Source organism: Sminthopsis crassicaudata, chromosome 5 (genome assembly GCF_048593235.1).
Source record: "Sminthopsis crassicaudata isolate SCR6 chromosome 5, ASM4859323v1, whole genome shotgun sequence".
In the NCBI taxonomy this organism is placed as follows: domain Eukaryota; kingdom Metazoa; phylum Chordata; class Mammalia; order Dasyuromorphia; family Dasyuridae; genus Sminthopsis; species Sminthopsis crassicaudata.
In genome coordinates this window covers 284,879,899-284,951,987 of record NC_133621.1, presented here as the reverse complement: position 1 = coordinate 284,951,987, position 72,089 = coordinate 284,879,899, and the positions used below count along the sequence as shown (strand labels likewise).

The following is a 72,089-nucleotide window of genomic DNA, read 5'->3' as shown; positions in this document are numbered from 1 at the left end:
TCTAAGGCATTGAAAGTTTGAATAACTTGCTGAGGATGACACATCCATAGCATGGCTTGTATCTAGCTTACATTAGGCCTTCCTGATTTCAAGTAACATTGCCTTACATAGAATAGACATTTAATTAATGTTTGCTAATTCTGTGACTTCCATGCTTTGAAAAGCTGAGTGTTCTAGGTGGCACAGGAGATAGAGAGCTGGCTCTGGTATCAGAAAGACCTAAGTGAATTCTCTCATTTTCTATTTTACCCTTTTTGACTAAAATATCAGGAAAAATTTCCTTCTTAACTTCTTGAAATATTATGTCTAAGCTTGTATTTTTTTTAATCATGGATTTCAGGTATTCTAATAATATTTAAATGATCTCCCTTCAATCCATTTTCAGGTGAATAGTTTCTCTTATGAGATATTTCACATTTTCTTCTAATTTTTATTCTTTAGACATTGTTTTATAGTTTATTGATGTCCCATGAAGCCATTAGCTGCCATTTACATAATTCTAATTTTTAAGAAATTATTTTCCTCAGTGAATTTTTGTACCTCCTTTTCCATTAGACCAATTCTGTTTTTAATGTGCTATTTTTTTTCAGTATTTTTTGTGCCTCTTTAATCAAGCTGTTACTCTTTTGATAATTTTCTTGCTTCACTCTTATTTCTTTCTCCTCTTCTAGCTCTCTTATTGCTTTCTTTTACTCTTCCAATAATTCTTGGATTTATGTCTAATTAACAGGTTTTTCTTGTAATTGTTCACAGCTTTGTCTTTTTCTTTGTTTCTTAGTCTTTCCTTTTATGATAGAAGTTTTTTTTATAGTTACATTCTTTTTGTTGTTGTTTGGTCATTTCTCAGAATATTTCTTGACTTTGACCTTTATTTTGAAGTTGGAATCTTCTCATCTTGGGGGGGAGGGAGTCACTGTCCCATGTATCATCTTGCTGTCTTCAGATCTAGTTCTGAGCTTTACACCAGGAAAGACCCCTATTTCCCTATAGTTGCAAGTACTAGCACTACTCTTTTTTTAATTAATAGAAACTTAATAGTATTTTAATTTTCCCCAATTATATATAAAATAATTTTCATTATTCACTTTTGTAAGATTTTTCAGTTCTAACTTTTTCTCCTTTTCTTTTCCTCCCTCACTCCTAAGACAGCAGTCTGATATAGATTATACATATGCAATAACAATAAACATTTTTACATTTATAACATTATGAAAGAAGAATCAGGACAAAAGGGAAAACATGACAAAGAAAAAACAAAACAAATTGAAAACAGCATACTTTGATCTGCATTTAGACTTCATAGTTCTTTCTCTGAATGTAGATAGTGTTTTCCATCATGAGTCTTTGGAATTGTCTTAAGCCATGGTTTTGCTGAGAAGAGCTAAGTTAACCATAGTTAATCATTACATAATGTTGCTGCTATTCTACAATATTCTCCTCCTGCTCACTTCACTCAGTATCAGTTCATATTATAGATTTTAATATATTATATATATTATTATTAAAATATATTAATATTTTTTCCAATTGTTTAGATCTGACTACTATTTTTTAAGAAAAGTGTTTTGTAATTTTATTCATATAGTTCCTAGATTTGTCTTGGCAGGGAGACTCCCATATATTTTCTATGTCTACAATTATTTTAAATGACATTTATTTTTTTATCCCTTACTGCTGGATCTTTTTGAGTAATATCTAGAGATGTTGATATTTATGTGGGTTTATTTCATATCCTGAAATTTTGCTAAAGTTGTTAATTATTTCAAATAGCTTTTTAGTTTATTTATCAGGATCATACAAATAAAACTATTTTATCATCTGCAAAGAATGATAGTTTTGTTTCTTCGTTGCTTATTTTAATTATTTCAAGTTCTTTTTCTTCTCTTATTGGCAAAGTTAACATTTCTAGTACAATATTGAAGAATAGTGGTGATAATGGGCATTGTTTCAACCCTGATCTTATTGGGAAAGCTTCTAACTTATCTCTATTACAGAAATGCTTGCTAATGGTATTGGATATATACTACTTAACATTTTAAGGAAAACTCATTTATTTCCATGCCTCTAATGTTTTTTTTTTTTTTTTTTTAATAGGAATGGGTGTATTTTGTTAAAAAGCTTTTTTGGCATCTATTGAAATAATCACATAATTTCTGATAGTTTTATTATTGATATGGTCAATTATGCTGATAGTTTTCCTAGTACTGAACCAACCCTGACATTCTTGATATAAATCTTACCTGTTCATAGTGTATTATCCTGGTGATAGATTGCTATAATTTCTTTGCTAATATTTTGTTTAAAATTTTTTGCATTGGGTGCAGCTAGGTGGTGCAGTAGATAGAAGTCAGGAGGACCTGAATTCAAATCAGGCCTTAGACACTTAACACTTTCTAGTTGTGTGACTCTGGGCAAGTCACTTAATCCCAATTGCCTCAGCAAAAAAAAAAAAAAAAAAAAGTTAATAATTTTTTTTTGCATTGGAAAGGATTCTTGGAAGATATAGTAGGTCAGTAAATTTCAAGCTCTTCAAATTTCTCTTACAATCAAAATTTTTGCATCAATATTCATTACGGAAATTGTTTGTTTCTTTCTCTGTTTTGGCTTTTTCAGGTTTATGTATCAGCACCATATCCTTCTTTGCCTATTTTCCCAAATAATTCATATAATATTGGAAGTTTGTTTTTTAAATGTTTGGGAGAATTCATTGATAAATCCTTCTGGTTTGAGATTTTTTTCTGATGGAGTTCTTTAATGGCTTGTTCAATTTCTTTTTCTGAAATTGGGTTATTTAAGCATTTTATTTCCTCTTCTGTTAATGTGGGAAATTTATTTGCTAGACTTTTCATGCCCTGGAAGTGGGACTACTTTCCCTGCTCTCCTGTGGTGGCAAGTTCTAGAGCTCCTTTCTGCCTTAGAATTGAGACCAGTTCCTCTGATTTCTTGTGCCTTACCACAAGTAGAATTGTGATCCAGAACTATTTATGGGCAATATAGTTGTCAATTAGTGCCACTGTAATCAAAGCCAGCAAAGGGACCCCTGTAATCTTTTTTTTTTCTCTGACCAGTTCTCTGACTTCTTTCTCATTTGAGTTGAGAATGTCTAAAGCTGTTATTGATGTTGCTCCCTTGACAATTTTCAATACCTGTTATTGATGTTGTCAGACCCAACCCTCTTCTATGATCTCCTAATTTGTTTTAGGTTAGAAAAATATCTCACTCTTACTTTTTGTTATTCCTGCAACTCTAAAGGTTGATTTGAGGAGTTATTTTCAAATCGTTTGAAGGGTAATATTGGGAGAGTTCATTTGTGTTGCTCCCTCTCCTAAGATATCTTGGTTCCAGCCTTTTTTCTTTCTGTTTTAAAATTTTAATTCAATTTTATTTATTTAATATTTCTCCCCAGTTACATTAATTTTTTTTTTACATTTGTTTTTAAATTTTTTTTTAGTTTTAGATTTTCTCCCTTATCCCCACCCACAATTAGGAAACCATATGTGAAATTATGCAAACTATTTCCATAAAAGTCAAGTTGTGAAAGAAAGCATACATCTCCTACTTGAATGAAAATAAAAGCCCTCACTTAAAATTGTTGAGAGAGAGACAGACAGACAGAGAGAGAGACACAGAGAGAGAGACAGAGAGAGAGACAGAGAGAGAGAGAGAGAGAGAGAGAGAGAGAGAGAGAGAGAGAGAGAGAGAGAGAGAGAGAGAGAGAGAGAGAGAATTCTTCAATATCTATTCAGACACAATCAGTTCCTTCTCTGGGTATTGATAGGATTTTTTTCATCACAAGTCCTTCAGAGTAGTCATAGATTATTATACTACTGAGAATACAGCTTGTCATCCCAGTACACTTTATATACAGTGCATTTCACTTTGCTCCAGGTTTTTTTTTTTTTTCTGAGAGCATCCTGCTCATCATTTTCCATAGAAAATAGTGGAATATTGTTATATTTCCTCACAAACACATACCACAGTTTATTGAGCCATTTCCCCAATTGATGAACATCCCCTCGAATTCCATTTTTTTTTCCTGAGAAGAGAGCTGCTATGAATATTTTTGTACATATAGGACATTTTCCTTTCCCCTAGTCTTTTTGATATTAATGCTTAGTAGTGTCGTTGTTAAGTCAAAGTATATATATATATGAATGTATAGCTCTTTGGGCACAGATAATATCTTCGGATCATTTATCAATTGGGGCATGGGTCTTATTTTTTATACATTTGACTCAGTTCCTTCTATGTTTGATAAATTAAATAAAGTCTTATCAGAGACTTGCTTTGAATATATTCCTAACTGTATTTCCCTTCCCCCCCCCATTTATTCTCTCTCTCCTTTCATCCTGTCCCTCCTCAAAAGTATTTTGGCATTGATCATTCCCTCTCCTAATATGCTTTTTCTTTTATCACTTCCCCCCTCCTATATTCCATTTCCATTTTATTTTCCTGCAGGGTAAGATAGATTTCTATACCCTTATTGAACATGTATGCTATTTCTTCTTTGAGTCAATTCTGATGAGACTAAGGTGCACCCACTCTCCCTCTCTTCCTCCTCTTCTGCACTATTGTAAAAGCTTTTTCTTGCCTCTTTTTTTTAATGGCAGAATATTCACACCATTCCACTTCTCCCTTTCCCCTTGTCCCAGTACATTCCTTTCTCACTCCTTAATTTCATCATTTTAAAAAAAGATATTACCCCTTCATATTCAATTCACATTCATGCCCTCTCTTTATATATACTCCTTCTAAATTCCATAACAATGAAAAAGTTCAAATCCAATGTAGGAATGTAAACAGATAAATCTTATTAAATCCCTTATGATATAACTTTCTTGATTACTTCCTTATGCTTTTCCAAAGTCCGGCATTTGAAAATCAAAATTTCCATTCAGCTCTGGTCTTTTTCATCATGAATACTTGAAAATCCTTTATTTAATTGAATGATCACATTTTCCTCTGAAGGATTATACTCAGTTTTGTTGGATAGATTGGAATTCTAGCTCCATTGCTCCAGAATATCCTATTCCAAGTCTTCCAATCCTTTAATGTAGAAGCTGTTAAATCTTGTGTTATTTTGACTGTGTCTCCACTGTACTTGAATTAATTTTTTCTGGATGCTTGCAATATTTTCTCCTTTTTCTGGAAGTTTTGGGATTGCCTATAACATTCCTGGGAATTTTTATCATCAGATATCTTTCAGGAGGTGATCTATGGATTCTTTCAATTTTTATTTTACCCTCTGGTTCTAGAATATCAGGACAGTTTTGATGTTCAGATCCTTTTTTCTACTGAGTTTCTAAGTTGACTTCATCTGGAAAATGTCCTACCCCATCTTTTTGTGTGTTCTGATGCTCTAAAATTTGTTTAATCATTATTTAAAGGAATAGTGATTTGGGAGAGAAGTTGGGTGAGTTCCTGCCTTTCTCCACCATCTTGGCTCCACCTCCCTTCCTTATTTCTTAAATTGATGTTTATACTGGTGTGGATCTGCCTTCCATCATTACAGGTTATAATACCTTTGAGCTTTTCTAGATGCTCATGACAGGTCATCTCCTTGCCTCTGGGACTGCACTGGCTATTCCTCATGTGAGCTATCCATTCTCCTTTTATCTTCACCTCTTAGAACCTCTAGTTTCTTTCAAAACTAAGTTCAAGCTCTTCCTTCTACATGAAATCTTTCCTGCATCCCACAGATGTTAATGCCTAATTTTCCACCCTGAAATTACTTATTTATTTTTATATATGTATTAGAACATATGTCTAGTTCCCTAATGAAATATAAACTCCTAGAGGGCAGAGATTACTTACATTTTGTTCTTGTATTCTTATCTCCTAGTACAGAGGCTGGCTTCATGAATGCTCACTTAATGATTGATCAGTTGAGTGGTTCTAAAAGAGAATAGATGATTATAAGTTTATTTCTCTCTCCAAATTTTTAGCAATGATTTTTAAAAAATCTTTTGGGGATTGAGATGGAGAAAGAGCTTCAGAAGGCTTACTGCCAATTCTGTTATAACTTTTAATATGGTTTCTCAGATCAAGTCACACTCACTACCTTCATTTTATAGATAAAAAGATCCACAGGATAAGTGTGGATAAGCAGTATTGAGTAGAGATTTGGTTATAATATTTGGAAATGGACAAATGGCTTCTATTTCCCTGACCCTACTCCCATCTTGTGGCTTGACTAAATATTGGGAATGAAAAAGTCTGGCTATTAATCTCGCAACATTAGAGAACAGTAGCTAGAATAATTACCTTGGTTGTTATTTAAGAACTATTAAGAGGAGACAAAACAAACCAACTTCTAAGACACTGCCACTTCTCATTGCAGCAATGCCTCATGGAAAGAGCCCTCAAGAGCAGGATAATTGGGGCTGTTGTGTTTGTGCTCATGTCTTTTGAACATTATGAAGACTTTCTCATAAAAGTGTTGATTTTTGTTTGAAATGTTCCATCTTAGAAAAACAACTACAAAAACACACAAAATTTTTTTGGATTCAACTCTAAGGAAACTTAGTACTTTATTCATCATTCCTTTTATATATGAGGAAACTGAGACCTGGAGAAGTTTGATGACTTACCTAAAGTTATCTATCTATCTATCTATCTATCTATCTATCTATCTATCTATCTATCTATCTACGTATCTACCTATCTATCTTTACTACCTACTTATCTACTTGACTCATGGGAGAGTTAGGCCCAGAATCCCAGAACCTATCATTCCCAGATTGTTGTATCTTTTCTACTGTCTTTCTTGGCAAATTCAGTAGAATTATGCATATATATGTTTTTCTGGAACAACATGATTTGAGAAAAGGTGGATGATGAAGTGAATAGAAGGATAGCCTTGCAGTTAGGAGCAATACACTATTGCTGGGATTTCCTGGTCCAATTTTTACCAAAGCAGTTAGCACTTACTATGTAGCTTGGAGAATGGTCTGGGAATATTGAATAAATGAATGAATAAACAAACAAACAGTGGTGGTTGTCCCTTATTCTTGAAAAGGACCAAAATGATATTACTGTGTTGGAGTCAGAATACAGTGTGCCAGCCTGGGGCTGATTAGGCTAATATGAGCTTAGAAGGGTCTACCATGTATCAGGCACAAATAGTCCATGTGAACATATGGATTCTTTAAATTTCTGCATTTAATATTTCTTTTGAGCTAATGCAGTAAATAAGCAAACAAATAAACAATAAATGCTTAACATTTTCTAAACTTTGTTAAATACTAGGGATATTAAAAAAGTGAAGATAGTCCCTATTCTAATTCTAATAGGTGGAGATAATATGTATAGGGTAGTGGTGACTGTTTGAAAAATTATAAAGATGATTAGCAGAGGGATTTAGGAAAGGTAGATTAACATGCCCTTTCCATTAGCAATAGTGTTATAAATAAAGTACTCACAATTCAGGACCTCTGTGCATTCTAAGATAAAATTTCTGGATTGGAAAGGGTTAAATCCGGTAGCGAATGGTCTTTAGTCCTAGCAGTAAGAGGATTATGAAGGAATAAATGGAAGCATGATTGAATGGCTAGTCTGATATTAGTTTTATTATTCAGTTATTTCAATTGTGTCAGATTCTTCATGAACCTATTTAGGGTTTTCTTGGCAAAAATACTGGAATGATTTGCCATTTCCTTCTCCAGATCATTTTACAAATAAGGAAACTTAGGCAAACATAGTGAAGTGACTTGCCCACGATTGCAAAGTCAATGCATTGCAAGCAAAACCTGAATTCAAATCTTTTTTATTCTGATGGCCATTCTCTGTCTACTATGCGTTGTTGGCTATACAGTCATGAGTTTAGTATAAGGAACTTCTGACATGTAAAGTCTTTTCAGTTATGCATACAGGCAAACATATTATAACCTTAGTCTTAGAGAGCAACATGAGGGTATTTTAAATTTAAATGATTTATCCAGGATCACATAGCATATACTATGTCTCGGCAGTAGAACCTGTCATCTAGTCATTTGCCAACTATTTTTTTGTCCCACAAGTGAAACCTCATCCTTTTGTTTTTTATATTCACTCTGATCAGCAGCTTCATTGCCATCCAAGCTATGTTATCCTCATATTTACTTATATTTTTCCTCCTCAATATTCAGCTTATTGGTGGGGTGTGTGTGTAAGAGGGGGGGGAACAGAACAGCTTTTCCTATTTGATGATCAAAGTAATGCTCCTTCCCTGATGTATACTAAGAAACTAAAGTGTCTTCATAAGCCAGAGAAAAACCAAGATGGAATCACATAATTAGTCCCTTGACATCTATAAGGGAGAAATGAGTATAGCCTCTGAGTGTAGGAATTTATGTTAAACAGATCTTCTGTCTTCAAAGAACAAGTCACATTCTGTGCTAGTAGGTGCTATTAAAACAGTGAATGACTTGGAGTCATCATGGGCTAACTCTAACAGATTTCATGGCATCATCAGTCTTAGTCACAAATGAGAAGTAGCTGTAGTCACAGAATGGACAAACCAGATAAAGTATTTGACTTTTATATGGGATGCTAAGACATACGAAGCATTTCATATGCATGGAATCCTTCGAACTGCACAACTGAAATAAATAGATTGTTATTTCCCTTTTATAAATGAGGAAAAGTAAATACTTTTTACTACTCCATAACTTTCTCTAAGTTATTCCATGCATGTGTGGTCTGCCATAAATGTTTAAGGATGTTAGATGATATAGTAGCTGGGTGATGTGGTATAGTGAGTAGAACACTGAGCTTGAAAGTTTGAGTCTTTCTTTTTGGATATTTATTACTTGTATGACTTGGGGCAAGCTGCTCATCTTCTCTAAGACTTGCTTTCCAAATCTGTAAAGTGGTATTAATAACATCTCTACCACTTATTCCATAGAGATGTTGTGAGAACCAAATGAAATGATGCATGTAAAGAACTTTATAAATATTAAAAGAGTATATAAACATCTGTATTATTCTATGTGACAACTATATGTAAGCATGTATATATGTTTATATTTAATTAAATGGCCTTAGCTCTCTTTTTTCTCTCTTGGAAGATCATGCCCTGGCCCTAGAATCACAGAATCTGAGTTCCAATTCCATTTGGTGCTTTGCAATGTATGACCTTGTTCAAATCTCTTAAAATGTCCAGATCTTAATTTCCTCATCTATAAAATAAAAAAGTTAGACTAGTTGACTTCTGAGGTCTCTGTCACTCTAGAGCTACAAATCTTCTCCAGTGTTTTCTCCCTTGATGATTCTTATATCTTTTTATAGACAACTTTTTATAGACATCAGTTAGTCAACAAGCATTTAAGTGCCTACTATGTGTCAGGTACTGTGCTAAGTGATGGTGCTACAAAGAAACCTAAAAGGCAATCCTAACATTCAAGTATCTAATCTTAATGAATCTCCCATACATCATAATTTAGAGAAAGTTATAGTGGAACAGAAAGTGTTTACTAGTATTTCTACTTCCTCATTTATAAAAAGTGAGGTGATAATTTATTTGTTTCAGCTATGGAGTTCAAAGGATGCCATGCATATGAAGTGCTTTTTATGTCTTATCCTATATTATACCTTTAATTTACTGCCATAAATCTTCTTTTAAATATCTCATTGTCATTCCAATATCAATTTATTTAAAAATGAAACTCAGGGGCAGAGTCAAAATGGTGGAGAGTAGACATGACTTTATGTGACCTCCTTTGAACTTCCCTCAAATCAACAGCAGATTAAGCCTCTAAACTGGTTTTGGAGTGACAGAACTAACTAATTTAGGTATCAGCATTTCTATGTCATAAGAATTTAGTAGGATTATTAATTACCCAACTAGTAAGCCTGATTTGAAGTCAGGTTTTCCTCACTCCTGGCCAGGCACATTTAGCTGTATTGAATTATAGCAATGTATAATTTTTCATGAGTGACCAAGCTTGGTCTTTGTCTCCTAATCAGTCTAGAGATCCAACTCATTGTCCACTTATAGCATCTGTCATATTCACGTTCTTACTCTCTCCCTCTCCTTCTCTCTCTCTCTCTCTCTCTCTCTCTCTCTCTCTCTCTCTCTCTCTCTCTCTCTCTCTCCCTCTCCCTCTCCCTCCCTCTCCCTCTCCCTCTCCCTCTCCCTCTCCCTCTCTCTCTCTCTCTCTCTCTCTCTCTCTCTCTCTCTCTCTCTCTCTCTCTCTGTCTCTGTCTCTCTCTCTCTCTCTCTCTCTCTCTCTCTGTCTCTGTCTCTCTCTCTCTCTCTCTCTCTCTCTCTCTCTCTCTCTCTCTCTCTCTCTCTCTCTCTCTCTCTCTCTCTCTCTCTCTCTCTCTCTCTCTGTCTCTCTCTCCTCTCTCTTTTCTCTCTCTTCTCTTTTCTTTCTCTTTGTCTCTCTGACTGTTTCTTTCTCCATCCTTCCAAACACACACACATATAATATAGATACATATATTTGTACATATGCAATGTTTATATGTATATAAGATATTCATTGAATTAGTTTCAGTGCGAATGCCTCCCCATATATACACACATATATATATATCTGTATATATATATATATATATATATATGAATGTGTTTGTGTGAATATGCATTCACTCCATGAACAGTTTTCACATATCTAATACTATATCTATATCATTTCTATCACTACATCTGTTATATCAATATCTATCTAAAAACTTATATACATATTTATATTTGCATGTTTGCATTGATATATGCATGCATGCACATGTGCTTATATTATATACGCATATGAATATATGCATATGGTGAAAGGCCTGTGGAATAACAAATTAAAATCTAACCTTGGATCCAGAATGGCTCAGATCAAGTACTACTTTTGGTTATAGGTTGTGTGATTCTGGGGAAGCCAACCTGTTAGTTTTCTAGGCTGGAGGTGTCAAACACATGGATGGTGACTCATAACATTCTCAAGTCTGGAACCAGATTATAAAGATAATTAGAAAATATTTCATAAAATAAAAATACGATAAAACATAAAACACATTTCATTTAAAAACAAATATGAGAAGTTTACATGAATTAATGACTCTCTTTTCTGTTTGAGTTTGAAATCACTGCTCCAGTGTATTCCTGAAAATGTTAAGTCTTAGTGAAATTTCTGACCTGCATCAATATAGTGAATTTTCCTTACCTGCCCATCTGGGGGTTGTGTAAGACAATACTAATATTCTCTTTTTAAATTAATTAATTTAATGTTTTTCCCAGTTACATTCAAAACTTTTTTTAGCATTTGTTTTAAGATTTTTGAGTTCTATATTTTTAAGAATTAACAATTAAGAAACCACATGTGAAGTCATACAAAACATTTCTATAAAATTCAAGTTGTAAAAGAAAACAGATCTTCTATCCTAATGAAAATAAAAACTCTCAAGAAAAATTAAGTTAAAAATAAAGAGAAAAATAGAGAAACAGAGAATGCTTCAAGCTATATTCAAACACAATCAGTTCTGTCTTGGGTATAGATAGGATTTTTTATCAAGTCCTTCAGAGTAGTTGTGGATGATTGTACTATTGAGAATAAAAATCATTTACAGTTGGTAATCCCAGAACATTGCTATTACTTTGTATACAGTATATTTCACTTTCTTGGAGGACTTTCCAGGTTTTTTTTTTTTTTCCTGAAAGCATCCTGCTCATCATTTTCCAGAGAACAATACTACTCCATCAGAGAAACTTGCTTTGAACATTTATTTACAGTTACCCTTCACTCTCAAAAGTGTTTTGCTACTAAGCACTTTCTCCCCCAGTATGCCCTCTCTTTTATCATCCTCCCCCCTTTCTTGCAGGGTAAGATAGATTTCTATACCCCTTATTGCATATGTATGTTATTTGCTCTTTGAGGCAATTCTGATGGCAGCAAGGTTCACTCACTCATCCTTTCCTCCTCTTATTCTCCTCCACTACAAAAGATTTTTATTTTTCCTCTATCTGTTTTGATTTTCAAAGTACTTTTGAGCTCTTCCATGGCTTGAGCCCAATTTTTTTTTAGGATGTTTTGGATATAGGAGCTTTGACTTGTTATCATTTTATTAGTATGTGTTTGATCTTCCTTGCCACCATAATAACTTTCAATGGTCAGGTACTTTTTTTGGTTTTCTGCTCATTTCCTAACCTATTACTCAGCTTTTAACTCTTTGTTAAAGAGTAGGACTTTGTTTCCAGGGTGGAGGGTGCATGTCCCAAGCCATTTTCAGAGATCCTTCTGACCACAAATACTCTTTTCTGCTCTTGAATGTTAGTAGTGTCCCCATCCCACTGTAGACATAAGACCAAGTGTGCTGGCTGGGGCTAGGGCTCCACTGACCTGACTTACACTGGAACTGCATACTGGACTCCCATCTTGTTGCCATAGACCCTCTTCACTAACCTTCTGAGTCCTCCCTGGTGTGCCTGGACTGAGTGGTCCAGAAGCCTCCAGCACTGCTGCTGATTCAGAGAACCTGTTTTGCTGATCCAGGGTTCAGGCTAGAGTTGGGGCTGGGGCCAGCATGCACTGGGATAGTATAATGGGACCACTCTGGTTCTACAGACCTTTTCTGCTGACCATTCAGCTCTTCCCCAATACCAATATTCTTCATGGACATATTCAATGCTTTTTTTTTAAAATATCACCAGCCCTTACCCCAATGCCTTATATATATATATATATGTATATATATATATATATGCCTTATATATATATATATATATGTATATATATATATATATACAGTGCTTAGTAAGTGGTTGTTAACTGACCTTTCCAATTCTTGTCACATAGGAATATATTTACATGTGAATTTATAAATATACATACATACATAAATCTCTATAGAATTTATCAGCAAATTCAATAGACCTTATCTAACTATTTCATAATTAGTACAATGTGTTTCTCATCTACATATTCTTTTTCCATTGTGGATGTTTAGACTAGTGTCTTTCAAATTACTATGCATTACTTTTGGATTGTTGATGAAATATATACATACCTATCTATATATGTATATATGTATAAGTATATCTATCTATATATATAGATCTATCTATCTATATACACACACACACACACACACATATATATATTACATACACATATTTGTGTGTGTATGAATCAATGGTTATGACACTACTAATAAGTGACCTTTACATAATATTTTGTGCCTTAAAGTCTACAAAACACTTTTGCTTGAATCTACAAACACTTTATTTCATTGATCCTCAAAATGACCACATAAGCCAAATAAATACTCACCCATTTTTACAGGAAGAAATTGAAGCCGAGAGAAAGTGCTCAAGGTAAAACGGCTGAGTGTGTCAGAGACAGAATTTTTTAAATTAAAATTCTACTACTAGATCCCTATGTCATGTTATCTCAAATACAGTATGACCCACGAATAAGAGCATTAAAAGAACCTTACTATAAATAGAGAGCCCTTCTGTTTCAGCTCTGGGCAGATCATATTTCATGATACAGGGTTATTATTTGTTTCCCCAATGTACATTTCAATTGATGTCAATACTTAGTGGATCATTGAACAAAGTTATCTTTGTAGTCACATCTGTCATAAAACTGTAGAAGGTTAATATTTGGATAGCCTATTTCTTATATGAGGAGAACCTTAGAGCTGCATCTTGTTGTATGGAGTGTAATGCTTTAAAAAAAACTGAATAAAAAGAAAAATTCCATTTAAAACTATTTTAGAATGTATAAATACATTCAGTCAACCTACAAAGACACATATAGAATTATATGAATACCACAAATTACTCATGAATAAATGCTATGAGTGATAAAGCATTCTTTATGGAAATAAAGATCTAAATCATTAGAGAAATATCAATCATTTCTGTGTAGACTGAGTCAATATAATAAAAATGACAGTACTACATAAATTTGTTTATTGAAAGCCATAGCAATTAAACTACCAAAGAATTACTTTATAGTTAGAAAAAAGCAATAATGAAATTTATCTGAAGGAATCAAAGATCAAAATCTCAGGGGAAATAATGAAAAACAAATTGTAGGAAAGAAGAGGGGCCAGCAATCCTAGATATGTGCTACAAAGCAGTAATCACTGAAACAGTTTGGTACTGGTTAAGAAATAGATCAATCAGTGGAAAAGATTAGCAATATAATATGTAGAGACAAATAATTGCAGTAGTGTAGTGGTTAATAAATTCAAAGAGCCCAGCCTTATTCAAAGAGCATAAGAATACAATATCCATTAAAAATTACTGAGAAAGTTAGAAAGTAGTGTGGAAAAAACTTGGTCAAGGACAAGATTTCACACTGTATACCTAAATAAATTCCAGATAGATACTGAAATGTAAAAGTCACATCATAAACAAATGAGAAAGAAAGAAATTGCTTTTCAGATCTATTGGCGGAGGAAGAGTTATGAAGGATATAGACAGGATCACATATAAAATGGACAATTTTGATCATATGAAATTAAAAAAAATTGTACAAAGAAATTAAATGTATCTAAAATGAGAAGAAAAACATAACTTTAGTGGGGAGAGAGATGTGATTTTGCAGTTAGTTTTTCTGATAAATGTCTCTTTTCTAAGATAGACAAAGAATTAATTTATAAGAACAAGAGCCAATCTCCATTTGACAAACGATTAAAACAAAAGAAGAGTAAACTTTTGAAGAAGGAATCTAAGGTATCAATAAACTTGTGAAAAATGCTTTGGATCATTGGTAAATACAAAAATGCAAATTAAACTTTGAGGCTCTAGTTCACACTCATGAGGAAAGCAAAATTGACAAAACGGGAAAAAGACAAATGTTAGGGTATAGAAGATCATGGAAGGAGCAAAAGTATCCACATCTTCAAAAAATATTTTCTCTCTTCTCTCTCTCTCTCTCTCTCTCTCTCTCTCTCTCTCTCTCTCTCTCTCTCTCTCTCTCTCTCTCTCTCTCTTTCTATCTCTGTCTGTCTCTGTATGTCTGTCACTCTGTCACTGTCTCTCTAGCTCTGTCTCTCTTTGTCTCCGTCTTTCTCTCCCTCTCTCTCCCTTCCCCCCCTCATTGGGTGAAAATGGGCAAATTTTTTTTTTTTTTACTAATTAAAAACATTTTTAAAATATTATTTCAGGAAACAAACCAAAACAGAACAACAAAAAGTAGACATAATGGAATTTTGTATTTTCTATATTTCTCCATCACCTGTATGACTAAAGATATGATCTATTACAAAAGATTTTCTAAAAAAAAATGTTTGCAGATAACCTTGAGTTGTGGATAGATTAGTCTCAAAGATTTGAAAGAGGTAAGAAAATAGGCCTATCAACTGATAGTTCCTGGTGATTTGTGAATTATCACTTTAAGGTTCACATAGGCTTTTCTACATAACATCATCAGTTGGCAAGTGCAAGTATATTATGCTTTCCATTTTTTCCAATGAGAAAATTAGAGCTATGGAAGCTTAATGGAATTTCCCAAGATCACATAGTAACTAAGTATAAGTCTTATAACTCTATAAAGTCCTCTTTGGGGTGGGAGTGATAGTTTATTGATAAGATTGTTGTGTAGGATTATTTTTCATTCTTTGTAACCATCCTCTTCTTTAAGATGTTTCCCTTTAAACTCATTGGCTTAAATTCCGTTTTCATATATTAATTGTGTATAGTTCTTTGCATATAGCAAGTGATTAATAAAAATTTTGTCGACTTGAATATATAACAGGTACTAAAATGATAGGGTTTTGACTGAGGTAGTTTCTATTTGTCACTGATGAAAATTGATCACTAAGGAAATGTTAGGAGCTCTGTCTCATTTTCTATTTCTTTATCACTCTCCTTTTGGCATATACATGTATATATTGATATAAAGATAGATAGATCACATGTATGTTTATGTAAATTTCCATTATATTATACATATATGTTAGGTAAGTGATTTTTTCTCTCAAATATAGTCTGTGGAAAGCATCTGTAAATTCCTTAATAATGATTATAGTTGGTATTTTTATAACAATTTAAAATTTTAAGAATATTTCATTTGATCTTCTGGGAGATAGAAATGGTTTTGCTCATTTCACTCTCCAACATTTTGTGCAATTCTTTTAAAATTTCAATTTCAATTTTAAAATTATTTAAAAATATTATCTCTGTTTTTATAGATGATGAAACTGAGGCACAGAGGGTCTAAATAATTTACACATACATTTTTATTTACATTTATTTATATATTTATATTTACACTTATATCTATTTTTAGTATTTCTTATTGGTCTATTAACTCCTTGAAGCATATATTGTTATGTGGGTCAATGCTAAAGTTTTCTTTCTAAGATTATTGCTGAATAGATATTGTTTATATGTAGTTATTTCAAATTGTTTCTCACTTTAGATACTGAGCTGCTTGAGAACAAGGCCTTTAAAAAAATCTTTCTTTGTATTCTCAGTGCCTCTCTAGATAGTATAAGTTTGGTAAATACTTGCTGACTCCATTTGGGTTTATACTCCTATACAATGATCAACTGGTAAAAAAAATAAAAAAAATCTATCGATTTGTCGTATGTTATGCTTGGACTCTGATTTTGGGACCTAGCCATCTATTTCCTGAATGAATGTATTGAATAAAGCATAAAGGTGATAAAGAAACATTGGTGACAGCATGGTGAAACATATTAAAATTAGAGTTAATATAATCATCAGCTGTGTTTTCCATATGGTATTTTATTTCAACAATTAAGCTAAACCCCATCTGTTTCTGCATAAACAACATTTTTTAGATGGATTCACATTCCTGATCGCCATCCATGGCAAGCATTCTATGGCTTTTCAAAAATTTATTATTAACTATCATTATGTATTTGATAAAAATCTTTTCCATTGAAAAAAAAATCCCTGGTGCTAAAGACCACCTTATTTAACTAAAGACTTGTCTCATACTTTGATTTTCTTAATATGTCATGTAGTCTAATTTATAATTCTTGCTGAAAGAAATCAAATTTTGTTGGGTTGGAGAGGAGACACCAGGAGGAATTCTGCCACTGGGGCCCTTTTACTGGACAAAGGAAAAGTTAGTACCAGCCATGTCAGCAGCAGATTTCCATTTTTTTTTTTTGACCTGAAGAACCTGTTTGAACAGGATGTTACCTTGCTGGGTGAAGAGGACAAGACAAATGGTGCATCCTGCCTGTCTAGCAGGTGTACTTGCCTTTGGTTTGGCTTGAAATGCATTGACAGAATAGCAATGGGGACCATTTGTCTTTATCTTTGTAACACCTGACAAGAGGCATGATTACTGCTGTAAGGGTATCAAAATAAAGAAAAAATGTCCTGTCCGAAGGCCCGGTTATTTATCACCTTCTGAAATGCTGACCCAGGCAAGCGAGATAGAAATTCCTCATCAAATTGCCTCCCAGAATCATTATTTTGCTCCCCTAGACAATATGTGAAAAGCACTGATTTCTCCACCACTTTTTTTTTTCTTTCTTGATTGTATGTTTGGGGGTAATTTTCTAGAGAGTCCAGGCAGTTTCTCCTAAGCTCATGGCTTCCGCATAGATTATTCTACATGTCAGAATGAAAATCCATTCACTGTTCCTTCTTGGACTGGAAATAAGGACTGTCACTAGTCAGCAAGCTTATTAACCAATATTGAACGCACAGAGAAAATTAGATTTAGTTTGTAGGCAAGTGTTAGAATGTCTCCAGGCAAATTGGATGGAGCCAACTTTCCCAAGCCCTTTATTTATTTCCTGGTTTCTTATTTTCTAATTAGACAGGCCTTCCACTTCTTTATAAACTCTCTGCCTCAATTATTGCAGGTCTAGTGAATCCTTAACATAATGGAACCATCCTAATTCAGACTAATGCTATTATTGAGGAGTATAATCCAGTCCTTGGCCCATAGACTTCAAGTTGACAAGAATGCCATTAAGCACCTGGGCCATAGATTATGAATTTGCAGCTCGGGTTTCCTACATGTACAGAGCACGCAGCTCCTATACTAATCTTTTCCTTCAATAACTTAAATGAAAAATAGTGGAGGGGGGCAGAGAGCACCAGACATTTGCAAGATAGCTGCTATTTACCTCACAATAAAATAACATGAAATTTTCTACTCTCCCTTTATAGGGATGGCCACTGGAAAAAATGGTATTTCCCTCATAAATTTCCCTAAAATTAGGTTAGATTTTTTTATATTAGATTGAGGGTCTTAACCAGAAATTGCTTTACTTACTTTTTCATTTTGACTTTTAAAACTCAAATTTTCATCATTATATTTGAGCTAAAAAGTTCTCAACAGTCAAGAATGTTGATTGACTCCATTAAGACAAAATTTATTTGGACAAAGTTGGTATAGTCAATAGAGTACTGGGCTGGCTCTCAGGAAGATTCACCTTTAGAAGTTCAAATCTAGCTTCAGATACTTATCAGCTGGTGATCCTGGGCAAATTATTTAACCCGATTTGCCTCAATTTCCTCATCTATAAAAATGAGGTAAAAAAGGAAATGATGAACCACTCCAGGATCTTTTGTCAAGGAAACCACAAACGGGATCAGAAAGAATCAGACATGACTGAAATGACAATAATAAAGTTTAAAGTCCTAGAGTTGGGTACAATAAAATCTGAGTCACACATATAAGATGGTGGATACCTGGCTAAATAAAGTTTTATGTAAAAAGGAATCGAAGGTTTTAGTTGATTAGAGGTTCCATGTATCAGTGGTTCTATATTGTGATTCTAGCCTCTATTGAGAGAAAGAGAGAGAGCCCAAAGTGGAGAGGAGATAATATTGTTGGACTGTGCTCTGGCAGACTGAATCTGAAGTACTATGCTCTCCATTTTGGGTGTTTCTTTTTATGAAGGACATTGACTGATTGATAAATCTGACAATATCTAGAGAAAAGTGACTAGAATGTTGAAGGTCATAACCTTGGAGAAAAGTTAAATTAGAGGGGATATGAGAGCTTTATTTTTCTGCTTGGACTCAGGACAGAAAAAAAAAATGTACAGTGGTTGCTAAGAAACTGATTTCAGCTAGTTTTTAAGGAAAAGTTCCCAAATGATTAGAGCTGGAATGAGCTGCATCAGAAGATTCTCCCTCATTTGAAGTCTTCAAGTAAAGTAATATGAGAGTGCTATCGAAATGATGTTTTCATATATAGGTTGGAATCCACAACTTCTAGGTCTGTAACAGCTCTGAGAATTGGTGATCTTTGCCTATGACTTCAAAACATTTATTGTAATCTTATTAGATATCAAACATTGAAAAATTAAACAAAACAAAACTAACACAACTATTACTATATAGTAATAAAGTAAAAAAAACTAAAATTTGTACAGGAGTTAAGTCTATACAGAGGAATCATTTAATTCTTATTATGAATCAAAATAATCCAAATAGAAGAGATTTAGTATAGCTGGTGAAGACCTTTGATTGGTCTTATTTGTAGATGACATTGTACTGATTGGATCAAGCTGCAGTCTATCTTCCCAGTGTTCATATACATTACTCCCCTTTATTCAAATAATACTCCATTCAATCTGTTATCTCTCCTTCCTTTTCTGTTTCTCTTTCCATCCCTCCCATTCTCTCCTCTTTCTCTCCCTTCTCCTTTCCCCATCTCTCTCCCTCCTTCCCTTCCCCTCTTTCTCCTCAAAATGCCAAAGAAAAGAGAGAGAGAGAGAGAGAGAGAGACAGAGAGAGAGAGAGAGGAGAAATAGAGAGAGAGACAGAGAGAGAGGAGAAAGAGAGAGAGAGAGAGAGAGACAGAGAGAGAGAGAGACAGAGAGAGACAGAGAGAGACAGAGAGAGACAGAGAGACAGAGAGACAGAGAGACAGAGAGACAGAGACAGAGAGAGAGAGAGACAGAGAGAGAGAGAGAGAAACAGAGAGAGAGAGAGACAGAGAGACAGAGAAGACAGAGAGAGAGAGAGAGAGACAGAGAAGACAGAGAGAGAGACAGAGAGACAGAGAGAGAGAGAGACAGAGAGAGAGAGACAGAGAGAGAGAGAGACAGAGAGAGAGAAACAGAGAGAGAGAGAGACAGAGAGAGAGAGAGAGAGAGAGAAGACAGAGAGAGACAGAGAGAGAGGAGAAAGAGAGAGAGAGAGAGAGAGAGAGAGAGAGAGAGAGAGAGAGACAGAGAGAGACAGAGAGACAGAGAGACAGAGAGACAGAGAGACAGAGACAGAGAGAGAGAGAGACAGAGAGAGAGAGAGAGAAACAGAGAGAGAGAGAGACAGAGAGACAGAGAAGACAGAGAGAGAGAGAGAGACAGAGAAGACAGAGAGAGAGAGAGACAGAGAGACAGAGAGAGAGAGAGACAGAGAGAGAGAGACAGAGAGAGAGAGAGACAGAGAGAGAGAAACAGAGAGAGAGAGAGACAGAGAGAGAGAAACAGAGAGAGAGAGAGACAGAGACAGAGAAGACAGACAGAGAGAGAGAGACAGAGAAGAGAGAGAGAGAGAGAGAGAGAGAGAGAGAGAGAGAGAGAGAGAGAGAGAGAGAGAGAGAGAAGAGAGAGAGCACCCTGATTTGATTTTGCTTCAAAAATTCAGTCTATCTGTGATCTCATTGATCAGTGTGGCCATTCCCTTCAATCAATCAATTCAATCAATCAGTAAGTATCTGGATGTATCAGAGAATCATAAAGTCTTCAGAGAGCTTAAATTCTCAAGTAGAGATGTATATGTCTCCATAAAATAAATTCAAGCTCTTTTTATCTTTAAGGCAGAGGCACTAGTTGTTGGAGGGCAGTGGGAAGGATGCAGAAAGATCAGGAAAAGCCTGTGTAAGTGATGATACTTGAACTAAGCTAGAAAGGAAGCTACAATTTCTAAGAACTGAAGAGCATTGAACTTACACATCTCTTTTTATACTGCGTGTTTCTTTGTCACAGGCATCCTTGACCATGTTCATGTCTTTTGAGCCACAGTCGTTGTGAATAATATTCTGAAGCCTATTTATACCCCATTGTTTAACTCTCAATTGATCTCTGTTTAATTTTTAATCTTTTTGTTTTTGTTTATTCTGTTTAATCTTTTACCTCAGAAGAAGAGATCATGGTTTTATATTATTTACTGACAGGTAATGTTACCTGGAGGAGAATGAAGCAGCATGGAATAAAATAGCACACTGGACTTTAAACCGCCTTAGTGAGAGAAAGAAAAAGAGAAAGGACAGAAAGAGAGAGAAAGAGAGAAAGAAAGAGTTAATAGAATATTATAGACAAGACTTTTTATATTATGAGGAATTGTTTTTACTCAATTCCCTGCCTAACCAAGGAGAATATATTGACTATAAATATACTTTGTTTGATAAAGATTACTTGCCTTTTGACTCAGGGCTTTTGTTATGTACATTGCTTCTTATTATCCAGGATTGTAAGCTAGCTTTTGAAATTGAAATTGTTTGGGCTTTTCTATTCATCCTTGGATAGAACCTTAAAGATTTAGAATTTGGCTCTTCTTTCTTATTTTCTTCTTTCAATCCTACAAGTACCTATAATTTTATTGTTTCAGGTTTACCTCTATCAGTGGAGACACTAAGTTCTCTGAAATGGAGTAGATGGTTTTTATGAATTGCAATAGCTGAATATTTCACCCCTATGTAGTCAACATGGTAATGAGCTTCCCAGAATTTAGATCCTCAGACAAGTCGTCCTCAGACAAGATTTTTTAGGTTGGTAGGATGTGCCAGAACTTTTGATCCTTGGGTAAAGTCTTCAAGAACCTGGGCTTGCCTTTATACTACTACAAAGCATCAAAGAAGAAATAGTAGAACATAAGCTCCTTGGGGGCAAGGACTGTTTTATTTTCATTTTTGACCCTGTTTACCTGACACATAAAAATATTGATTGGGGGACAGCTAGCTGACACAATGGGCAGAGCACCAGCCCTGAAGTCAAGAATTCAAATCCTATCTCAGACACTTAACACTTCCTAGCTGTGTGACTCTGGGCAAGTCACTTAACCCCAAATGCCTCAGCAAAAACAAAACAAAACAAAACAAAACAAAACAAAACAAAACAAAACAAAACAAAACAAAACAAAACAAAACAAAACAAAACAAAACAAAACAAAACAAAACAAAACAAAACAAAACAAAACAAAACAAAACAAAACAAAAACAAAACAAAAAAAGATATGGATTGAGATTGCTTTCATTGCTATGGGGAACTCCTGGGTGAGGAAACCCTTTTCACCAAATCAGATCAGCACCTTTTCCTTAATGTATAATCTTATACATTAAATTAATGTATTATTGCCTGGATATACATCTGGTAGATGACAGAAATGAAATTTGGTCCCAGATATTCCTAGCTTCAAGGCACTATCCACTATACCAGGGTTTATTAGCTGCAGTTCCAATCCAATCCAATCTATACTTAAGGGCTTATTATGTACTGTGCTAAATTCTAATGATATAATTAATAAAATAAGACATCTCCTACCCTACAATCTCTTGGATTTGGAGTGGAGTGAACTGAAAAGTCTGGCTTCTGCCCTCTATAAATGAAGGCATTGGGAGGAGTTTGATACTCCATATTCAGACCTTTCAATTAAAGGGGAAAGGAAACTGAGGGAGGTAGTGTCAATCAAAACTTAACTGCATGATGATCCCTGTGATTAGAGATAATACACTTAATCTTGGAGGGATATTTTGTTTGTGGAGCTGAAACCAGGCAGGGTAGCAGATGTAGAGTAGAATGAAACAAGTTCAGAAACTTGTTCTTTTTAACTATGTTGTCAGCAGTATAATTGGTCTGCTTTGTAGAGAAAGTAGAAAAGAAGGGAATGAACATTATATAGTAACTACTATGTGCCAGGTACTGTGGTGAGTGTTTTACAAAAATTTTCTCATTTGATCTTACAAGAACCCTGGGAAATAAGTACTGTTATTTATTAGACCCATTTTACAGCTTAGAAAATGGAAGCAAGTCTGGTCCAGGATCATAAAGTTAGTAAGTGTCTGAAGCCAGTTTGAACTTGGGTCTTTGTCTGATTAAAGGATTATGTTTTTCGGATTCTCTCCTGCAATAAGTCACCACTTTTAGCTTTATGAGATAGTTTAATGATTAATAAGATAGCTTAATGATTACAATAAAACTGCAATGGTACAATTATAACAGCAACATAATAGTAATAAGCAACATGGCAAAGAGAAAAAAGAAAGAAAAGTAATTATATTGAAAGAAAAACATCACCAATTTGGGGACGCATGTACTCCTGAGTTAAATAGCTGAGGAATTCCGGGTCACAGTTTTCAGGGTCTCAATTGGGAAGGTCCTCGGCAGAATGTCCTCTCCATTGGTGAGATTCCAAAGAGACTCGGCCTTAAAGGACTTATATATGACTTTAGACAAAGAAGGCTCAATGGCAACCAAGAAAGCTTTTGGCTGATATCCTGGACACCTACATTGGGGGATGGCCGGCCCTCTCAATGAGGCTTTCATGAGTTGTTTATTTTCAGTGAACTGGCTAGGTTCCTGAAGATAAATTACTCAAGATGTTTTCATCTTAAAGAACTGGCCAGGTGCCTCAAACATATACCTGGTCTTTGTCTAAAGTCTAATACATCTCTAGGTTTAGGTTCATCCTTAGGGCAAATACATGTAGAGTCTGTACTGAGACATGGAGGAGCTTCTATATTATGTACTTACCAATCAGACTTCCAGTTCAAGGTGTATCCACGGCTCTAAAATAACTGTACTTTTGTAATTCTACATATTTTACTTTGTACATTTGAAAACATCATTCTGGGGTGTCTATAGGTTTCACTGGACTGAAAAAGGGGATCTAAAAGTATTTAAATCCCTATGCCACATTATACTGCCTCACTGGCACATAGTAGGTCTAAATAAATGTTTGTTCATTGATTGAATGATAATTACTATACGTTACCAATACTAATTTATTAAGCATTTACTATGTCTCAGGCCCTGTCAGGTGAAGCACTGATGATATAAATAAAGGCAGAAACAGTATTTCTGCTCTCATTAGTCTCCCTGCCCCCTATAAGAAACTTATATTCTAAGGTGAGAGAATATATCAACAATCAGGTAAAATCATGATATATAAAGAGTCAATGGAAGGCACTTTGAGATATTAGCCACTTGAGAAAGGCCTTTTGGAGTAGATGTTTTTTATGAATTGCAATAGCTGAATATTTCATCCCTATATAGTCAGAATTTAGCTAACCTAGTCCTTAGACAAGATTTTTTAGGTTGGTGGGGTGTGCTAGAACTTTTGATCTGTGGATACAGCGTTCAAGAACCTGGGCTTGCCTTTATGCTACTACAAAGCATCAAAGAAGAAATAGTAGAAAAAGGACTGTTTTATTTTCATTTTTGACCCTATGTGCCAGATACTATGTCAGGTACTGAAATGACTTCCAGTGTACCTTTGGGCTCTGCATTTATGATCTTATGATTCAGATTAGTGAAGATTTTATTCTAATAATGCAATAGTATTAGGAAAAACGTACCAGACAAATTTCCCCGAACTATTCGACTCAACTTGTCCGTTTATATTCTTGGCTGGGTTGACTTGTCCCTTCACTCTGACATCACCCACATGAAGCAGGTTGTCTGGGAACATAACTATTATATTATCAGCCATAATAGTTCTGTCCCCCAGGGTAATCTCTCAAACAAATGGGTTTCTAAATCAATAAACACCTTAGCCTGCTGTCTCTGAATTTACTTATTCATGAGATTCTTATCTCTCTGTAAATTCCCAGGAAGATTCTTTATTGCTTAATCCCACCATATTGGTTAGAATGTTTATCAGTTTAAAATTAGGTCTTATTAAATTTTCTTTGTAACTTTGTGATTCTCAAAGGGATTTTCTAGTTTGGGAGGAGGGAAGGCTTAGAAAGTTATACTTATCTTTCCTTTTACAAACAGAAATGCCTCCTAATATCTTATAAGTTGCCAAACACTGGATTGCCTACTTAAAATATGTTCTTTTTTCAACATTAATTGGGGAAAAAATTCCACATGCTTTCAAATAGAGACTCTTTTCTATAGGCCAGTAAATCTGGCCTATTTTCATAATTAATCACAATGGGCTTTACTACCCCTGGCTGTTTGGAGCTGGTTGGATATTGTAGGCTTTTAAAGACCAGGACACTTGGCTCTCTGTTATTCACCAGGAGAGTCAACCCTTTGGTTCTTTTGTCGGGTCAATGGATCATAAGGAACTTCCCTAAGAGCACAAGATGTACTTCTGGACACCATAGAATTATATTAGCTGCTACAAGGCCTTAAACTAAAATTACAGATATTCAGGCTTCACCACCTGATCTCAATGGAAGATGCTCGCTCAAGATGGCCAGGACCTCAGAAATAATGTTCTGCTGTGGGCTCATTTGAATAATCTCTTTACTCATTAAATACAGCTGCAAGGCAAGCAACGGCAGAGTTCAAAAGGCAAGCCAAGGGAATATATTAGTAATAGAATTATGTTTTAAGCCTTTGGGCATGTTTCCCCAATATTTCTGTAGTCCATTAATTACTACAAGAACAATTTTGTCACTTATTTAAAAAAAGGTTAGAGGAATATTTTGACTAAGAAACATAAGTATTTATTTTTATAGTCCTAGGTAAACTATAGTTAAACTGGATGACAAACTCTGAAAATGGTCAAATAATTCTTTTTTTTTTTTTTAACCTGATCCAATCTCTATAGAACTGAGATTACAACTACATTTAAAAAAAATTGCTTTGTAAAATGCTACTTTTTAAAATAGAACATTGAGTAGTAATCCACAGTACTACAATATGGAATTTACTATCTCCCCAGCTATATCTGGCATTTGGGGAATGGGTTCTGCTTATTATTTTTTTTTTTTTTTGAGATTTAATATTTTATTTACTGAGGAACCTAAACCATAAACTCCTCTGAAAAACTAATATCTCTAAATCCTTTTCTTTTTTTAAAAATGACTTTTCATTTTCAAAATTTATGCAAAGATAGTTTTCAACATTCACAATGGGTTCTGCTTTATTTTATTTATTTCAATTGAACAGCAGATTACTGAAAGGCAGTGTGCTAAGTGCTAGAAATATGGAGATGAAAGAGAAAATGTCTCCTGTCTTCAGCTTGTATTCTACCAAGAACTTATAGTCTGCAGCCTTTAATTTCTCTCCACAATCTATTCTGTACATAGTTATTCTGTACTCAATAATTCAAGAGCACAGTTCTGCCCATATAATTTTTGTGCTAAGAAGCTCCAATGGCTCTCTAATATAGTTAGGTTAAAATATAGCCTACTCTGCTTGGTGTGACAATAACCAACACTTAAAATTATTACTTGACTTCATAAGCACAGGAACACTGGAAGGTAGGTCTTACTCTCATGCCCAGTTTACAAATGAAGAAACTGAGGCAAATTGAGGTCTATCTACTGTTGAACTCACTTATGTCTTCTACTCCATAGGTTTGTATAAGTTGCTGATGCATGGAATGAGCTTTCCTTATTTCTGTGTCCAGGAATCTCTAGGTTTCTCCCAGATTTAGGGCAGATATCCAGCCCTTCCTGCTAATATTTTCTCACTCCTCAAATTTATCTTTCTGTTTACATGTTGTAATTCTTAGGTGAGCTGTTTGAAAGTAGGAATTATAGCTCTAGGGCTAGAAAGTACCTTAGATAATTTTATTTGATCATAGGTTTAGAGCTAGAAAGGATATTAGAGACCAAGTTCAAATCTGACTATTCAAATGGAGAATTTTCAGCAAGACAGGGTAATTGATTTGCCCAAGATCACACAATTAAGAAATGCCCAAGGTAGGATTTGAACTGAGGTCCTCCTGATTCCAAGTCTAGTACCTAATCTATTACACAATTAAGAATTTTTTGGTCTTTATAGTTGATTGCCTAGCAAATAGTAAGCCTTTACTTCTAACTGCTAATGGAAATTTTCAGATAGTGCCTCTCCTTTTGTTGTGAAAGCAGAAGAAATTTAAAGAAGAAAATCTCAAAGTTTAAACATGAAGCTGGAAAATTTAGGAGAAAGGAAACATTTCATGCTTTTTTTTGAACAAACTCTCTTCTCAAACTCTTTTCATATTCTTCTGACCTTTCTGGGGGAGAGAAGGGAGGAGGATGGTGTTTCTGGGTGTATTCCAAGGTCTCTATTGGTTTCCAAAGTTCTTATTTTTCCTATGTCTTCTCACCTGTAAACACTGATTTCTCTGCTCCCTACCCACCTGTAACATATACACTAAGGAAACGCATGACTTTAGGAGTATATGGCTCATTTATTTACATTTTGATACAACTCCAAGTCAATTTGTGAGAAGTGGTTTAGATCTTGGAATCGGTTTCTCTAACATCTCCCAGGGCTTGAACTGAGCCGAATTTCAATTCATCTGAGATCCATTTCCCTTTAAATTATGGAAGTGAATGATTTTTACTTAGTCACTTCCTTTCCTTGGGGTCTTTCCAGGATATACTGAAGCCAAAGAGCAGACATTCATCTTGTGGGACACAAGGGAAGATCTGATAATAAGATGCGTGTGGGGGGTGGAGTTGTAACAGGTGTGGAAGATTAGAAAGCCTAGATGGATTCTGAAACTCAATATTAGGATTTTCCTTGCCAATTCCCAATCTGTGGTATGCTAGCATGTATACTTATGAAGAGAAGTCAAATCAGTTGGGATACGGAAAGTTAATTGGTGACTATTAGGAGTCTGTCTTCCATGAGAATGTAAACTTGAGGCAGTTAGTCTCCCAAGTGCCTGAGACACAGTAAGCAAGTAGTAAAACATTATTGACCAATCACAAAATTCTTCATGGAGCATGCATTTAGAGTTAAAGGGATCCTACAGGCCACTGATTCTAACTTTCTCATTTTTAAGGTTGAGGAAACTGAGGCATGAGAATGTAAATGATTTTCCTAGAGCCATGAAATTTTTAGAATTCGAGAGACTTGGGGAGATCATTAAATCTAATTGTCTTATTTTATACATTAGGAAATTAAAACAGAGAGGGAAAATGTCACACAGTTGGTAAGTATCTAAGGTGGGATTTCAACTGGAATCTATTGTCCTCTCCCATCTCCATTCTTCCTGATCTATATCTGACCACAAAGGGAGCAGAAAGTGAGACAAGTGACTTTGCACAGCCCTCCCTCACTTAAATTCAATTCACTTGCATGGTATAGTATCACCTCCTCGATACCATAGTTGTATTTGAGAAATGAAAAACAGATAATAGCAACAAATGCTTTCCTAACAATGGCATGCTTTGTTCTGCAGGAAGCTCCACACATAAACTTTTGGAGAGAAATTAAATGACTCCTGTAGGAAAGGAGTCCCTCCTTTTATCTACAAGAATGATGTGTTTTGATAAAATGGCTGCTTCATCCCAAAAGGGATGGATTTTTTCCTTAGTTGGAAGGGGGTTAGTCATGGAAGTGATTCCCCTTCCCACTGTGCCAGTGACTGAATCTTTGTTATAAACTTTAGAAGACACTTAGAAATGAATCATATTGGATGGGAATTTTCCTAAAATGTTTCCTTAGAGTCTCCTGAATATCATAAAAGAGCTTTTTCTTGGTGACTCATGATCATCATTAGGAACACATTATTGTATTGTGCTGTAATTCAGTGGGTGTCCAGAGACAGGGTGAAATAACGGAGAAGAGCTTATGTGCCACATGGACTTTTCAGGGAGTAGACCATGCAGAAAGGAGAATTATTAAATGGATTGTGAAGACAGCCATCAATTGACATAAGGGATTTTGACATCCAATGGATTAGCACTTTTACTAGTAGACGTTCATGTATAACGCTTTAATATTTGCAGCATCCTTTCTACACTTTTAGACCTCCCAATATCACTGTAAATCACACATTACAATATCTGAGGAATGAGGAAACCATGGAACAGAATGTTTAAATGCTTTTCAGGTTCACAAAGCTAGAAAGTGACAGACCCAGGATTGGGATCTGGGTCTTCTTAACTCCAAAGCCAATACTCTTTTCATAAAAGGGCAGAGCAAGAAAGCGGTAGATCAATGCCCAAGCACCAATTTTAATTGAAAAGCTTCCTGATTTGATTATGATATGTTATATTGGCTAATTTATGTGATCTTTGAGCATGAAATCAAAAGTTGTTAGAATGGAATGGTTTAAGATGAAGTTCTTTTTTGGAGCCATAGGAATGACCTTGATCAGAGTCTTCTTTTATGTAACATGAAATGGTTGAATCAGTTTGCTTGTGAGATATGTTTTAGCTCTAAATTTGTGATCCAGCCAATGTGACCTTGGGTTATTACTTTATTTCCCTGCAAAGCAAGGGAGTCAGACTAGTTCAGGGTTTTTTTTTTTTAACTTTTTCCACTCCTATCCCCCTTTTGCCTGAGAAATTTTCACATGACCTCAGATATATAAAATAAGTACTGATAACAAATCATATTTTTTCTGGACCCCCACATTCAGTGATGTGATCCCCATAGGAGTTATAACCCACAATTTAAGAAGCTTTGGATTAGATGGTCCCTTCTAATATCAAATCTGTGATGCTATTTATGATCTATCAGAGATTCTTTTCCCAAAAGATACAGTACCTAAGCCCACATTTAAAATGATTTTTCTAACTAGTAAATTTCAACATCTCTTTAACTGAACAAAAGGTTTGCAAGCAAGAACAATGATTAGAATAGAGGCAAAACAATTTCAAGGTAAATTTTCCACATTAAGAACCATTCCATGCTTTTCTTCAGGGAAGAACAACAGAAGCCCACAGCTATATTAAAAGATTAGAAAGGAGAAAAATACAGCAGTACCTAAGCTTCCCATTCTTGGTGATGATTGGGCATCTCTTCTCTCCCTTAATTATACTTGTTCAGTAGTCTAGTTTAACAAACAATAAGCTCCAGAGCTTTCAAAGTAGGGACATAAAAACCTTCCTAGTACTTTCTAATATGTTGTTCTCCAGGCACCGAGAGGCAGGCAACAGATACCGTGGAGCATCCTGCAAATGAGATGAAACACAACCTTTCACACTCATTAAACAAATCTTGTACTGTTTTTGGTTAACTATCCTACCACGAGCCTTCTGCCTTTTCTGTAGCTGCGTGATTTAAGGCTATCTACGATGCGAAAAATTGCTAGATTACCAATCACAGCAGAGGAAGAGTACACATGCCAAATATGTTGCACAGGGGATTAAATACATTAAAATCTATGAGATGCTCTCATTGTGGGACTTAATTGAACTATTTTTCAGTGGATTGTATTTTGTCACCTTTATTTATTTTTAATGTGGCTAGAAATTGCAAGCCTGGGGATCCGTTCTTGGGGGCTAATCATTCTGTTGTGTTTGGGACCAACTGTGGAGGCCTTCCCCAGCCTCTTATGGACGTACGCTGGTCAGGTCAGTACCACTTATTGCGTTTCCAAGGTTGAAGATGAGTTGTGTTCTTTCAGACAAGGAAAAGAAAATTGCACCTGGAGGCAACATGGGAAGTCAAGAGTAATTCATAGCTAGGGAGTCAAATGAAATTTTGCAGGAGGTCAGGTCAGCTTTCACCAGGAGATGTCACTATTGTCAACACACATTAGCAGGGACAGATAGAATATCAGTGGCCATTGTGGATGTAATTTGACAATGGCAAGAGAAAAGTTTGCAGATTTTTTTTTTTTTTTATGACAGACTAGGGGATGTTATCACATTAGTTTACCTTTCTACATATTATTATGGTATCAATGCAATTTTTTGCAAGTCAGAGTAAAAATATTTGGGGGAGGACAAGTGGTCACAAAAGCACTATATTTTATTTGAATTTAATATTTTTATTTTTTTTTATTTCTATAGTCTTAGAGAGTTACTTGAAGCCTAGAGAGATTAGGGGCTTTATCTGTGTTCTGTGGTTGCATGAAACACCAAAGTTAGGCTCTGTGGAAGGGGATCTCTTGAGGACCACATGGCACAACAGAGAAATCCCTGACTCTGGAATGAAAGAATCTGAATTCGTGTCCCAGCTATAACACTGGCAACTTTTGTGATTTGAATAGCTAAGTTCTCTTTTCTGAGTCTCATTTTTCTTTTGAATCACTGAATCACAGATTTGGAACTAGAAGGATCCTCAGACATTTTCTAGCCCGATATCCTCATTTCACATATGAGTAAATTGAGGCACAAAGAAGCAACGTGACTGGTCCAATTATTACATGCTGTGGAGCTTCTATGTCTTCCTTCAGGGTTCTTGGGGTAACGATGAGGATTTAAGGACTGGTATTCTAGGGCTATATAGCAAGGTTTCTTAAACATTTTCCAACGGTGACCCCTTTTTACAAGAGAAATTTTTACATAATCCATAAATATATAAATTAGGCTTACAAATCTTCTGACCAGTGGGTGGGTGGATAGGGGGAGAAGCCTTGTGCTCTCCAAATTATTCTTTTAATTAATCATTAATGTCCCAGATAATTGAAAATCTGTTTTCAAACTAGCTGCCAAACACCTCATGTGCAACTAAGCCTGTTAACCAATCTGAAGAGATTTTCTTTTGAATCTGGTTATCTAGGCCTTGTTCATACCTCTGATTAATTAATTTGACTGAGACATGTTTTGGCCTGATAAAGGGACCAGAAGATAGAATCTTGTGAAGTACTTTAAATGGGCCTTGGTGATTTTGGTTGATTTATTCACTCTACTTCTGCTCTTCCACCAATATCATGGGCAAGACTTGAACCAACATCTTCTGCTTTCATAAATCATGCTATTTTTTCCTAGTTTGTTCCAAGGAATTTTTGTTTTGTTTTGGTGTGGATTTTTTTTTTTCCCACAAACATGGTCTTGACCCTTCTCAAGTATATTTTTTCTTGTACTTATTGCAATGCTCTGAAATCCTCACCTGGAGGCTAGTGTGAGCTTAACTAGGTTAGTTCTCAAATAAGGATATAAAGCATCAGAATTATATTATATGATGTCCAGGATATGGAAAATAAGATGATCCTCTGGTTTCACCCCAGAATCACTTCCATATCATGATGAGTCATTGGCATAGGGACTTAGGAGAGGATTAAAATATAATGGAATAAAAATGAGGCATTTGATTGTTATGATATGTTAAAGGATCAATATTGACCCATTTCCATTTCTCTTTATACAGTGAAACTTCCATAAAACTTTAAGCAATTACATGAGGAGCCCTCAGTAACCAGAGAAGATTATATTCTGAGATTATCCTCTGATGATATTTCAAAAACCTAGTCTATTACTGAAATCTGATGAATTCAGAGGCAAATATGAAGCAGTGGCAAATACATAAGACATTTTTCTCATGCTAGAAATTGATAGTCTTGATGGATTTGCTTTTTCCTTCCCTCCTCAAATAAACCCTATATTTTTCTTCAAAATCTGGCATCATTCTTATGTTTTATGATAGACTAATGGACCCATGATCTCATCAATCCTGATACTGCTTCTGCTGGTGCCACCTTAATCTCTTTTACCCCATTCTATTCTCATCTATATCTTTTAATGGTGATTTTTAACCCGAATCTCATGAATTAAGTCTTCCCTGACTTATCTTTTGCTAAATTCCAGTAGCAATTGCAGTCGATACCACATGGTCTTGAACTTCATTACTTTGATGTGGTTTCTCACTAATACTATTCATTTATGTATTGCCTCAACTAGATTCTAAACTTCTTTTGGGTTTGTTACTATCAAATACAATTTATTATATATTATTATTTATTATTCTCTTAGGAATATATCTTACTTTTCATTTTTAAGCTTCAGTCCAAGTTGGTACCAATGCAGTCATTGGTCTGCCCATCCTTACTTGCTCTATATGACTAAATCACCTCTACTTCTGACCAAGAAGTTCATAAAAGCATAAAACTAAAGTTTCAAGGGAGCTTAGAGGTCATCAAATCTATTCTCATTCACTTTACAGATGAGGAAACTGAGGCTTAGAGAGATGAAGTATATGCCAAAGATTATATAAGTAACAAGTAGAAGATCTGGAATTTGAACCCAGATATTCTGAAAGGTAATCCAATGCTTTCTCCACCATATCCACATTTGTGTGCACCATATTGTTTTTATGCTACATCTGATTTTATTGGTATATGGAAATGTTAATGAGAACATCTTTAAGAGGGTAAATACCAAAGAATATAAATATGATTTTATGGATTTTAAAAATCTACTAATCCTCTATGGATGTCCATTTTGTCATGTTGGTGCACAAAACCAATCAAATAATTGATGATTGATCAATGGTTAATTGGTCACTAAGGAGTCTCTGTGGCATAATACATGATCCCTGTCCATAAGAAATGTAATAATTTGTTGGAGAAGGAAAATGAGAATACATGGAATAATTAAATTGCTGATATGAGAGCACTTACCCATTTATTTAGTTTTTATTTGCACAGATTTGTGAAATAATTAGGGAGGGGAGGAGACATAACCATCAAACATAATCTCTGTCCTTTAAGAACTTATAATCAAATAGAGGAAATAAGAAAGTAAAGTAAGTGTTTTTATATCTCAAAACTCTTTGTGAATGTGCTAGTGACCAACATGTACTAGATTCTTGGAGGAAGTTTTGTCTGTCTCCTACCTCTTACTCCAAGTAAAATGATAACACTGAGAATTGGACCATTCAAACACATTTAGATTAAGAAGTAAACATGCTATAGCCAAAGAAACTTCTGCAGAAGTCTTCAGAAACTCTGTGCAAATGGAAAAGAGATTCCACTAAAATAAACTGTCAAATTGGAAATCCATTGTTCCCAATTACTGCCACTTCATAGACTTTAAGCGCCTAATTTAGCCAGAGCATGAGGGGAAAATATTTTGTGCTTGAAAATGTAAATTAAAACTTTTTTTTTTCCAAAATAGCAATACCAGCCTATTATGGAGCTTGGCAGAACCCTGACCCTATTTCCAATGGTCCATTACCCTGGCCCAGAGCTTTGGAGCTTATCAGAGCTGCAAGATATTAATTGCTTCAGGCACCCTGCTCTGATAAGGGTTATTGTTTTCTGAGATGTGCCAACCTGGGGCACTTGCCAGCAATTCATGAGTAGGCAAGGGACATCTTAATAGCATTGTGGGATAGAGCTTCCCTTTGGCATTACTACCATAAGCTGATAAACCCATGATCTCATCAATCCTGATACTACCTCTGCTGGTACCACCTTTCTGTTCTCATCCATATCTTTTAATGGGAATTCTTAAGCTAAATCTCATGAATTAATTTTTTCTATTTTTATAAAATTGGCTTCTTTTGTAATTTTATGCATTTTAAAAATATTTAGAAACTTTTTTTGTGCTAGGTTCACTTCATTTCTCTACTGATTAAAAAAATAATTAAAAATTTGAAATACAAATTTCTTTATGAATTGTGTTGGGAGAGAAAAATCAGAACAAAAGGGAAAAAAACATGGGAGAGGAAAAAATAGAAAAAAGAAGTGAACATAGTATGTGTTGATTTACATTCAATCTCCATAGTTCTTTTTCTGGATGCAGATGGCATTTTCTCTCCAAAATTTTTTGGGATTACTGTGAACCGCTGAGAAGAACCATTTCTTTCATAGTTGGTCATTGCACATTTCTTGCTATTACTGTGTACAATGTATTCCTGGTTCTGCTTGTTTCACTCAGCATCAGTTCATGTAATTTTTTTTTTTCTAAAATCAGCTTCTTCATCATTTAAAACATTCTTTTAAGCAGGAGTTCAGAGGCTTCACCAGAATGTCAAAGGATTTCATAACACAGTATGGGAATCTTCCATGGGAAGTCTACTTAATAGGTTAAGGGTCTATCTTTGAAGTTACTAACCTACTTCTCTGATATCTTACATTAGACAAAATTCTATAGCACTCATTCAGACACTATTTACTATACATAATAAAGAATAATGATTATATTTGAGATGGGATTTGGACCTTTGATCTTTGATTCTAGAACTAGTGTACTTTCCAGTATTCTACTGATATATATGTGACCATGGGCAAGTCTGTTAACCTCTCTGAACCTGATAGTTCAGGTAAATAATTTCATCCCTCTGGGACTCAATTTCTTTATTTATAAAAAGTGAGGTTGTATAATAAGTAGTAGATACTTGAGAGGGTGGTTTAAGGCTCCAAATGGTTATGACTAAAATGTATTATATAAATATTGCTTGCTATGATTACCATTTAGTGGACTTACTAAGATTTCCCTTATTTTCTGATGCCCTGAAAGAGTTGATCTGGAGTGGGCCAGACTGTTAGTGGGTTTACTTAAAATCAATGACTTGCAGATAACAAAATTCCTGATAATTTTCTATCTGATTGAACTTTGCTTTGCAGATAAGATTGACAAATGCTATCTTGGGATGAGTTCCTCAAACTGGAATTGAAGAAGGCAAGATATTCTGCCTAACCCCTGTACTGAATCCAAATCTAGTCTGATTGTTTCTGATCTGACAAACTAAGGATGAGGCTACTTTAATTTTTAATCATTTAAATAGGATTGCAGGATTATAAAACAACAAATTTAAAGATAGACAGGGCCATAGAGATCATCTAGTCCAACCCGTTCATTTTAAATATGAGAAAACTGAACCCCAGGGAATTTGTAGAACCAAAGATGTAGACCTGAAAGGGATCTCAAAGTTCACCCATGTAAGGAGTTTTTAAATAATGATTCCCACTAGAATTAACCTGACCTATGCTTAAATATGCCAAATAGGGAAGAACTGTTCCTTGTAACACTTAGTGGACAATTTTTAATTATTATGGAGTTTATACTGATATCAAATCTACATCTGTCTTTGGACAAATTCCACTCATTCATTGCTTCCAATTTTTCCATCTGGGGCTAAACCTAAAATATTCACTTCCTCTTCTACATGACATTTGAAGATAGCAATCACTTGGCCTTAGTCTCCCCACCCTCTTTCCTATACACCATTTTGCTTTTCTACATTTTAAGAATTCATAAGGGAATATTATTATCAAAGAGCTGCACTATGAGCTCATCGAAGACACAAATCTTGTCTTAGAAAAACTTCAGATATCCTCCAGGATCTAGGAAACTTCTCAGGACAAGACTAAATACTTAATAATTAGTGATAGAATATCCTTTTTAGACCTAAATTATTACTTCATTTATATAAGGAATGCTCTTTCCAATGCAGGTAAGCCCTTCTCTGCAAGTCATTCCTTGAGTATGTGTCAGAGACAAAGCCTGAACCAAGTTTTTCCTGACTCTGAGACTGGCTCTCTAAGAACAATGCCATGTAATATAATATGATATGATACAACATAATATAATGTAATATAACATATGGTCTAATATAATGAGTTATAGTATTATATTATACTATATCACATCATATCATTCTGTTAATTACATTGCATCATATTATGTCACATCATATTATGTCATGTTACATTATCTGTCACATCCTATCACATCATAGTATATTATATTGTGTCATGTCATATTGCATGATATAACAATATATTATAACAATAAATATGCTTTCATGCCTCTATCACTAATTGGTAATCCAGCTCCACTGACTGCATCATTCTCCTGGATAATCTCTCCTCTTTGGAATATTGTGATGTAATTTATTCTTTATTCTCATCATACTAATGTGACCACTTCTTCTTAGTCCCCTTTCCTGGATAGCCATATGACTCTCCCTAACTGTGGACGTTCTCAGGGCTTTCTCATTTCTCTCCACAATTCATTTCTTTGTCACCCTGTCAGCTCCCATAGGTTTAATTATCATCTCTGTGAAGATGATCTCTATATCTATATCTGGGGTCCCAGTCTTTCTTATGACCTGGATCTAGTCCCAGATAACCAATTGTCCATTGGATGTTTAGAACTAGATTTTTACTTGGGAAGTTAAAATTCAACAAATCTAAAACAGAAGTCATTAATTCCCCTCAAATGCATAAGTCTTCTGAATTTCTTTAATTTGTTAAGGACACCATATTGGTCCAGTTATCCAGGTTTAAAACTTTGGGTGATTCACCTTTAATTCTCTCTGTCTCTGTCTCTGTCTCTGTCTCTGTCTCTCTCTTTCTCTCTCTCTCTCTCTCTCTCTCTCTCTCTATATATATATATATATATATATACACACACACATATATATATACATATATACATACACACACATATATGTATATACCAACAGAAATATAGAGTTGATAATATTTGTTGATGTTATCTCCATATCATTGATTTCTCTCTCCTTTTCTCTGCTAAATATGTTACCATATTAACTTATGCTTTCATTACCACCTCTCAAATTATCTTTTTTTTATAGATTCTTAATTGGCCTGTCTGCATCAAGTCTCTACCCTTTCAAACATGAACAGTGGACAAAACAGTGGCCCACAACTGAACTCCAGGTAAGGCCTGAGAATGGAAGAGTACAGTGAAAACATCACCTCCCTGTTTCTGATAGTTATGGTTCATAGTGCAGTCCAAGATGCCATTAGCTTGTTTGTCTGCTACATGGAAATAGTTATTCCTATTAAAATTGCAGTCCCTAAAAGTGCATGATCCTTTTCAGAGTAACTTCTAGCCAGCCATGCCCGTGCCATATTATACTTGTGAATTTACATTTGAGCCTTTGGAATTTTATCTTATTATTTATCTATATATGTTGCTTATATCCAAGCAGAATGTGAGCCCCTTGGGGGCAGGAGTAATTTCATTTACTTTTTAAATTTCCAGGGCCAACTACCACATCTAGCATACAGTAGGTAATTAAGAAATTGGTTGATTGATGTGGACAAGTGTCACAATGGATATTATTCTTTACTTTTAGAAAACCAACATTGAAGAGATCACAGATATATTAATGTTAAACACAGGGCACATGGATTGTATGTGGTCATGATTGTAGTCTAAATTAAAAAGAAATTGGGAAATATATAATAAGATAAATGCAAATATAATAAAATATAGATAATATTACATTTAAGACTAAGTCAATAAATGATCTGTAGAGATCCTTCTGTACAGTTTTGTGTCTCTCTTTCTATTTGAGTTCAACATTACCACAGTAAAGAATTTGAAATTCCAAAAGGAATATATAAAAAGGGCCACCTCAATGAGTTCCCCCTTAGCAGTGCTGACTCTTTCTGTACTTTTAAGGTTTTGGATAGTTTACTGATTTGCTGGCACTGTTTGTAGCATGCTCAGTCCAAATTATAGGGATACCCAACTCTAATCCTTGGTTGAGATTTTTGTGTTGAAGTATCAGAGAAAATAGGTCTGATTTTATTTGAGACAAACACTGGTATTGTAGAAGCTTTTAGATCTAATTTTAGCTAGGAAGGTAGGAAAAAACCCATTAGTTGTATTTCTACTACATTCTTAAATACATAACGTATATGTAGTAAATATAATAGTATATTTGTATAGTATATATAGCATATAGTGATATACTAAATATAGTAAACATGTAATTTTTAAGAAGTCATTTTAATTTAATAGATCACAGGCTTATGGGTAGGTAGGTGAAGCAATGAATTGAGTGCCAGTCTCAGTCAGGAACAGTTCTCTGCCTAAGTTCAAATCTGACCTCAGACAATTACTAACTGTGTGACCTTGGATAAGTCATTAATTCAGTTTGACCTCGGTGTCCTCATCTGTAAAATGAGTCAGAGAAGGAAAAGTAAACCATTCCTGTATTTTTGCCAAGAAAACTTTAAATGGACACACGAAGAGTCAGGTACAACTGAACAACAACAATGTGGACTTATAGTGAGCTATTTCATAGTTAGGAATTAATGAATGCTACCATATTTCTTGGCATTCAAACTTTAGCTGTGAAGTTCAGGACACAGTATTAAAGTTAATCTGAAAACCTGTAATTCATTTTAAAGTCTTATTCACTCAGTCCTGATAAAAGTTTGCAACAATTTCCTTTCCCTAGTAGATCTGAAATTAGGTGTGACTTGTGGAGGGCATGGAAGCAGTCTTTTCAGAGGAACAAAATTTGTTTTTGCTCTTGCTACATTTTATTTTGCCACATAAATTCAATTTTCTTTAGAAGAGAGGATGTCATTTCTCAAACAAAGAAAAACAAACAAAAAACCAAAACAAAGACAAGTCATCTGAAGTCCAGCTGTTGAAATAATGCTGAAATTCAGATTCAGTCATAAAACGAGAAAAATCTAGATATTGCAGCCACTGCTGAGAGTTGGACTTGCAAATTATCATTGGGTTGTTGGAGCTCTAGGAAGAACTATTTTCAATTTGGAGATCTTCTTTGTTCTCAGGCTCAGTATCAGAAGTAGAGGGGGGAAAGGGAAAGGATTGAATTCTGATCTCAGCTCTGAATTCTTCTTGTTGTTCTTAGGGGAGAAGTGATTATTTATTGAAACTTACATGATTTTATAATTATAGTCATTCAGTCAATCTCAGATGGGCAAATCAGTGTGAGCAAGAACAGGAAGAATATTAACGTGTCAAGATGCTCCAACTTTTATTTTGCAATTATTGCCTGAGTAGCATGCTAGATGACAGTCATCATTTCCCTACTAGAACAAATTCCTCCCTGTGTTGGAGGCTCTGCTCAGCCAGAAATAGAGAAAGCTAATATTGCTTAGGAAGGAGATAGTTACAAACAAACAAACAAATGAAAAAAAATCATAGGTGGATTTTTTTCATATATCTTTAAAAGAAAATCTATAAGTGCCAAAATGTTTCCCCAAGTCATTTTTCCTGGCTGGCATCATGTGTTATGCTTCTGGCTGGGTGCTTGCAGAAATTAAGTTTACAAATTCTGTAAGGTACTTCATCCCACCCAGAATCTAATGGCGGTAATTTTTCATGGAAGTCAGCAAAAATCCAGCCAGAGATGGGAAAGAGTTGCCATTATTTTTATCTCTATTGTTTCTGTTCAATCTGCTGTCCAATGGTGGCTAAATCATTTACTATTTACATTTAATTTTTAATTCTATGATATTCAAAAATGAGTTGTATGATCTTAAAACCTTGTACCCTAATGTCTCAGCAGTGGAACAATATGAGGGGTATGTTTCAGCAAAAATGATTACTCGTGTCTCTAATAGAATTGTAATAACTCAATACTGTTTTATAAATTTTTGATTCACTCTGCATTTTTTATTTGACAGCTTGCCAACTTCCAGTTTTTATCTGATCATCTTCACATCAATAATACATGAGGTCTGGTTCTTCTAAAAAAAAAAAACAAGGCTGATACTTTTTGCTCACAGAATGCCTTGCATTTGCGAGCAAAAATTTGATTCAGGTTTAATAATCTGTGTTTATTTTGGTTTGATCGGATTTAGCCAAAACCAAAATGTGGTCAAACCACAACTTGCCACAGAGCTGCCAGCCTGGAATCAATTGGTCTTTCCTAATTAATACAATTATCAAACATCTGAACTAAACCATAGCTTGTCACATGTAACTGATGAAAAAGGTGGGCACATAATACATTTCAATGACCCTCAGGTTTGCCTTTTTGGAATTTCTCATGTGAAAAACTACAACCATCCAAGCCTATGCAATAAAATAAAGCCAATATTCTGTTTGTAATTTTGTCACACCTCTTTAAGTACCCATTCTGCAGATTAAACCAGCTCAATAGTAGCACTGTTTCTATTCCAAATGCTCATGTTAATGACAAAAATTGAGGGAAACAGGTACTCAGCTACACCTGCCCACAACCTGCTTGGTTGAAAATGATATCCATAAAGGAAATGAAATGACTGGAAATTAGGCATAATATCCAACAAGATATCTTTATCCACTATCTGATTTTTCATCTGTATAAAGTGAATTAAAGGAGGCCTTTTAAATCTAGCTTTTCTGTCCTAAATCCAAGATTAAATACGGGCAAATTTGGTATTCTCTTACCTAAGGTATAGCTTCAAGAAACACTTTCAGGGTAGACAAGCCCACTCTGAATCAGGAACTCGCATTATTCTTGAAATCCATTGGCACAAGTAGGATTTGGGAGTTTGGGGAATTGTTTTATGATTCAAATATTAATGCTAATTGTTAATAATAAAAATTAGAGGGGCAACTAGGTAATATAGCTGATGCTAGAGGCAGGAGGATTTGAGTTCAGATGCAGCCTTAGATACTTACTGTCTGTACAACCCAGATGGCCTCATACATACATATTCATATCTAAATTGTATATATCAGCATGATAGAGCTGATAAAGCTTTGGAGCCTGGAAGGTTTGGGTTCAAAAGCTGCTTCTTATATTTGCTGATTGTGATTGGGGGAAAGTCACTACTAAATTCTCAGCATTCCAGGCAACTAAGACTACTGGTTACCACTGAGTTACTTCAAAATGGTATGACAGAAAGTATGCTTTATTCAAAGTCAGAAGACCTTGAAACAAATCTCAAAGCTGTCTCTTGCTATGTTCATGATCTTGAACAAACTACAATCTCTCTGAGCTTCTGTGTCCTTATCTGTAAAATGAAGACATTGGACTTGATAAACTCTGAAGTCCTTTCCAGTTTTAGATCTATGATCCTAGGATTTCATGACTGTGTTGGGAGAGGGAATTTCCAAATTTCAGTGGAATTACTGTGATGGGAATTCAAGCTATCTTGTCCTTCCCCAAAACAAAAATTTCTTAATCCACTCTGAGACCATTTCTCTTTCTGATTCTTTCCTTCAAACATTTTCCCTAACTTCTCTGTGATTCTACTTTCAAGCATCTTTCCAACTCCTTCCAGACACTTCTTTCCTAGTTTCCCCTCCTCTTCTTTTTGTCTATGAAAATAGCCCCTTTCCAAAATATGGCACAAAATCATATTTGGATTTTGTCTGTGGCCTTTACTCATCAATAAAGGTATCTTTTAGAAGGGAGAACGCCTCTTTGTATCTCCTCTTGGCAAATAATTGCTCTCTTGAATCTCAATTGCTCTGGACAATAATACCAATATAGGATTATTATTATTATTATAATAAATAATTATTATAATGCATATTACTATAACATTTGTATTTCATATAAATTCTCTTATTTGGTCTTCACAAGAACTATTGTTCTTGTAAAGAACAAGGATAGACTAGTAAAGATTGGGCTACAGATTTCTATGCCCCTCCCTATTTTTTGGTAGTGGATTTATGATTTTATTTATATAGAGAGCTCCCTGGTGAGCAAATACCTTCTACCAATTCAGATTGCCACCTGCTTTGTAAACTTACAGTCTTAGAAAGTTAACTAAGCCACTGAGAGGTTCATTAAATTTTTCACGATCATACAACCAGCATGTGTCAATGGCAAACCCACATTTTTCCAGCTCAGAGGCAAGCTCTCTTTCCACTATGCCATCTCTATTTTTTTATACAGAAATAAATATGTTAAACTTGCCCATGGGTAACTGTCCCAGGTAGGATTTGAAATCAGGTTCTTCTAATTATATCCTCTCTCATGTTCATTCTGATTCTTTATTGTTCAGTCGTTTTAAATTCTGTCTGATTCTCTATGACCCCATCTTGAGGTTTTCTTGGCAAAGATATTGGAATGATTTGTTACTTCCTTCTCCAACTTATTTGACAATTGAGGAAATTGAGGTAAAGAAGGTTGAATGACTTGCCCAGAATCACACAGCTAGAAAGTGTCTGAAGCTAATTTTGAATCAGAAGAGAAGTATTCCTTCTCCAGGCCTGGTGCTCTATCTACTGCACAACTTAGCTGCCCCATATCTACTTTTTTTTTTTTTAGCAGATAAGTTATAATGTCTTCCTGGAGTGAGGAATAATTTCCACATATTTCTTTCAGTCTATTCTCTCTACCCCTTTCCCTTGTTCATTCAATATGCTAGAGAAACAAAAAAGAAATCAGTCAACATGTATTTATTAAATGCTTACTATGAGAAGGCTCCGGGATAAACAAAGAAAAAGAAAAATAATCCCTGCAACTTAGATTTTAAAAGAGTAGACCACCTGTAAATAATTCAATACATCCGGAATAATAGAAAGGAATCCTGGAACGAAAACCCTAGCAGTTGAGTGGAGTGATACTCACCAAAGTGGTATTTGAGGAAAACCTTCAAAGAAGATAAGAGCCTTTCAGGAATAGGGGACAGCAAAGGCACAGAACAGGAATATTTATTCTTGTATATGAAAAATGGCAAGACCTAATGTGGGTGAAAGGAAATATTGGGACCACTACCCAAATACTACAGGTATATCTTCTACCTCATTTTTATATCTGTATTTACAGGGATTAGCAGTTTAATTAGGCATAATAATGGTTTACATATTTATTCCTTTTTTCATTCACCAAATATTTATTAAGCTCCTACTGTGTGCTAGGCAAGGATGTTATAAATATAATGAATGAACAATCCTATTCTAATGGTGAGGAAAGAAATCAAATACATAAGAAATAAACAGAGAATAAATACAATTCATTCATTCATTTGTCCTTTCAATAGAATCCTGTAAATATGATGCTAGGAGGAGAATGTTGGACTAGATTGCTCTCCCCTTCTCTCAGGAGTCTGTGGTGAGCTCAGGTAAAATTTTATTATGTTCTTCTGAATATCCTATATAAAAGAGACCACAAAGCAGGATATAAATTTGATTCATGTCCATTTGGCCTGGTTGGGAAAGATTTCCTGGCATTCTCCCACCAATTCCAAAGAGGAAAGCTGGAGGTTTTGTGAAAACGCCCCTGGCTCCGCCTGTACAATGCTTTGAACAATCACCAAGAGCCCCAGTGTCTCTTGGGTACATGGGAAAGTTGGCCTCCCTTTCCCCCCCAAATTAATCTAGCTAAATTTGTGCAGCCCCATCACCTCATCCTCACTGGGGAAGCTCAGGACAAAAGGAGGTTTCAATGTTCCCAGCTGGGAGCTCTGCCCTCAGCAAATGCAGTTGATATAAATAAATGGTTTCTCACTTGCCTACATTCATGCCCATCTGTTTGGAGGGCATGGTGCCTAATCAAAAGTTGCCTAGACTCTTGCCCTGGGCACTGGCGCCAAGGAGTGGAGGGTTCACGTGGCATCCTGCCTAATGCTGCCAGAGGCCTCTCTGCTTGAGTAGGTGCTCATCCTAGATCAGCACCAAGGCCCTGGCACCCCATGCTTCCTTCTACTTGGTCACACCTGTTGACCGCCCTCTGCCAAAAAACAGTAGAAGAGGATAGAAAGAAGGGAAACTGTGTTTACTGCTTCTCTGGCTTCCCGGTGTCTAGAGAGCTCATGAAGACAGGTGTGCAATTAAAGAGTAGAAAATCCATGCTTCTGGATGGGATTTAGAGCCCAGATTGGCCCAAGTTTTGTTTGGGTACAACACAGGGGTGGAGGGAAAGATGTTCCCAGCTGAGACTCCTCCAGCCCTTGGAAAACAAGAGGGATAAAGGATGTGGGTCTTCTTATGAAACTAGAGGCAAAATAGATCATAAAGAATGAATCATGGTTAGTACAGCTCATTCCATCCTAGTTTGCAGCATTTTTCTTGCCTGATAAAACACTGTTAATAATCAAGTATGGGTCGAAAAAACTCCACAACATTTAAAAGCACAAAAGCTGGGACATTTTTGGTTTGGTTTTCTTTTGTTTTCCCTGTGCACTCTGTTTGTCTTGGCTGAGTCTAAGGAATGGAATGAAATCAGCCAGGGGGGGGGAACCCAAGGGCACAATTGTTGTATGTTGAAACAGGTGAATCAGTGAACTCCTGGGGCCTTAGACTTCCCCTTTTTACAGCTGCAGGCAAACTCAGGCAGCTGAGGGACCTCAGGCTAGGTCCCTAAAGGTATCATTTTGTAAGATATTGCTATCAGGGCATTCAGTGGACTTCCAAAGACTAGATCTAATGATCTTATTTGTATGTAGAGTGCAATTCATCCCCCAAATTTCTGGGTTAAGATTGGTATTAGTTTGTTCAATGAGTCGAAGGCACTTTATGGAAAGTTTCTTATGCCCTGGGTTAATGTAAATGGGTAGTAGTGGATGGAGTGCTAGCTTGGAGTGAGAAAGATTTCCTGAGTTCAATTCTAGCCTCAATACTAATCCCTTAGCCCCATGTGCCTCAGTTTCCTCATCTGTTAAATGAGATAGGGAAGGAAGCAGCAAACCACTCCTGTGTCTTTGCCGACAAGACCCCAAATGGGGTCATGAGTTGGATATGACTCACCACTACCACCACCACCACCATTTCTTCATCTAAGATTTCCCTCTATTAATGAAATCACAAGTTCAATCCCAACCCTCTACTTAAAATGTACAAAAAAACATAGTTATGCTAATTTGCCACCAATCAGTCATTGAACTTAGCTGGTTGTTGTGTTAGAGAAAGGAACATAGGTTTCTAATCTAGTAGTGTGTCATTGATCTTGGGAGTCTGAGACAGGCTCTTTTTTTTTTTGTATTTTCACTGAGATAAAGGAAGGTAAAAAGCAGGATTAAAATGGAATAATTCCTATCAAAAAATAGAAAATAAAGTTCCTTCTACCCCTTTTCTCTGCCACCTTTTCTCTGCTCTGAGAGAGCGCAAGTGCTGCACTGATACTCATGGAGTGCTGAAAGACCAGATGAAGAGTTCTAACAGGTTGAGTAGAGGCACATTCCATAGAATGGGGCAAGAACAGCTCATAATGTGATGGTGTGGATGAGTGGTGATTTTCATTACCAGAGGAAACATCCAAATGGATAAGATTGTGGATCCCTTGAAGTGTTTTTACTGTGATTATTAAGCTGAATTAGTTTATTGACACATGCAAAGCAAAATGCCCATGAAATACAATTTTCAACCTATTTTTGTCCAGAAAATAAATGATATAACTTGAATGGAACAAATATTCATTGAAAGTTGTCAGCACCTACTTACTTCTCAGCTTATTTACTATGATTGTACTTTAGTGCTCTTATGCAAAGGGCCTGAGACCCAAATTCAAATGACCCATTTTAAATCCTAGCATTGCTTCTTACTATCTGTGTGACATTGAACAAATCTGTTAAACTCTCTGGTCCTGTTTCCTCACCTTAGAGTGACGGATTTGTAATACATGATCCCATCCTCTCCTCTCTCTCTTTCTTTCTACATTCTTTTTTCTCTCTCTCTCCCCCTTTCTTTCCTCTTTCCATCTCTCTGTGTCTTCTCCTCTTCTTCCTTCCATTTTCTCTCTTCTCCTCCCCTTCTTTTTCTTCCTCTCCTCTTTTCTCTTCTCCCTTCCCCTACTCCCATCAACTCTTCTTTCCCTCCCTGCCTCTCACCCTTTTCCTTTCTCTTCTCTCTCTCCCTCTCACTCTTTCTCTCCTTTTCCTTTTTGTCTCTTCTCCTCTTTCCTCCCTTCCTTTATTCTCTCCTCTTCTTTCCTTTCCTTTTCTCTTCCTCTTTTTGTCTCTTCTTTCCTCTTTCCTTTCCCCCTTGCTTTTTCCATATATAATGTAGATATTCCCTTCTGACGCACATTGATGCCAAGAGGAAGAAAGGGAAGTAAGTTAAATTATTTGACCAGTATCATTTAACTTTCCTCCCTCTCTCTTCCTTCTCTCTTCTTTTTAGCATGTATAGAAGCAGCTACCAAACATAGTATACAGTAAATGCATAAAGAATGAATCATCACAGCAAGGGGCAGTGCAGCATAATGGAGAGGGCATTTGGATTTAAAGTCGGGAAGATCTTGTTTCAAATCCCATTCAGATGCCACCTGTATCTTAAGGAAGTCACTTAACCTCTCCGATTTCTCATCTGTAAAATGAGGGAATTGGATTCAGTGGTTTCTAATGTTCATTTCACTTCTAAATTCATCATCCTAGGAGGATGAATGCAAGGAAGATTGCATAGAAGTGGTGGTGTTCATATTTTAAATCAGAGGTGTCAAACATGCAACCAGAAAGCAAAGAATATGGTAGGAATATTTGGGAAATCTTAAATAAAAATTTTATAGATACAAATAGAACATAGGTAATGTTAATATGTATTTTTTAAAGTCAATTTGAAGCTCCATAAGGATCATTATAGGTGGCTTAATAGTCACCAATTCTCTCTGAATTTGATACCTTTCCCTTAAATAATAGCATTTCAAGAATAGAGATGACAGTGAATGGTTAGTGTTGATTAATCTGTGTTTCCCAGCCACTAACAGTGTTTGATGCATAATAGTTGCCTAATAAATGTTGACTGCAGTAGATTGGGGAAAAGATGCTCCAGGTATTGTCCATTATCCGGTCTAAATTGAGATTGTTTAAAACATACCTGTTCTCTCTAGAAATTTAAATAATTGCATAGAGGATCACAGATTTTGAGCTGGAAAGGTTAGGGTTAGATTTTTAATCACGCCCCTGGGAATTACTCTGCATCAGATTAAAATTGTGTTTTCCCATTCAAGGCTCACCTTTACTTTGCTGTCACTACATTAATTCTTTCATTTCCATTCCATGCTGAAATGCACCCAGTCTTCATGTTTAATACCTCTTATATTCTACCTTAAACAGGGTATAATTGCTTAGCAAATCTGAACTTACTCTTTTCTTCAGAGCTGACCTCAAGTATGTCTTTGGGCATCATTTTCTCCCACTGTGTTCTCTTCTCCACCAATCCCCTTGTGTTATACTGGGGCAAGAAAAAAAATAGTACTGATTCAATCATCCCCTTTCTACATTCACTCTGCTCTATTTCTCCTGGTGTTTCCACAACCAGTCATATCATGGAGTGAATCTTTAGGGCACCATAGCTACAGGAAAAGTCAGAAGAGTGAAAGATCTTTCCTACCTCAAAAAGAATTTGGTAAGTTAAATGACTCAGGACAGAGACCTGGGTGGTATCAATGCACAGCAGAAGGGAGAAATTGAAAACACCTACTGAGACAATGAACAAATGGCTGGAGGGATGAGCTAAAATGACTTTTAATAGTGTTTCCTACATTTTATTTGTTGAAAGTTAGGTAACTCCCGGAGAAGGAAATGTGTGAAGAACATTGGAGAAGTTAGAATGTAATCACTTTGGGAGAACTGAATGCCATATTCTGCTATAAAAAGCAAGGTAGTACTGTGGAGAGGACATTGGCTCTAAACTCAGAGGTTGTTCAGTATTTTTTCATTTGGGTCCTATTTTTTGTAACCCCATTTGGGGTTTTCTTGGCAAAGATACTGGAGTGGTTTGCCATTTCTTTTTCCAGCTCATTTTACAGATGGGGCAATCAAGGCCAACAGGGTTAAGTGACTTGCCCCAGTTCATATAGCTAGTAAGTGTCTGAGACTGCATTTGACATCAAGTATTCTAGCTGCCCTTGGAGTTAGAAGAGTTGGGTTCAAATTTTAACTGTGTCCCTTACTATCTATCTAACCCTTAGGTAAGTCAATTTACTACATCTATCTGGGTTTAAATTTCCTTATATGTAAAATGGGGGAGTTGGACTAGATGGTCACTGAGTTCCTAGTTAATTCAGATTGATAATTAAAACCAGCCAATGCCATTGGAGATTTATTAATTCATGAGGAAATCCAGTGTGGGAAAATCTCTAAAAACTGGAAAAGAATAAATTTTATGTCAATCTTTAAAAGAAAGGGGGAAAAAGTATAATCCTTGGAAATAGAATTATAACTAAGGTGAGATGAATGGTCTTTGGCCAGATAGTGTCAAACTTCATGGAAGTTCAGCTCCTCATTGCATTCTCCTTCTATTTTCTTTGTGGTCCTCTATCGGATTGCACTGTAATGTCACCACCATGAGAACATTACTCTAAGTCTCTGTTGCCATGATGTCTCTTTCCCTGCTGGTTTCCCTTCTCCTTCTATCCCTTGGGCCAAGGTCTGGGCTCTCTAAAAGCTATTCCTTCCCCTATTTGGACATGACCATACTTGTAATCACACTACATACAGCATGATTGCCACACACAAATTCTCCACTGGATTATTTTTGCCCTAGGAGCCAAAATGGTTGGCTGAACTCTACTAGCAAGAATAAAGTAATTGGTTTGCATTCTATACCATGTATATAATAATTATCTTGATGTCTTCAAGATGGATCATGTGGCACAAACTTCAATTATCAAAGGAAGCTCTTTCTTCCTCATCCATTCAATATGATCTCAGACACTTACTGATCTCACTTAGCTCATATTATAAAATGGAGTCCAAAGAAATGGTTCCTGAGCTTCCTTCTAGCTCCAGATCTATGAAACTATAATCCTATGAGCAAAGAGTTCCTATGGAATAACTTTATGCAACAGGTCATTGTTGCTAGGAGTTTGAGGGAGATACAGAATTTGCACATGGCATTCCCAGTTGAGTCAAGTGAAGTCAAGCCAAGTCAACATGCATTTATGATGTGTAAGAGACTGCTAAGTGCATATAAAGATAAAGCAAAATATGATAGGAAGTTGAAGAGGAAAAGATGTAACTGAACTACAGGATATGTTCATGTGTTCTTTTCCCAAGGGCTAGGTCAGGAAATGGTATTTCATTTCAATATTATTCTAAATAAAATTCATCATCGTCAATAATAATAAGAAAGGGATAAATTCAGAAAAAAATAAAAAGTAAAAAAAGGTTTTTGGCTGAAATAACTTTTGGATTGACTGTACGTACTCTATCCTTCATTCAATTTATTAAATGCTTCCCATAGACAAATCTGATGTTAAGTATTATAGCCACAAAGGCAAATAACTAGTTCTGTTCCTCGGGGAACTTATAATTCACTGTACTACCTAACTTTTTACATTTTTCTTGATTGCTTGATTGATCACTACTGTGTCTCTCCACTGGCATGGATAATTGAGAGTTGACTGTAGAATTTATCTTCATCCACCTTTCAAAAGAGCCAAGTAGAAAATGGCACAATGGAATACAATATCAATTTTCTATCTGTGCTGCTTCTGGACATTGACTTTAATAGCTGATAATAAGATCTACCTGACATTTACTGCATATAATGGCTTATGGTTTACAAATCACTTTTGGTAATGATCTTAGTAATGGATTATAAAAATATCACTTGACATTTATATTGCACTTTATGGTTTGTTGAACATTTTTTCTTACATTATCTCCTTTGACCCTTTCAATAACCTGTGAGAGAATAACCAGTTTGTGATTTTTTTTACTGGTACAGTGGATAGGGTGTCAGGCTTGAAGTCAACAGGATCTGAGTTCAAATCCAACCTTAGACACGTAGCAGGTGTGACTCTAAACAAGTCACTTAAACCAGGTTTGCTTCAGTTTCCTCATCTGAAAAATGAGCTACAATATCTTTGCTAAGAGAAGCCCAGATGCAGTCACAGAGAATTGGACATGACTGAAAAAAATCAATAATAAATGATAGGGTGAGAAAAATCCATCTGTTCATTCAGATTGGCACTTAATCTATAACTTCTAGTCTTGGAGAGTTGTATGGAGTTGGGAAATTAAATGACGTGGTCAGGGTCATATGTATGGCCAGTGTGCATCAGAATGGGAGGACATTCAATGTTACATATAGGAAAAGCAAGGCTTAGCTTAAATACCTAGAGTTGTACAAGTCATAATTGTCTACAGACAATTTTGATCCTAGCTGTCTCCTGAATCTAGACCAAACTTCTTTCTGTTGTGGAGTTCATATATGTTTTGAGAAATATTATGAAGACTGATAATTTCTATGGTGCTTGATCTTTTTTCAAGAAATCCAATGATGACTGTTCTGGGAAGCTTGATGAATATTTTTCCTTAAGCATCCTAAAATATCTAGTGGCCCCTAGTACTAAATGAAATGAAATACCAAGTAAAAATATTTATGCCACTTAAGGAAAAATGTTCACTAAATGAGGGGAATAATCACATTAGTATCTATATGATAGGGTTGTTGTAAGGATCAAATGATTATAATATATACACATACATACAAAATTAATCAGTTAATCATTTTGAATGTATCTTTTTAAAAAGGTGAGTAAAACAAATTTAAAAAAATAAAAATAAAAATATTTTTGAACATGCATTCAAAAAAAATAAAAGTTGAGTAAAAGATAACTTTATAAAATTATCTATAGAAAATAAGGTTCTGAAATGATAAGAATAAAACTACACATATTTTATAAAAGAGGTTACAGAAACATAAAATGAATCAAGCTAAGAATATATATAAGAAGAATGTTCAGAAATTTTTTAAGAATGAATATTTCAGTTTCAATTTTTAATTCCTAAGTGGAAACATAATATTGCCATCTTTACTGCTTAGAAGACTCTAGGATTTCAGTAATATGGATGTTCTTTTTAGAGAGGGACAGCACCATCTATTCATGGATTACTATCCTTTATAACTGATGCCAATGTATTCCCAAATGCCATCCATTCTACACATCTTATCCAGTGCTGGGTGTAGTTGATAGTCCATGTAATTGTCTGTAAAAGATGTATTCATTGATGGAAGAGCTTTATGTAGTCTCTATTCAATTATATATGCCATGTGGTATTCTTTATCTATTTGGCATTTTTCTGTCCAGTGCTTTAGTCTAATGGTGTTATTGAACTTGAAATTCCAGACAGAGTCTAGAAGAGGTCAATAACATAGCTTTCATCTTTTATTCTTTTAAATAGCTCCTCATTTTCAAAATATATGTAAAGATAGCCTCAACATTCACCCCTGTAAAACGCTATGTGCCAAATCGCTCTTCTTTCCTTCTCCCATCCCCTTCCCTAGACAGCAAGCAATCCACTTTATGTTAAACATGTGCAATTTCTCCACATATATTTCCACATTTATCATGCTGTACAAGAAAAATCAGATCAAAAAGGGAGAAAATGAAAAAGAAAAAAGGCAAACAAATAATAATAAAAAAAGGCAAAAAAAAAACTATGTTGTGTTCCACATTTAGTCTCCATGGTCCTCTTTCTAGATGTAAATGGTTCTCTCCATCACAAATCTATTGGAACTGGTCTGAATTACCTCATTGTTGAGAAGATTCACATCCATCAGAGTTGATATAATCTTGTTGTTGCCATGTGTAATGTTCTCTTGGTTCTACTCACTTCACTCAGCATCAGTTCATGTCGGTCTCTCTAGGGCTTTCTGAAATCATCCTGCTGCTCATTTCTTACAGAACAATAATATTCCATAACATTCATATACCATAACTTATTTGGTCATTCTCCAATTGATGGCTTCCATTCAGTTTCTAGTTCCTTGCCACTACAAAAAAGGTAGCTACAAACATTTTTCACATGCAAGTCCTTTTTCTATTTTTTATGATCTCTTTGGGATACAGATCCAATAGATACATTGTTGAATCAAAGAGTAGCATTCATCTTTTGAAGTAAAGAATTTATTTATTTTTCACTTTATAGATTGCTACAACATATGATCACATTTTATACGCAGCTAATATGAGTCAAATAAGTAACACTGTGGAGGAATGATTGAGTTTTGAATTAGTTTATAACTGTAGCATTGGGCAAATCTCTTAATCTACTCAATGAGTAGCTATTTGGGCATTATCAATTCTAGGATTCCTTCTAGCTTTGTTTTTGGATCCTAATATATGTTGTTATATTATGTTGTATTGTGTTGCATTATATTTGCTAAACCCCATTATATCATTTTTCAGTATGTTATTATAAATTAGGTTATATTTTATTGAGTGATATTATATATTGTGTTATGCTAAGTGATATTGTATTATAGTTCATTTACATTATTCATTTATTACATAAATGAAATATAATACAATATCACTTAGCATAACACAATAATATCATGGTCTATCATAATATGCATAGCATGCCATTTCATTTTATATTATATTGTTCTACATAATCTCATATTATATAATATTGTATAGTCTATCAGCATATGTAACATTTTATTTCATACTACACTATATTGTTATATCATGTTATATTAATTATATTGCACATTATATTATATTTGAAATCTGGAGTGAATTTTGCTTTTTTTTTTCTGCCTTGGAAAAAAATAGAATTACCTAAGCAAATGAAGGATAAACCAGGCAGTAAATAATGTTTTAAATATTTTAACATCACTTTTCATAGGTGTTGAACTTTATCAAAGTGTGATTATCTCAGAAGACAGATTTGATAGTTTAACAATGTAGTTATTATATAGTTATGTTTTGCAATACAGTGTAAGATTTTTATTGTCCCAGTTTAGATGATTAAAAAAATACCTCACCATGCATAGGAAGAAATAAAATTAGGAAAAAATAGCTTTATGGACCATCTGCTCAAGACTTTCAGATGTGAGTTTTATACATTAGCTCTGGGAAAAATGGGAGCACATTCTAGAGTAGTTTGAATAATGAAGAAACTTCTCACAGATTTTAGCGTGGAAGTAAAATAAGCCGTTTTGTTGAAGAAAATGAAATGGCTCCAGTGTGGAAGAAATTTACTCATCAACATTTTGTATTTATGGAGCAATGAATTCCCTGGATTCTTTATGAAATAGGAAATGACAGATCGTGCCTGAGGGGCTCACAGGCAATGCTATACAAACAGTATTCAAGAGAGTACCTCTCAAAGGGGAAATTGACAGGATGACAACCTGTGTGTGATGGTGACAGGATAGAAAAGGAAGAATGGCTAGATGAAGTGTCTGTACGGTCCAAACTCATGTGACTCATAGGAAATTGAGAAGGGACTTCAGAAGATATCTAGTCCAGCCTCTTACTTTACTGGTCACAGAAGAGACTCAAAAAACCATTTATTTCAACTCCTTTATTTTATAGTTGAGTAAATTGAGGTCTTAAATAGGGAGGTGACTTACTTTATATCACACAGGTAATCTTAAATGGCAGAGCAAGTTTTGAACTTAATTCTTTGGCTTACAGAGCTGCTTTCTTATCACTTACCACTGAACCTTTATTCTCTTTAAGTGCTATATCTCAATTCAGGAAATGAGAAGCAGAATGAGTGAGCAGAACCCTGGATTTGGAGGTAAGAAGAACTAAGTTTAAATACTATCTCAGAGACTTCCTAATGCTATGGTCCTGAACAAGGCATCTAATTACTCTGCTTTATTTGCCATAATTGCAGCATAACAGGTTGGATTAAAACCAGCTGGCAATATACTGGGTAAAGGGTCGTGCATGGAGTGAGGAAGGTCTGTATTCAAATTAAGCCTCAGAAACTTCCTAGCTGTGTGACCTTGGGCAAGTCACTTAATGTCCACTTTCCTGTTTCCCTAAGAGTAAAATTGGGATAAGAATAGAACTTAATGTTTATCCTATTTTTTTAAGGGAGAAAGAAGGCAAAATTCACTCAAGATTGTGAAAATTAAATGGTATAATGTTTGTAAAAGAAAGCTCATAGCATAGTTCCTTGGGCATAGTAGGTACTATATAAATGCTTATCCCTAGTAGGTGCAATATAAATGCTTATTCCCTTCCTTCCTTCCACCCCTTGTAAGGTCTCTTTCAGGTCTATATCTACAATCCCATGATCCCAGACAGTTTCACTTTTTTTGTGGGGAAAGAAAACTAAGGAGGACAAAAAAGATTTGGGAAGATTTAGGATGGTAGAAAAGAATCAAAGTTCACATTAAACTGAGAAGTCTGATTGCCAGATGAAAATGCTCATGTTGGACACTGATGTCTGTAAGTAATGAGTGATGGCTTATCTTTCAGAATTGGATTCTGAATTGGATTGTTACCGGGATAGCACTTACCATGACAGAAGGGAAAGGAGATGTAGCAATTCTTGAGTGTTCCTGGAAAAGAATGAAGAACTTAACGCTGCAAGCTGAGGGATAGCGTTCTTGAAGTCAGGAAAATCTGGTTTTGACCCCTACTTCACAACCTTACTTCTTATGTTACCCTATGCCAGCTTCTTCCTTTATCAGTTTTCTCATCTGTAAAATGGATGTAATAACAGCACTTCATATGATTAGAATTGATGTTGCTGCTGTAGTCTTGGCTGTTATTTTGTCTAGTTCACGGAGTTGATTAGAATCCAGGAAAACTCCTTCTACTAAAGATGATCAGCACCTCTTTTGCAATTCAAAAGCTAAACATGATATATTGGAAAGGGTTCTGCCTTCAAAGTCAGATGTTGTGGATTCAGATTTCTGTCTTAGTGATTTATGACTGTGAACTTGCAAAACAAGTTAAATCACTTTTTTGGGGCCCTTGTAAGATTAAGAGATTTGGCCAATTCATCTCTAGAATCACTACCAGGCTTTTACCAGGCACCCTACAATCCTGATAGGATAGTTGGATTTTAGTCCCATTTTTGCCCAAGAGATGTTAAGTTAATAAATAAGTTAAGTTAAGATGAGATGAGAAGTTAAATGACGTTATCTATGGTCACACAGCCATTGTGTGACAGAGATAGGATTGAAGCCCTAGTCTTCTGAGTTTCTGGGAATTTTTCTTCTTTCCATACTGGATAATGTAATAATCAGAGATCATGCCTGTAAAACACTTTTGCAAACTTTAAAGCACTATATACATTTCTGTTGCTATTCATATTTTTGTTCTCTGAATCACATGATTAATTATTATTGAAAACCTCCAGATATTCATTTGTAAAAGGAAAGCCCACTAGGAGTTCTTCTCTAGGAAAGAAGGCCAAGAGATACCTTGCCATTCCCTTACTGACTCAGGGTTCACAAAGTCTATATTATTGGTTCAAAAGCATAAGGGAAAAGAGAAAGGACATCTCAGGGGAGGGGGAGAGAGAAATACTAAATTTACTTGCTTTGTTTTAATATTTTTATTTTCCCCAGTTACATGTAAAAATATTTTTACATTAAAAAAAAAAAAAAACTTTTGAATTCTACATTGTCTCCCTTCCTCCCTTCTCTCCCTCCCCTCACTGAGAAGACACAAGTGAAGTTCTGCAAAACATTTCCATAAAAGTCATGTTGGAAAAGAAAACATAGATTCCCTCACCCCCCAAAAAAAAACTTTCAAGAAAAAAAATTAAAGTATGTTTCATTTTGTATTCAGACACAATCATAAGTCTTTCAGAGTAGTCTTGGGTCACTGTATTGTGTAGATCATCCTACAACATTGTTATTACTTTGTACACACTACATTTCAATTTGCTTGTGCTCGTAGAAGACTTTCCAGATTTTTCTGAGAGCATCCTATTCATCATTTATAATTCCAAAATAATCACATTTCAGTTTAATCAGCCACTCCCAAATTGATGAATATCCTATAAATTTCTAATTTTTTGCCCTGAGAAAAGAGCGGCTATAAATACTTTTGTATATATAGGTTCTTTTCCTTTTTTAAAAAAAACTCTCTTTGGGATTCATGTTAAGTCATAGAATATGCATAATTTGATAGCTCTTTGGGCATAGTTCAAAATTTTAATCATTTATCAATTGGGAAATGGCTCTTAGAGAATACTAAATTTAAACATGTATCACCACTTTTAAGCAGACTAGGTGATTTACCGCTGCAATGAGACTCTGAAAGGCATATTTGTCTGTATATTTCTCCCCTATGGATTTCCTAAAGAGTCTCAAGTCTCCCTCATTAAAGTCCTGGGGTTAAGATATCTTCAGAACTCACATTAGCTCAACAGAAGTGCTCTTCTGGTTACAATGTGTGTGTGCTATCTTACCGAATTCTCACAATTCTCTGATATCTAAAGAAGAAATATTTCCATACCGATTTTCCATAAAAGGAAACCCAAACTCAATTATTTGCCTTGGTTGTTTGGTTATTGTCAGAGTCAAGATTCAAATCCAGTTCCCAGGTGCACTTGGAAGAAAAATTTCCAGGCTTTCTGGTGACAGAAAAAATACTTTCCACAAAAAGTGCTCTTTCTTGGAACTGGCCAAATCAGTAAGAAACTAGTCTGAATTGTGACACTGATGTGAAGAACAGTGAAAAGGGAATAGACTAGGTTCTCATGTGAATAAAACCCATAATTTCACCCACACTGTTCAAGAAGTATCTAGGTCACCTCCATAAAAGTATAATGACTCTGTGCCATCATACTCAATAAGCCTGAGAATGGCATATCAAATTACATGCCAAAGGTCTTTTAACAAATCTGTACTACCTCTCAACTCCATGACATCTTTCATAGGATAGATCCATAACTTAACTAGAAGAGAAAGAAAGCCTTGATGGAGTGGGAAACTGGATAGATACTTGTTGGTAGACATTTCTATCAATGTCAAGAAAAGATGTTGCATGGGAATGGTTCATAAAACTCATATGAAGAGATGCAAATGGGGTCCATGGGCAGAAAAAATGATAACATGAAGACAGTGATCATTTGGCTTAAGTCCTACCAGAAGGAAAATGATAGAAGAATATGAAAGGATAATAGAATAAGTGATTGGGGTCATCTAATCCAAACTCCTCATTTAAAAATGAGAAATCTGTTAATATCATCATGAGATCTTTTTTGCAGTTTGAATGGACCTTCTAGTTCAACTCCCTATTTTACAGAAGAGGAATATAAGGTGATATTTTTATATTCACAAAGAAGTGAAGTGATTTCCTGAAAGTCACACAGGTAATAAATGGCAGAGCCAAAATTTGAAACCAATAGAGAATGACTGACTTCTTGATTTTTCTAGCACAAACCCTGAATATTTGATAAACTAGAAATCCATTTGACAGGAACATCAATGAACAGAAACAACAGCAGCAACAACTGCTATGTTGATGAAAAACATCTGGAGATCAAGTGCCTTCCCTGTGTAGGGGAAATGTCATAAGGATTGTAAAGTTTTTTTTTAGTCATGTCTGACTTTTTGTGGCTCCATTTGAACTTTTCTTGGCAATGATACCAGAGTAGTTTGCCATTTTCTTCCCTATCTTATTTTACAGATGAGGAAATTGAGGCAAGCAGGATTAAGTGACTTGTCCAAGGTCACACTTCTAGGAAGTGTCTGAGGCCTGATTTGAACTCATGAAGATGAGTTTTTCTGACCCCAGGCCGGCACTCTATGCATCATTGAACCACCTAGCTGCCTTGACTTTAAGGTACCTCTGATTGTCAGTGCTACATTAACTGAATTCTGATCAGTCATCCAATAAGCATTTACTAAGCATTTCCAAGAAACTGAACTAAGTTCTAGTTACTCTACAGCCTTGAAAATAAAACTATTGCTATTAAAAATATATCCTCCATTTCAGATTTTTTTTTTGCTAAATCACTCTGGTTCTATGCTCAATTAGGCTGAGGCCTTCCTGCATTGCAGGCTGTCACCTTTTATCTGTTTCAATTCTTTCCTGGGTGTTAGATGCCTCCAGTCACTTTTTAATTAATTGGATGACAATTGGTAGTCTGGGTGAAATGAGCCTAGAGGTCTCCATTCATTCCTCTTGGGAAAAGGGGTCCAGCTCCTGAAATAGCCCATTGAAATTGGCAATATATTTGAGGGTGGGTGGGGGGAATCTCACTGAACATCTCCACAGAAATGTGAAGGCTTTTATAGTCTTTCAATCTGTCTGCCACCATATAGGGAATTTCAATTGCCTTTGCCTGCTGGTATGTTGTGTAGATATGGGACTGAGGCTCTGCAGAGCTGTTGAGGGAAAATCCGGAGCTCCATTTTTCCCTTTGGGATGTCATATCTTGGATACAAACACAACAAAAGAAGTCTTCCTTTACTTCACTCTTGTATTCCCCCCGCTGCTATGTAGGGAGCTGCCAGTCACATATTCCCTATATCTTATTGATGAATGGGTTGTGTAGGTGAGTAGATGGCATAGCGCTTAGACTGGTTTTGCCATTCATTCATGCCCTTGGATCTGTTCTCTGTAGTTTGGGGGAGCTTAGGCTGTGCATGGACAGGGCCTCTACCAGTCACTCAGCCCAGAGTGATCCTGTACTCTTCCTTAAACCTGTGGAGAAATGCCCAAACATTCTGTGGTGAGCTTAAAACAATTTTCAGGGCAAGAATATTTCTAAAAGGCAAATTTCTCATTAATTAAAGAAATGACTCCTGAGCTTTGGATATCATGTGGGCAGCCCATTAGGAAAACTGTGTTAACGAAGTTGGGTAGATGGGGAAATATAATTAAGTTGGGTAGTCCTTTTCTCTACATGAGCTCTGCTCTGACTTCAGAAACATCTCCCTTCCTCCGTTCATACAAAATTGAATCAAAAATGCTATGCAGCTGTGCAGCAGTGATAGGTTTAGGGACTGATGAAAACATATTCCATGTTCACCCATTAGGCTTTTTGCTTCTAGCTGTTTTCAAACTCCAGAAAGTACCTTCAAAGAAAAGGTCTGACCTCCTTGAGGGCTTCTTATCAACATAAAATTATGCCAAAGTACCATCATTTTGAGGATCTGTTGGAGAGAAAGAAGTTACATTTATTTATGGTAAAATACTTAACCCAGAGGGAATAACTCTTTTTCTGAAAATGTACTAGTTCTACATATTTTATTTTCTATTGCCCTCCCCTTCCCCATAGGATTTTTCATTTACTCCCCAAAGGGAAAACTTTGTAAAATATTTAGTTCAAGAAGTCAGGCCATAAATTTCCATTTATAAATGCTATAAATAATAACTGAAGCAGCTTGTCTAATTAGAAGGGAAGTTTCAATAAATAAATAAATAACCCTCTTGGACATTTATTTCCACTTTCCTTTCAAGAAAAGTCTATTTGTTAAAATAAAATTTACATCAGAAATCCACATAATGAACGCAGAGGAATTTAGTATGTTCATAATGTGATAGAAGAAAATGACAAAAAAGAGACTTGGAATATTTATAGTCAAAGGGCCACAACATCACATTATTGTAGATTGTTGTAAATCCAATAATTTGCTATGGTAAGGGACATACTTAGGAGAGAAGCTCAGTAGAACAATGTAAAGAGGATTGCCTTATGAATGTTTAAGAACATAAGGACCAAACGTGAGTCCAGAGAGTTGTTGTTAAGGTGTGTGGCCCTTGGCAAATCACTTAGTCTTGCTGAGCTTTATTTTCCTCCTCTGTAAAATGGAGGGGTTGGACTAGATATCCTTTTGAAGTCCCTTAAAACTTCAGATTTTTGATTCTATGGATTAAAGGATAAATTTTTCTTTGGTTCATTTACTTTATGGACCAAACAAAGGGTTAGGGCAACCTGGATTTAAGCCTGACTTCCCAGAGTTACTCTTAATTTTTCTTGAACCCACTTTCCTCATTGGTAATGATACATATAGTACCAACTTCACAAGGTTGTTATGAGGCTCAAATGAAATAATGGCAGAAAAATGTTATAGTAGGTTGAGCCCTATACATGGATTCAGTAAAATCAGAATTTGAATCCTGTCTCAGTTACTTACTAGCAATCTAACTCTAGGCTAATCATTTAACCTCAGTTTCCTCATTTGTAAAATAAAAATATGTTGGACTTGGACAGATTTTCTATAGCTCTTAATTTCTGAGGTTATCATCATCTACACTAATTTAGATCCTAAAAATTTTAACTTTAAACTTAAATCCTCTACATAAAAATGTTTTGGTCTAAATCTTAGGAATAATTGGTTTATTTGATGAAAAACTTCTCTATCAATACAAGCTGGGTATTTCTTTGTGCTTTATATATTTAGAGAGTTTCTTGGGAACCTAGAGGTTAAATGATTCATCTATGATGTCATAGATCATATGGGTATGAATAATAATTCTCAAAGTCTTTGGTTCAAAACCTCTTTATGCTCCTAAAAATTAATGAAGCATCTTTCCCTTCCCAAGACCTTTTGTTAATAAGAGTTATATCTATTCATATTTACTGCCTCAGAAATTAAAAGATTGAGATTTCCAGGGGTGGAGCCAAGATGGCAGAGTAAAATCAGCAAACTGTTCAAGTTTTCTCAGTTTCCCTCTTAAATCACATGAAACCAAGCCTTTGAACAGAGTTTAACTGTACAGGGGTTCTCAAACTACGGCCAGTGGGCCATATGCGGCTGCTGAGGATGTTTATGAGGCCCACTGGGTTATGGCAAATGGACTGAGGGGCGGAGACAGAGTGTGAGTTTTTGTTTTTACTATAGTCTGGCCCTCCAACAGTCTGATAGTGAGTTGGCCCCCTATTTAAAACGTTTGAGGACCACTGGTCTAACAGAATTAAATGACTCTCCAGCTCAAGATAGACTGAAAAAACTTCAAGAAAAGTCAGTCTCATTGGGATAAAAAGGGTGTTCAGCCCAGGTCGATAGATTCTGGGAAAGCCGTGAAAGAGTCTTAATCACAGCAGATCAGCAGCTAAGACCCTCAGTCCTGGCTCAGTAGAGGAGCAAATCAGTAGGGCAGCTTTTAGTCCCAGCTCAGAAGGCAAAACTCTAGGATAATATCAGGCTGTTTCCTGAAAAGATCAGGCAAAGTTACCCTCTGTAAACACAAGGGGCTCCTGTGCTCAAAGAAAAGACTCAGAGCTACACAGGTAGCTTGGGTCAGCACCCCTTTACTCCAGAGCAGAGCTCAACAATAAAAGTTTAAAAAAAGAAAGAAATACTAAAAGAAAAGGAAAGAAAATGAGCAAGAAACAGAAAAGAATCTTGACCATACATAGAAAGCTTTTATGGTAACAGGGCAGACCAAAACACAAATTCAGATGAAAACAATATCCACAGAGGAAATCTCAAAGAGTGATATGAATTGGTCTTAAACCCAAAGAAGCTTCTTGGAAGTGCTCATAAAAGACTTTAAAGGCAAATAAGAGAGGTAGAAGAAAAAAAAAGAGGGGGGAAATGAGAGATATGCATGAGAGATTCAACAGCTTGGAAAAGAAAAGAAAAGAAAAGAATTGTTTGAAGGGAAAAAAAAAGTCCTTAAAAACTAGAATTAACCAAACAGAAAAAGAGATCCAAAAGCTAACTGAAAAAAAGTTCACACTAAAAAACTAGAACAGGCCAAATGTAAGCTAATGACTCTGTGAGACAGCAAGAATCAGTCAAACAAACTAAAAAGAATGAAAAAAGTGGGAAAAAATGTGAAATACCTCATTGGAAAAACAGCCAACCTGGAAAATAGATCCAGAAGAAACAATTTAAAAATTATTAGCCTACCTGAAGGTCATGACCAAATAAAGAGTCAGGATAGCATTCTTAAAAAGATCATTAAGGAAAATTGTCCCAATATTCTAGAAACGGAGTGGAGAATACTGATTGACAGAATCCAACAATCATCTTCAAAATGAATTCCCACAAAGAAAACCCCAAAGAACATTGTTGCAAAACTCCAGGACTACAACCTCCACTCAAAAATACTATAAGATGCCAGACAAAAACAATTCAAATATTAAGTAGCAAAACAGTCAGGATTACTCAGGATCTAGTAGCTCCTACAATACAGGATGGGAGGGCCTGGAATACCATATTCTGGAAGGTAAAAGACCTAAGGTTATAATCAAGAAGTAACTATCTAACTACATTCATCATCAATTTTCTATTATGTGATCAATAATGGTCTCTAGTTCTTATTTGGTCACAAATTCCTTCCTCCTCCACAAGTCTGAGGTAAACTATCCTATGTTCCTCTAATTTATTTATGATCTCGTTCTTTATGCCTAAGTCATGGACCCATTTTGATCTTATCTTGGTATGTGGTGTTAAGTGTGGGTCCATGCCTAATTTCTGCTATACTAATTTTCAGTTTTCCTAGCAGTTATGTCAAATAATGAATTCTTATCCCAAAAGTTAGGATCTTTGGGCTTGTCAAACACTAGATTATTAAAGTTATTGACTATTTTGTCCTTTGTACCTAACCTATTCCACTGATCAACTAGTCTATTTCTAGTTATTGACTATTATGTCTTGTGAACCTAATCTATTCCATTGATCAACTAATCTATTTCTTAGCCAATACCAAATGGTTTTGGTGAAATGACCAGCATTTCTAAATATTATTGACAATGCTTATCAGAAAGAAAGAAAAATTCTATTTAAAATTACTGTAGACAAAATAAAATACTTGGTTGTCTACCTGCCAGGACAACCCCAAGAACTGTGGACAATTACAAAACACCTCTCACTCAAATAAAGTGAGATCTAAACAACTGGAAAAATATCAATTGTTCATGGCTGGACTGAACCTATAGCAATCCCATAAATCCTCCAACTCTAGCTTCTGGAATAAGAATTTAGTATTTGACAAAAATTGCTGCAAAAACTGGAAAATAATATGTTAGGAAGTTGGTATAAAGCTACATCTCAAACCCCCATATCAAAATAAGGTCAAAATGGGTATATGATTTGGGCATAAAGGATAATACCAAAAATAAATTAGGAGAACAAGGAATAATTTACCTATCACATCTCTGGAGAAAAGAGGAACTTATGACTAAATAAATATGACAATTCTGCCTAAATAAGTCTATTTCTTCAGTGACATATCAATCAAATGGCTAAAACATTATTTTATAGAACTAGAAAAAAATAATAACAAAATTCATTTGAAAGAACAAAAGGTCAAAAATATCAAGGGAATTAATGGAAAAAAATACAATGGATGGTGACTTAGCAGTAACCAAATCTAAAACTATATTTATAAAGCAGCAGAAATCATTAGTACTACATTTGGTATTGGCTAAGAAATAGAGTGGTAGATCACTGGAGTAGATTAGCTTCACATGACACAATAATCAAGGCTTATAGCAATCCCATAAATCCCCCAACTTTAGCTTCTGGAATAAGAACTCCGTATTTGACAAAAATTGATGCAAAAACTGGAAAATAATATGTCAGAAAGTAGGCATAGAGCTACATCTCAAACCCATATCAAAATAAGGTCAAAATGGGTATGTGATTTGGGCATAAAGGATGATACTAAAAACAAATGAAGAGAACAAGGGATAACTTACCTATCAAATCTTTGGAGAAAAGAGTAATTTATGACCAAAGAAGAGCTAGAAAATATTATGAAAAGTAAAATGGACAACTTTGATTACATTAACTTAAAAAGTTTTTGCATCAACAAAACCAACAGAAATAAGATTAAAAGGAAAGTAGAAAGCTGGGGAAAATCTTTTTAGTCAGTATTTCTTATAAAGATCTCATTTCTAAAATATATAAAGAACGGCATCAAATTTATAAGAATACAAGTCATTCCCCAGTTGATAAATGGTCAAAGGATATGAGCAGACAATTTTTGGATGGTGAAATTAAAGCCATTTATAGGTATATGAATAAATGCTCTAACTCACTATTGATTAGAGAAATGCAAATTAAAACAACTCTGAGTACACCTCTCAGATTGATTAAGATTATAAGAAAAGAAAATTATAAATGTTGGAAAAGATGTGGGAAAAATAGGACACTAATTCATTTTTGGTGGAGTTGTGAAATACTCTAACCATTTCAGAGAGCAATTTGCAACTCTTCCTACAGGGCTATAAATCTGTGAATACTCTTTAACTCAGCAGAGTCACTACTGGGTCTGTATTCTAAGGAAATCATAAAGAAGAGAAAAGGATCTACATGTGCAAAAATGTTTGTGGCAGCTCTTTTTGTGGTAACAAAAGTTAGAAAAATGAATAGATGCCCATTAACTGGGGAATAGTTGAACAAGTTGTGTTATATGAAGGTAATGGGATATTATTGATCTACAAAAATAATGAACAAGCTGATTTTAGAAAGGCCTGGAAATGTTTACATGAACTGATGCTGAGTGAAACAAGCAGAACTAGGAATACGTTGTATGCAATAATAGCAAGAATGTGTGATGATCAACTATGAAAAACTTGATTCTTTTCAGTGGTTCAGTGATCTACAGCAATCCCAACAGATTTTGACAGAAAATACCATCTGCATTCAGGAAAAGAACTAAGGAGACTTGAGTGTAAATAAACACATGCTATGTTCACTTCTTTTTTCTGTTTGTTTGTTTTTTTGGTCTTTCCCATGGTTTTCCCATTAGCTCTGATTTTTCTCTCCCAAAATGATTCATAAAACAATGTGTGTTAAAACAAACAAACAAATCAATAAATAACTAATAAAGAAATTAAAAGATCTTAATATAATTATGAAAATTATTTTGACCTTTTGGATCACCTGAAAGGTTCTTGAGAACTCTAGAGATCCCTGGATCACACTTTTGCAACCTCTGGATTAAAGGAAAAGCCTCCTGATTCCAGAATAGGTCCTCTCTCTATTAGGCCATTCTACCTATCAGTGTCATTATTGTTACTAATCTCATTATCTCATCTTCCTTTATGAAGTTCATATAAGAATAAAATAGTTCCAAGCAAAAATACTGACCTGTAACTATGAATTTTATATTTAATATTTTATGGACTATTATATGGGTGAACAGAGTAATTGATTTTGGTCACTGGATAAAAAGTATTGGGAAATAAATTCATTTTTTGTTGGCTTATTGAATGAATCTTCAGAATAATTTCAATAACAGGTAGGATGATGTAGTTATTATAGACTTCATTCTTTTGTAGCATTGTTTTGATTTTTTCCCACTCTGTCTCCGTATTTTGAAAGATTTTCTTTCTATGCAATTTGGAAATTATGAATATTCAGTATGACAACATCAATTTAAAATGTCATTCTTAAATGTTTATGAATCATCGGCTGTAGTGACATACTCTTATAATGTCTATGTCTACTACTACTTCTACTACTATTACTACTACTACTACTACTACTACTACTACTACTACTACCAACACTGCCGCCACCATCACCATTTAAAGCTAGCACTTTTAAATTTTGCCAAGCCTATACCATAGTATAGTGTTTTGTTGAGGTTGAATTGTTTACTTTTTTTTTTTTTTTTTTGCTGCTTTGATTTCTGGCATTATGTTAGCTTCTGGCTCTTATTAAGAATATCAAGGCTTTCAGATAGTCTTTTATTTTTAGGATTTCTCTCTGGATATACATTTTTAGTTGTAATTAATTCAATAATAAGGTATTTGAGTTTTCCTTATTTTAGATTAATTAGACATGGATGTCATCCTTACAAAATATTCCTGTAAGTTTTCAATCATTTTTTTCAAACTATTTTTACTATTATAATGCCTGATACTTGTCTTTTTGGATTATTCCTAAATATTGTGCTAAGAGCAGAAGTTCTAGTTCTCTCCTGATGATTTTTTGGGTCAGACAGAAATCCATGTGTTAGACATCAAGAAAGACCAGGGTTCAAAGGGGCCAATTAGCAAATGCCTCCTTCTACATGAAGTCTCAACGGGGGAGATTGTTGTATGACTGGATCTGCAGCTTATTGATGAACCATAGTGGAGCAGAGCTCCTACTATAGTCTTTACAGAGCCCTGCAGAAATTATCTGAAATTTGGTATTATTTTTCTAAGTAGCCACTGATATTCATTTGTTTATAAAAACAATGGGGTTAAATTAGGGGTGAGGGGCTCCCTAAGCTCCCAAGATCACCTTTTGACAATCTTTCCCAAAATGATCAATTCTAATCTGTGAGATAAATCTGTTTTCACATGTAGGCTTTCACTCTAGTTTCCAGGGTTTCTGAAATCTTATAGATAGAGCCAAAATTGATTTCTGTTCTAAAGTCTGATCTGTCTTGTGGTTGGCTACATCCATTCTCTTTACTGTAGAGTTGATTCAATAGCGCAACATCTCTGTTTTTGAAAACTTCGTGTAACTTCTGATGTCTGCCTCTTTGTAGCTCCCACACAAGCTCTTTGACAATGATTTCTGTCCCTTATTGCTGGTTTAGAGACAAATTTTAAATGGATACTTTCTAGGGGCACAAAATTTCCATTCCCTTCAGGATAACATCTGCACATTTCTTATTTGGAATGCTGACGTGGGATCATTTGACATATAGATAGTCTTCTGAACGTGTCACAGAATTGGGCCTTTAAGAGCTGGTTGAGCTGAAGAATCCTGCTGTTGTATCCTTAATATTTGGTTGTAGGGGAATAGATGTAACAGCAATTAATGGTTAAAAATGAATTATTCAGTTATCAAGCAGTCGGGAAGAGAGGTTCTTAGCATGTTTGGAAGTAGTCTTTTTAATAAATCTCATTATAAATTTAACAAAACCACTCCCAGCTACAGTAGTAAATTTATTGAAATCCTACTTGTGTGAACACTGATTGTACTATAATGGTCAGCAGGGCTGGAAAGAGACCTAAACTGACCCAGAAATATTGTCGCATTTATTTCACAACAAAAGCAATCTACTGATAACCAGTCATAAGCCAATTTTGTGCTTGAATGTGTCTGACTTTGAAAGTGATGAAAAACTGGAGCAGCTCTTTTGGTATTCTAACTAAGAAACATATGTGGAATGCCAGGCATCTTTCCTAAGGTCTGAAAAGGAAATATGGCCAAAGAGAAGGGATGGAGTAGAACAAAGTGGAGAAAACTCATCCTGTTCTTGGATGAGAGGAATCACAGGAATACCTCTTTCACATGTTGAAAGGAAAATAGATCCATAGAGATTCACTATCCTGCACTTGATATAGAGATCCAACTCCCATTGTTGGAAGGTGATATGTCCCCAGAATAAAAAAGTAAATGCCTGAAAAAAAATAGCAGAAGGACTGATAATACTATACATCCTCCTAAATAATATTCATAATCCATCACCCACATTCAGCATCCATAATGACTAAAGGGTGTCTTTTGTCTTCAGACTATGATGTACAATTGGATGAACAATCTATAGATATCATTTATTAGTATGTAGAGTAATATAGAGCAATCCAAAATTAATTTATAAGTTATATACATGGCATTAGTATCCATACTTAAATATGTGTGAAATTGCTTGTTTGGGGCTTACTAATAAGTAAATACACACACACACACACACACACACACATATATATATATATAATGTAATATTTAATATACAAAAGCCAATATGATCAGGAAATGTATAATATAATGATATAACAATATAGAATATTGTTATATTATAATACATTATGTTATAGAATATCATGTTATTTAATATCCCTTCCCATCCCATTCTATCTCATCCCATCCCATCCCAGCTTATCTTATTCTTTCCCATCCTATCTTGTCCAATTATATTTTATATTACATTAGATTCTGCTATAATTTACTAATATCTATCTATCTTATCTCTGCTTGCTCATCTTTCTGTGTTGTCTAATTTGTCTTTCTGTTTATCTTGCACTGAATCATTGAGAAGAGCAGGGTAGAAAGACTTCCAAAAATTTTAAAGTTCATTAAATGACCCTAAATTTCTTTGAGAGAGAAAGAGAGATAAAGAGAGAGAGAAACAGAAACAGAGAGACAAGAGACAGAGAGAGCAGCGAGAAACAGAGACACATACACAGACAGAGACAGAGAACAGTGAGAGAGAGAGAGAGAGAGAGAGAGAGAGAGAGAGAGAGAGAGAGAGAGAGAGAGAGAGAGAGAGAGAGAATAAGAAGTACTGAAAAATTCATTTTAAATGGCAAGAAATAGTGAGTGGATAAAGCATTGAACTTGGACTCAAGGAAAGCCAATATTTAAATCCCTTCAAACATCTCCTAATTGTGTAATTCAACCATTTAGAACTCAGTTTGTGTATTTGTAAAAAGAAAATGATGAAAATAGCTCTAATCCAGCCCAGGAAAGGCGGGTATGAAGCTTAAATGAAATAATTCCTATAAAGTGCTTTGCAAACTTTAAAGGGCTATGTAAATGTCAGTTATTATTTTATTGTAATAAGGAACTACTCCATTAATTTCAGATCCTCTCATTTGAACCCTTTTGTGATGGATAAGGAGTACTTTTATAAGTTCAAAAGAATTCTCTCAGTGTTGGAATATAAAAGAAAAAAATGCTTGGCTTTCATCATTTTTTTGAAACTCTGTATGTATAATCTTTGGAATCAAAGACATTTTAAAAACTCTAGGAAATGACAGTTAATAAGAAGCAGTTGTGACCATTATCAAAATTTTTTAAAAAGCATTGCAAAGGAGAAAGAAATACTATAATAATTATTTTCAAGTATTCGGCCCATATAATTCATTAGTGGAATAAGTAAGACGGAGTAGGATAAAAGAAAAACCAATGGTCCAGAAATAGGGAAACCTAGATTCTAGGTATGACTGTGTACATAGCTTTGGGATCCCTCCTGGACAAGTCTCCCTAAGTTTTTCCTTATCAATTAACCCCTGGATCAACAAGTATTTATCAAGTGCCTATTCAGAGTTAGGTACATGGCTATTCACTGGGAATTCACAGACAAAAATGAAATGGACCATGCTCTCAAGGAGTTACTTTCTATAAGAAAATATAAACATATAGTCAATACAAAATATATATCAAGTAAATACAAAATAATTGGTGAGAAGAGACACTAGTGCCAAGGGGGAATCAAGAAACTCTTCTTGGAGGAAGTGATCTATGAGGGAAACTTTGAAGGAAACTAAGTATTCTAATTGTTCAGAGTTAAGGAGGAGTGAAAAGGAAGAGACTGGAGAGATTAGAAGCCTTGTGTGAGAAGGAAGAAATGGGTTGGTGTATTTAGAATGTCAGTTAAATGAAAGAAAATAATATGTACAATCCTGGAAAGGCAGGCAGAATCTCATCACTGTTTTTCAGCCATTTCAGCTGTAACTTATTCTTCTGGATTCCAATGGGATTTTAGGTTCCAACATTAGCACTCAATATTAATTGTAGCACATAAATGTACCATAAATGTACCACCTAGCTGCAAGGTCTTTAAATGCCTAACACAGAGCTTTGTATTTTATCCTTAAGGAAATTTGGAGAGTTTGAAGAATCATAAGCAAGAGTAATATGATCAGACATGAACTTGAGGAAGATCACTTTGGGCATCTCTGTGGTAAATGATAGATTGGAGAGAGGAGATAGCAGAGAGACCAACCACTTTGGAGGGTATTTATTGTAATAATCCAGGTTAAAAGTGATAAAGATCTTTATTAGAGTTATGATTATGTTGTTCGAGAGAAGGGTTTATAGGAGAGGAGGTGGAAGTAGAACTTGCAAGACTTGGTAAGATTGTATATGGAGGAAGATGGAATGGCAAAAATGAGGGAGATAGAATAGATGATTTCTATAATCCCTTCCAAAAGAAGAGGACCCTCCTATAAAAGAATGGTACTTTACCTCTTTCTTTCTTTCTTTCTTTCTTTCTTTCTTTCTTTCTTTCTTTCTTTCTTTCTTTCTTTCTTTCTTTCTTTCTTTCTTTCTTTCTTTCTTTCTTTCTTTCTTTCTTTCTTTCTTTCTTTCTTTCTTTCTTTCTTTCTTTCTTTCTTTCTTTCTTTCTTCTTCACTTTTCTCTGTCTCTGTCTCTTTGTTTCTGTTTCTCAGAAATATTTATTTGTCTGTTTTCTCTCTCCATAGCCACATGTATATTTTAGTATATACATAGCATGTTTAAATAAAACTATATTATGTATGTTTATATATGTGGATAGTACGCATATTTTATATAGTATAATAGAAACACACACACATGTACGTTCCTATACATGTAAATTTATTTATATAGGCAATTCTCAGACAGGAAATTCCCTTACCTAGTGTCCACTGTTTGGTAACTTTGAGTCTTTGTGTATTGTTGGGAATTATGACAGTAACTCAGTGTTGCCTCAGACACCAGTGTTCCTCAGAGTCAGGATTTGAAGTCAGGCTTTCTAGCTGTTGACTTCAGCTTTCTGCTGTGCTACTTTGCCTCTCTGAAGTTTTAGAAAACATAGGGAAGTCAAATAGTTCAATTCATTGAAATTATATATTTTGCATATGTCATCCTTAAGAGTAGATGGTCCCTAAGGAGTTTTTCATACTTTTGCTAGGAGAATTCAGTATAATTGTGTTATCCAAAATTAATTCAGTCCTTATTGCTAATCTTTGCAAAGTGACTCGTCATATGAAATGTATAAACATGGATTTTAGTTTTTTTTTTCTTAATAAATTAATTAATTTTACATAGCTTTATGTCAGACACAGTGGATAAAGCAATAGGATGGAGTTGCAATCAAGCCTTAGATACTTCCTAGATGTGTGGTCCTGGGCAAGTCCCTTAATCTCTGCCTGCCTCAGTTTCTCCAATTGAAAAATAGCTCCTCCCTCTTTCCTGGTGTTATTTTGATGACCAAATGAAATAATCTTTATAAAGTACTTTGTAAAGTGTAAATGTGAATGGAACTCCCAACCCCAAATCCCTGGGAAGATACAGTCTCAACAAATACTGATAAGATTTGTGGCTTATATTAACAAGAATATTTGAAAGTTTCTTTTTTTCTTCCAAAGCCATTTTCTTTGGCACTCAGCAAGACACATAGATCAGGACAACTGGAGAAATCCCCAAAGTGAGGCTGGTGACTTTGTACAGCCCTCCCTCACTTCAATCCACTTTACTTGCATGTCATGGCATCACCTCCCTGATTTCATGGTCCTCCTTGAGAAAGAAGGGCATTTAACAGCAACAACCATGACCCTCAGCTTATCCAAGCTGTCTTCTAGGTCCTTTTCAAGTCAAGTCACAAAGAGAATTTTTAATCCAAGCTCCAGATGTGACTGGGCCATTGCTTTGTTCTCCCTCTCTGGGACACAGTTGGCAAAGCACAGCTGCTCCCGCCCTTCACTAGCAGTGCCTCTCTCTGATCACCTTGGCATTTTATTTTTATGTCAAGGATTCCTGTGTTTCCTTGGAGCCCACAAAAACACTGTGGGTACTCAATAGATTCAGGAACAATAATTTCTTCTTTTCATCCTTTAGTCGAGATGAAAGCAAATGGATACAAACTCATCTCACAAAAGGAATTCATGTGGTCTTGATCCACATGCTTATTATTACTAGACATTTTCCTGTGAGCTGATTATGTGCCAGGTCACATGTTATAGGGGAGGGGTTACAAAAAATAGGATAAAATTGAACAGACCCAGAGCATGAAGAGCCTTGAATGTCAGGCTAAAGAATTTGTACTTTTTCCTATTGACAATGAGAGGTAATTAAAAAATTTTGAGCATAAATGTATAGGAAGCAAGAGATATTTCATTTCAAATTAGTCCCCTTGTTGTGTCATATATTTATAGTTATTTTATGGTTTTGATTTCTAATAATAAAATAGCTAAGGTTTACAAAGACCTTAAAAGTTTGTTAGTTACATTGCATATAATATCTCATTTGATCCTCACAACTACCTGGGGGATAAGTATTATTATTGTCTACATTTTGAAGATGAAGCTGATAGAAGTTGTGACCTTCCCTAGTTGAATCACACAACTTTTAAGTATGAAATCAGGATTTGAACTCAGATTTTCCTGGCTCTGCATTAAGCACATTATTGACAGCACCACCTGAGAAGAGAAGAGGCACTTAATGACTTC

At 35.1% G+C, this 72,089-nt stretch overlaps 1 long non-coding RNA gene across 1 annotated transcript; it reads left to right on the top strand.

Moving 5' to 3' along the window:
* Positions 1-37,253: 37,253 nt before the first annotated feature.
* LOC141543144 (uncharacterized) lies at positions 37,254-55,533 on the top strand. The gene is made up of 3 exons (XR_012482349.1): positions 37,254-37,339; positions 53,752-53,812; positions 54,502-55,533. It is a non-coding gene; the product is annotated as an uncharacterized LOC141543144 (long non-coding RNA).
* The last annotated feature ends 16,556 nt before the right edge of the window (positions 55,534-72,089 follow it).